Source organism: Bufo bufo, chromosome 5, assembly GCF_905171765.1.
Source record: "Bufo bufo chromosome 5, aBufBuf1.1, whole genome shotgun sequence".
In the NCBI taxonomy this organism is placed as follows: Eukaryota; Metazoa; Chordata; class Amphibia; order Anura; family Bufonidae; genus Bufo; species Bufo bufo.
In genome coordinates this window covers 450,990,754-451,058,525 of record NC_053393.1, presented here as the reverse complement: position 1 = coordinate 451,058,525, position 67,772 = coordinate 450,990,754, and the positions used below count along the sequence as shown (strand labels likewise).

Genomic DNA, 67,772 nt, shown 5'->3' with positions numbered 1-67,772 from the left:
TCACCATGACTGCATACAAGGAGATTGACCTCTGTAGGGGCAGGAACAGAGGTTTAAATCCCCCTGAACACAGTGTTTCCTGTTCCTACAGAGCACATGGCAGAGAAAGGTCTCCCTGTATGCAGGAAGATGAAGTTTCCTTTTTACCTGGATTCTTGGACTGTGTTACACCATTTGGGATCATGGTGTCCTTCTGCGGTCCAGTACGAACGCTGGACAGGGGGTGGATCAGGAGGGCTCGCTCCAGTAGATCTAGAGCCTGCTCCTGGGGCGACATCTCCTGCCTTGCCTCTGGTAGGTTAAACTGGGTTTTGCGCGCCTGGCACGTCATGTGCATAATGATGACGTCACTTCCAGCGGACAGTGACGCAGGGCAGCATGCGGAATTCTGGCTGACATAAAGGGGGCTGTTCTCCTAAGGAGCCGGATGCTCCATTGCAGCAATCGGGAAGTTCACTTATTGACTTTTCATAATGTGTAAAGTGGAATACCAGCTCACTATATCTGCGGTTTAGATGTATCCGCGTGCTTGGTGTTCTGGTTTTTCAACCTCCTTGATCAGGTACAGAAAAATAATGGGTAAATTCAGACTCCAGAACTCACTTTTTTTGAAGTATCAAGTTCTCCATCTTTATTCAATAATTGTGCACAGACAATACAGGACTCAAATTCTCTCTGGTGTAGGCTGTTGACACGTTTCGAAAGAATCTTATTCGTAACAGTGGAGTGCGTTTGGTGCTCTCAGGTTTAAATAGGAACTCAAGTGTGTTTGATTAGTGCTGTGGTTACTCCCACTCGTGACCATGCACAGGGTGGAGAGAGAAAATAGCATGGGGCAGTTAAAGTTCCTCCCCTTTGCACAACACATGTCTCAAATAGCTATCAGCTGGAGCATCAAAATCATTCCAATCGAATATCTGACATACAGAGAGTTACATACAGTTTCTCTAAAAACAAACTAGAGAGAATTTGAGTCCTGTATTGTCTGTGCACAATTATTGAATAAAGATGGAGAACTTGATACTTCAAAAAAAGTGAGTACTGGAGTCTGAATTTACCCATTATTTTCATAATGTGTGTTGGTCAGGGAGTCTGCTTGGTTTCCCCCCCCCCCCTCCCCTCTCCTTAAACTATGTTATTATAAAATGGGGTAGATCCCTATTTATACAAAGTGTGAGAGAAGGATTTATTATTTTATGCATATATAATGAGAACATTCTGTAGTACGCATTTCTGTCCACTAGATGGCTGCAAACCATATGTATGAGAAGGTCAATAAGGGAGGGGGAAGAGGGGATTACATTACAGTTTTCAAATACACCTATAGACTCAGTTGAAGTTGCAGAAACCACTCCTATCAGGTTAAGGAGCGAATAGTCTCTTCTTAAGGAACACCCCTTTTGTGATGTCATGTCTGCTATTTAAGTGAATGTACTGTGAATAAAGGGTCTCTTCTACCATGGCTCAGGGAAGATGAGAAGATGCTTTCATGAAACCACCTAGTGTGTCTGGTCTCATTATAAAGCAGTATGGTGTACACATACTTATACTTCTAATTGATTTGGCACCACACAAAGAGGGAGAAGCGCATGAATTGCGCTAACAAAAGTGCCTCCTGATTCATTTTTACTTTTAGGTCTCAAAGGAGGCACAAAAGAAGGTAAGAAGTCGCTCAAATGCATTTCTTGTAACATACGGCTTCAGGATAATTTCAGGTTTGCATTACTAGTATCGTTCGTGAGGAAACTCCCTCACTAAGGAAAGAATTTCGAATGATACAGGAAGAAGTAAAATCTTCCTTGTCTCAATTGTCTACTACTCCTGGGAATCCTCCTCCAGAGAGGATTAAGTTTCTCCTTCAGATTCTGAGGACCTTGTCGATGATGCTTCATCTTTTAAAACTGTGGAAGATGAGGAGGGGGGCTTCTGAAGCAGAATCCTCTGAGTAATAGAAGATTTTATTTTTCTATGGATGATATGGCAGATCTGTTTAAAGCAATCATATCTATTATGGGGGTAGAGGAAGTGCAGAAATCTTACTCCATTCAAGATGAAATGTTTTGGGGTCTACGAGTCAAAAAAACTTGTGTATTTCCTATCAACGAGTATATGAAGAATATGGGTTTTAGAGGAATGGTCAGACCCTGAAAGACGCTTGGGGCTATCTAACGCCTTCAAAAATCGTCTACTATTTGATCCAGTGGAATCTAATCTTCAATGAGATTCCTAAAATAGACACACAGGTGGCAAAAGTGAATAAAAAAAACATCATTACATGGGATGCCTCCCAGTTAAGAGATTCTATGGACAGGAAGGCCGACATTCTGTTGCGAAAGTCATGGGAAGCAGCAATGTTCAACCTTAAGTCCAACATCGCAGCAACCTCTGTGGTCAGGTCTATGTTCTTTTGGCTAAACAAGCTGGAGGATCATATCAGGGATAAAACATTGCGAGAGGAAATTTTAAATTCTATACCCCTACTAAAATCAGCCACAGCTTTTCTAGCAGATGCTTTGGACGAATCAGTGAGGTTCTCTGCCAGAGACGCAGGTCTCTCCAATGCGGCCCGTAGAGCACTCTGGATGAAGTGTTGGTCAGGTGACAAAACATCAAAAATTAAGCTCTGCTCCATTCCATTTTTGGGAGAATTTGTCTTTGGTCCAGTGCTGTTATTAACTGCCTGAATAAAGTACGTTTAAAAGCATTTTATTAAATATCGAATAAAAATTGGTTCTCCACCACATTCAAAAATCAGGCTGGTGGTGCGAGTTAGAGTCTGGAATCTCGTATAAATATGTACCAGCTCTGCAAATCTCACATCCCCACAAATATCTCAGTGAAGAGTATAGGGGCTGAAAAAAAGCCCACACACAAAGTGGCGTGATGGGAGTCCAGGCCACAGGGGCGTAACTAGAGGTGACTGGGCCCCACAGCAAATTTTTGTATAGGCCCCCCCCCCCCCATCCTGTGTAAACCCCGCTCCTTTGGCTAGTCACGATCTAGACCAGACCAGGCTGCCACGCCATCCTTTTCCTATTATATATATTCTATACATACACACACACTCTATCTGTCATGTAGTGTCATTCTATCATACTGTTGTGGGGGCCGTGTCAAAGTCTTAGGCCCCTTTGACAATGGTCTATATTCTGCGTTTTTCACGTAGCGCAGGCCCCACAGAAGTGAATGGGGCTGCTTGAAAATCGCATTGCATCCGCAAGCATTGCGGATGCAATGCGATTTTCACGGATGGTTGCTAGGAGATGATAGGGACCCGAACTTTATTATTTTCCCTTATAACATGGTTATAAGGGAAAATAATAGCATTCTTAATACAGAATGCTAAGTAACATGTGGCTTGAGGGGTTAAAAAATAATAAAAATAAAAAATATAATTATTCACCTGATCCACTTGATCGCGCAGCCCGGCTTGTCTTCTTTCAGGACCTGGCAGGAAAAGTACCTTTGATGACGTCACCGCGCTCACAACGTGGTGAGCGTGGTGACGTCGGAGAAGGTCCTGCTGAATGAAGATAGAAATCTTCTATCTTCATTCAGCAGGACCTGCGCCGACGTCACCACGATCACCACCAGGTTGCTAGGAGATATTGTTTGTAAACTTTTAGTTTTTTATCACGTGCATGAAAAACGCATCAAAACGCATTGCACCTACGCAGAAAAAACTGAACGCAATCGTAGACAAAACTGACTGAACTTGCTTGAAAAATGGTGCGAGTTTCACTGAATGCACCCTGAACGCATCTGGAGCCAACCCGTATCGTTCATGTGAAAGGGGCCAGCCATTTCCGTATTGCGGACCGCATATGCGGATCAGCAATAAATGGGCACCCTTCTGTGTGCATTCCGCATCACGAATGCGGACCCATTCACTTCAATGGATCCGCAAATCCGGAGATGCGGAAGGGTGCGAAACGGAATCACGGAACGGAACACTACGTAAGCACTACGCAGTGCTTCCGTGGGGTTCCATTCCGCACTTCCGTTCCACCAAAAGATAGAACATGTCCTTTTTGCAGAATTGTGCTTTCCTGGGTAATATACCCGGAGAGGTGAACATAACATCACACGACACTGTATGTACAGCACAGTATGACCCCTGCTGTAGGAGAGGCGCCCATTCTATGTATTGCTGCAGGGCTGACACCGACTGTAGTCTGTCCCCATGGTCTGAGCCCCTGGTAACCAGTGGAGTAGCTAAAAATGACTGGGCCCCACAGCAAATTTTTAAACGGGCAGGCAGGCGTCATACAGTGGCATTTGATTCTTTAACATACATGTGTTTTTACTGGACTATGACGTACACGATACAAAAATGCAGTACTCCACGTTCTTGTATCCTGCACAATCCGGTAAAAAAAATTGATACTTTTTTTTTTTGCAATGAAACTCTATGGTGAACGGATGTCACTGTCATGGCATCAGTATAAGGCATCCGAATACGTTTTTTTGTATACGTTAAACGGATGGGAAAACAGTGATGTGAACCCAGCCTTAAATGTGGGACAAAAATGTGATGTGAACTAGCGGTGCATTGTATAGTTGTACCATACTCGCCTGCTCCCCGCCGCTCCGTGATCTTCCAGTCTCCATTCTGGCCTCATACTGGTGTCCCCAAGCTGCACATGTGCGCCCAGAGGAGTGTGGCATCAGATGGATAGGGGGCCTAGAGCGCAGGGCATCAGATAAGTAGGTGGCCCACAGGACAGGACTGGGGGGGCTTCTGAAAGGACAGCAGATGAATGCAGCTGGGGGGGGGGGCAAAGGACAGCAGATGAATGCAGCTGGGGGGGGGGCAAAGGACAGCAGATGAATGCAGCTGGGGGGGCAAAGGACAGCAGATGAATGCAGCTGGGGGGGGGGGGGCAAAGGACAGCAGATGAATGCAGCTGGGGGGGGGGGGGGCAAAGGACAGCAGATGAATGCAGCTGGGGGGGCAAAGGACAGCAGATGAATGCAGCTGGGGGGAAGGGGGGCAAAGGACAGCAGATGAATGCAGCTGGGGGGAAGGGGGCAAAGGACAGCAGATGAATGCAGCTTGGGGGGGGGGAGGGGCTACAAGAGATGCAGGACAGCTAGGGTTGGCAGGGATAAGCCTGGAATGTATGGGCTCCTGACAGTGACAGACACAGGCTCTTCTTTCTGCAGCACTTCCTGTCTCCCCTCTCCCTCCTGTTACTGCCGACTACAGAGCAGTCTCTGTAGCAGAAGCTGGGCTGTACTAATAGTTAGGAGAGGGAGGGGAGACAGGATCTCCCTGTAGCATACTGTACTGAGCCCTGGCTGCACTATTAAGCAGCCAGGCTCCTCTATTAATGGTCCGTGCTGATGGGCGGGGCTTAGCTCCCTGCTCTGCTCCGACATTCTAAGGCCTCTTTCACACTTGCGTTGTTGGGATCCGGCATGCACTTCCGTTGCCGGAGGTGCCTGCCGGATCCGTAACAACGCAAGTGTACTGAAAGCATTTGAAGACGGAACCGTCTTCCAAATGCTTTCAGTGTTACTATGGCACCCAGGACGCTATTAAAGTCCTGGTTGCCATAGTAGGAGCGGGGAGCGGTATACTTAAAGTCCGTGCGGCTCCCCGGGCGCTCCAGAATGACGTCAGAGCGCCCCATGCGCATGGATGACGTGATCCATGTGATCACGTGATCCATGCGCTTGGGGCGCCCTGACGTCACTCTGGAGCGCCCGGGGAGCCGCACGGACGGTAAGTATGCTGCTCCCCCGCTACACTTACCATGGCTGTCAGGACTTTAGCGTCCCGGCAGCCATGGTAACCACTCTGAAAAAGCTAAATGTCGGGTCCGGCAATGCGCCGAAACGACGTTTAGCTTAAGGCCGGGTCCGGATCAATGCCTTTCAATGGGCATTGATCCCGGATCCGGCCTTGCGGCAAGTCTTCAGGATTTTTGGCCGGAGCAAAAAGCGCAGCATGCTGCGGTATTTTCTCCGGCCAAAAAACGTTCCGTACCGGAACTGAAGACATCCTGATGCATCCTGAACGGATTTCTCTCCATTCAGAATGCATTAGGATAATCCTGATCAGTATTCTTCCGGCATAGAGCCCCGACGACGGAACTCTATGCCGGAAGACAATAACGCAGGTGTGAAAGAGCCCTAAAGCCGCAGTGAAGTGAGTGCAGAGGGGGGTGTGGCCTGTCTGTCTGTCTCACTGTTTACTACTGCTCTAGGCCCCTTGTCAGCCCGGGCCCCGAAGCAGCTGCTTCCCCTGCTTCCCTGGTAGTTTTGCCACTGCCAGGCCACTATACTGGGTCTGTACTACTACACTATGTGACTCCAATGTAGTATGGAGTCACATACTGGTGGTATGATTTAAATGGACCCCCACCCCCACTCAGCGGCTCAATGCTGGTTTATTAAACTACTACTGAACATAACAAGGCGCTCTGTATTGCTCAACGCGTTTCTCTGCCGCTATTAAGCGGTATTTTTGAATTTTTTTGGAATGTGGTGGAAAACCAAATTTTATTCGATATTTAATAAAATGCTTTTAAACGTACTCTATTCAGGCAGTTAATAGTGTCATACACCTAGTACGCCAAATAGTTATCCATTTAACAGTTAATCACTTTGGTCCAGTGCTGGACAATATCTTAGAGAAGGCCTCAGACAAGAAAAAGGGTTTTCCTGAAATCAGAATCTGTAAGCGTAGGTACCCCTTTCATTCCTCCACAAGTTAAGACAGGTCATATAGGGGAAAAGGAAAGTCGGGGGCGCTGGAGCTACCCCAAGGGTGTTAGAGGAAGGGGTTTCCTCCCCTCCTCTCATACGAAACCTGGCGAAAAACAATGACGCCAGAGTGGGAGGGAGATTGCTAAATGTCCTTACGTCTTGGGAATCAATCTCCCAGAATCCCTGGACCAAGGAAATTGTAGGCACGGGATACAACATTGAATTCTCTTCAAAACCCCCAAACAGATTCTTATCAACCCGGCACCAGGAAAAGATCTGGTAGGGAGTACAGAATCTTTTAAAGATAAATGTCATAGTCCAAGTTCCTTCCCCAGAGCAGGGAAAGGGTTTCTACTCAAATCTCTTACTGGTAAAAAAAAAAGGAAGGGCTCTTTCCGTAAAATAATAAACCTAAAAAGTCTCTAAACAGATTTATCACTTCCAAAAAATTGAGGATGGAGTCCCTAGCGTCCACAATACCATTGATGGGGAAAGACGCCTTGATGTGTACAGTGGACTTGAAGGATGCTTCTTATCACGTCCCAATCCATGTAAGATCCCAAAAATTCCTGCTATTTGGCATCAAAGACAACAGAGGTCTGGTTCCTCATTATAAGTTCACAGCCATTCCATTTGGAATGGCTTCCGCTCCAAGGATTTTCACCAATTTTTTTTTTTTATTGTATCTTTTTTTATTAAAGTTTAACAAAAAGCATAATAAACACTCCAATTGCAGGCAAACTACAAATAAGTCCAGTACATTGATTTACATGGGATTAATCACAACAGCTTCCTTTAGCCCTTACTCAGGTCAGAAGCGGATATCAACTTAATAGTGTGAATAACACCCAATAGATTGTCTTGGAATAATAGAGTACTGCATGCACACACACATTCATACACACCTTCATCGATCAGAACAAACATCACTGCCTCTTAGGGTATCAGTGTTTGAGCTCCAATCCAAGGATCCTATATCTTCATGAAACGCTCAGGGGTCCCGCGTCTCTCATATATAAACTTATATGATTCAAGGTCGGCATAGACTAGTTGTATCCATTGTTGCACCGTAGGATTCTTAGGGGGTTTCCAATTAAGGAGGATAGTTTTCCTAGCATAAAACAAAAGTATTCTGTATAATTTCCTACCAAATTTGGTGGGAACAACCTCATTAGCTATCCCCAACAGACTCGTCAGCTCAGTGCAGACATTCGGAAAGCCTAGTTTATCATTAATATAAGCATGAATCCCCTCCCAGAAGCTACCAATGACCGGACACTGACAAATCATATGTATTAGGCAACCCTTTTTATATCCACATCTCGTACATTGAGGGTCTGGTAATTTACCCATTTTAAATAATCTCTCAGGGGTGTAGTATATCCTGTGAAGCCACTTTGCTTGAATTAATTGATCTCTAGCGCTTACCACTGTGGATCTGCATGTATGGCTAAATTCTTTGATATGCGTATCTTCTAAGTTTTCTACATCCCTTCTCCACTTGACAAATGAGTTATCAAGGGGAGAATCTTGTAACGCCATCAGCGATGCATAGAGAGCAGACACTGGTTTGACCATAGGAACCCTCCTGACCACTGCTTCCACAGGGCCACATTCCAGCTTTAGTGGTTCTCTGCCAAACTGAGCATGACAGGCATGTCTAAGCTGAAAGTATATGTATAGACTGTGTTGGGGCAGATAAAATTCCTGTTTTATACTTTTAAAGGATCTGAAGTGACCTTTATCATATAGTTGGGTAACTTGGGTGAGATAACGCAACCCCTTTTTGGGGCCAGAATTTTAATTCTATTAATGAGAACAACTCTGGTAACACTCTATTTTTCCACAATGGCAAATATGGTGACCAAGTAACACTATTCTCGCCGGAGTTACGTATCCGACTCCATTTAACCCAAATCTTTACTGCCGCAGCCATCGATTGGGTCTAGTGTTCTGCAGAACCAGCCACTTTCCTATAAGCCAAATTCGTAAGTGCTTCATAGGACCCCATCAACGCTGCCTCCAACACTACCGCCGGATTACCCGAATCTGCCCGCACCCACCCGCCACATAGCTTAATTGGACAGCTACATAATATATGTATAGGTTGGGTAAAGCAAGACCCCCCGCAGGTAAGAAGCCTGAAGGGTGCGTCTCCCTATTCTGGGAGAGGATTTGTTTCATAGAAAGGGAGTTATTACTCTATCCATTGTAGTAAAGTGCTTCCTAGGAAGCAGCGTTGGGGCAGCCCTATATAGGTATAACAGTTTTTGGAGAAGAATCATTTTTATAATATTGATACGCCCAATGAGATTTAAGGGTAAGTTTTCCCATGCTTCTAATTTTTGAGTAATGTATTGCATTGTAGGAACAAGATTTAAGTCGTAAAACTTTGCCACTTCTTTGTGAACAATAATCCCCAAATATGTAAATTGCTCTACAATCTGAAGCTTAGTGTTCAATGAAATTCGAGTTGGGTTAAAGCCATCAATTAAGCTTAGACTTGACTTGGCCCAGTTCACGCGAAGACCCGAGAAGCTCCCAAAATAATCCACCACACTCAAAAGGGTATCTAAGGACTTCCCTGGATCAGCTAGGTATACCAACATATCATCAGCATATAATGAAAGCTTTTCTGTTGTTCCAGCTATTTCCCAGCCTTCTATACCTGAGTTAGAGGAAATGAGTATCGATTGAGGTTCCATTATTAATGCAAATAATAAGGGGGAGAGAGTGCAGCCCTGCCTAGTGCCTCTACCTAAGGGGAAGGAATCCGATGTTTATCCATTTACCCTGACTCTCTCCGAGGGGAATTTATAAAGCATCTGTAGCCAGCGTATAAATTTTGCGGGGAATCCCATTAGGTCTAACACCGCCCACATAAATTTCCACTCTACTGAATCAAAGGCTTTTTCATTGTCTAGGGAAGCGAGAGCCCTCATACCTCGATTATCATGTTTGACCTGAAGATTAGTGAACAAGCACCTTAGATTAATATCGGTAGTCTTCCCCAGCATGAAGCCTGACTGATCTACCCTAACCAAGGAAAGAATTACCACAATCTTAGAGCCAGTATCTTGGCAAAGATTTTGACATCAAGATTCAGAACTGAGATAGGTCGATAAGAGCTACACTGGTCAGATGGTTTTCCCTGCTTATGAATTACTACTATTGTTGCCTCCAAGAAAGAAGGAGGTAGCGAACCTTGCTCCAGCGCATATCTCAACAGCTTCCCTATTCTGTTGACAAGGTCCTTAGAAAAGCACCTATACCATTCAGCTGGAAATCCATCGGGACCCGGTTTTTTTTTGGTTGCTAAAGAATTAATGGCTGCTTCAATCTCTGGGTCTGATATATCGGCCGCTAGGGCCTTCCTGTCGTCCCTATCCAGAGAGGGAATATTAATATCTTCTAGAAATTTGGTAATCTCTCCCGAAGTGCATGTGCTCTTGGGGGCATACAAGTTCGCATAGTAGGAGGCAAACTGCCGGCAGACATCTCTAGGCTCCCTGAACAATATCCCTTGATCATTCAGGACTCCTGCTACTACCGTTTGCTGGGTCTCAGATCGAGCCAGATATGCCAAAGCTCTACTACACTTATCACCATCTGAGAAGATGGATAGTGTCTGATTCAAGAGTTTCTTCTGAGTATTCTCAGTTAAATGTAGAGTAAACCTACGTTGTGCATCTAGCCACATATTTTGTTTCTCACTACATGGATCTAGTATAAATAGCCTTTCTCTATCTGCTAGTTTCATCTCCAATTTCGACCGCTTGATATTCAATTCCTTTCTGTGTGTTGCTATTGCAGCAATCAGTGCCCTCCTCATTACTGACTTAAAAGCATCCCATTCGACCAGGAGATTCGTAGATCCTTCATTTTCTATCCAATAGTTTCCCATAACATCTGGGCTATCACTCACCACCGGTAAGACCTCGAGCCACATGGGATTCAACCGCCATTGCTTATCAGCCGAAGCCAACTGCTGGGACAGAATCAGAAGGAGGGGGGCATGATCCAAAACACCTCTCGGCAGATACTCACAAGACCTGATGTACGGAGAAAAATCTCCACTGACAAAGGCCAAATCTATATGGGATAGTGAGCCAGTGGGGGCCGAATAGCACGAGAATTGTGTATCTGTGGGATGAAAATAACGCCACGTCTCTATCAGACCATAGGCATTAGCCCAACATAAAAGCGTATTGTTGTGAGAGGCCTGGGGAATCAATCTGTCTCCTACTGGATCTAGAGTGGCGTTGTAGTCGCCCATAATAATGCAGGGCGTTGCTGGAAACATTGCTATTTTAGCTATAATTAAATCTAGGACTTCTCTGCGGAATGGCGGAGGGATATAGAGACCCACAATTAAATACTGCAGCCCTCTAGCACTAGCATGTAGAATCACATATCTACCATAAGGGTCTAACTGTACGGAGAGTATTTGAAACGGAAGACTTTTAAAACATAAACTCCTCTAGCGTGATTTGAGTATACTGCATGATATGTGGGGCCTATCCAAGGACGTTGCAAAGCAAGTACTTTCTGACCCTGAAGGTGCGTTTCTTGCAATAACACTATATCTGGGTTATACTTCTTCAGATAATTAAGAACTAGAGACCATTTAATCCTATTATTAAGACCCCTAACGTTCCAGGAGAGTAGCTTAATTAACGCCATTTTTACCACCAGAAAAAGAATATCCAAAATCTCAGTCCGATGAAGGTACACTCACACACACATACATACCACATCAAAGATCCTTCCAATACAAACGCCCACTTTAACCCACCCCTTCCAAACCTTCCCAACCCACCCTTCCCAATCCTTCTTAACATGGTTGAGCCTGAAACCCTTAACTAGCAAACTCTCGGGTATGATAGCCCTACCCTAACCCATTAGATGAACATGTATACCATATAGGTACTTTAGTGTGAAAAAGTAAATAGACAGTTCCTCTAATTACAGTGCATGTCAGTTCAGGGTATTGCCACCCAGCACACATATATAGGGTTAAAATCTTATCAATAGACAAAAACTAAAGATTAGGAATTATAACAGGAATACTAGTGGCGCGGTGAAACACTCCCGCCCCCCCTTAACATTCCTGTTAGTAATGCAATCTAACATTTAAGCAGTAATTAGCTCTTTCAGTTGTCACCGCCAGAGTTCAGTTCATCAGCGGTGAGGCCTTGCATTTAGATTCCTGTCGATCCAATCTGTTGCTTCTTCATCGCCGGGCCGGCGGTGAACTGCGCACGCGCCGGATCTCGGCCGGTACTTGGGATGATGAAACAGACTTATAGGGTGGGACCAGCAAGAGGCTGGGGAGGGGTAATATGAAAAGGCAGAGCAGCCTGGGCACCTACAACAAGAACCCCGCCCCTGGGCACTTGCGAGCCCTCATTTGCATATAGATAAAACTACATTTTTTCAGCCGGTAAAAAGTCAGAAGAATACAACAAAGGTACCATTGAAATCTTGTGTAGTTGTGCTAGAGCGCCATGTACGGTAAGCAGTTTATATTGTCAAATTGTCAAGAAAGATACCAAAAAGAAACTTGGATAATTTTTTTGACTACTAGGAAGGTTCTTGAGAACTGGTCCCATCTGAAACTCTGTCTACCTCTGACCCGGTAACGTATACTGTGCTTATTGCTTGTGATATTAATAAGATGTTTCTCTCGGTATATAGCCAAAAGCCCCCATACTGTGGGGATATATAGTGTTAGGCGCCTCCATAATGCTGATTATTCTCTTAGGCCTCTTTCACACTTGCGTTGTCCGGATCCGGCGTGTACTCCACTTGCCGGAATTACACGCCGGATCCGGAAAAACGCAAGTGTAGTGAAAGCATTTGAAGACGGAACCGTCTTCCAAATGCGTTCAGTGTTACTATGGCACCCAGGACGCTATTAAAGTCCTGGTTGCCATAGTAGGAGCGGGGAGCGGGGGAGCAGTATACTTACAGTCCGTGCGGCTCCCGGGGCGCTCCAGAGTGACGTCAGAGCGCCCCATGCGCATGGATGACGTGATCCATGTGATCACATGATCCATGCGCTTGGGGCGCCCTGACGTCACTCTGGAGCGCCCGGGGAGCCGCACGGACGGTAAGTATACTGCTCCCCCGCTCCCCGCTACACTTTACCATGGCTGCCAGGACTTTAGCGTCTTGGCAGCCATGGTAACCACTCTGAAAAAGCTAAATGTCGGCTCCGGCAATGCGCCGAAACGACGTTTAGCTTAAGGCCGGATCCGGATCAATGCCTTTCAATGGGCATTAATTCCGGATCCGGCCTTGCGGCAAGTGTTCCGGATTTTTGGCCGGAGCAAAAAGCGCAGCATGCTGCGGTATTTTCTCCGGCCAAAAAACGTTCCGTTCCGGAACTGAAGACATCCTGATGCATCCTGAACGGATTTCTCTCCATTCAGAATGCATTAGGATAATCCTGATCAGGATTCTTCCGGCATAGAGCCCCGACGACGGAACTCTATGCCGGAAGACAAGAACGCAAGTGTGAAAGAGCCCTTAGCAAAGATGCATATTGCTAATGGAAGATCTGACATTATTTGAAAAGAGGAAGTTATATTCCATAGTCTGATTGCCGAGCTGGACATTTTATCATATTAATATCATATATTTTTGATTGGTCATATGGAAACAGAGTCAAGGGATAACATTTATTCCTACTGTATTATTCCGTGTTTTATTATTAATCCCTGTTTGGTAAACAGAAGATCCTAAGTTTCTCCTGGTATATCAATTATTGGTCTGCTTGTTAAAAGTATAGCATTGACATTTTGTGATAATAAAATTTAAGTTGTACTGTGCTGGTGAGATAGTGGTGTGTTAGCACCACCGTGTGGCATATTTTGGGTATTATTTTACAGCTTCATTGTTTGTCTTTGCAATTGTATTGATTTTATATTCTTTATTTTGTATTGTGTATAATAAACTACATATATATTTTTGCATAGAAAATTGTCCCTTTGTTTCACTGCTTGCACAAATCAAATTAAGATACTCGACAAAAGAACTTAGAGGCGATTATGTCCGCCTGAAGGATCATATCATTTTTTTTATTTTTTTTTTATCCTCCCTTTTATATGAAGATTCTTTTTATATAGAAGATATTCGACAGTCCCTGAATTTAGAAGTTTTTCAGATGATAGTAGACAAATGGGGAGTGCCCGTAGTGGATCTCTTCGCCTCCAAAGCAAATACAAAGGTGGAAAAATTCTGTTCCCTAAACCCCAGGGACAATCCCTGGGCATTAGATGCTTTCTCTCTAAGATGGAACTGGAATCTATGCTACGCTTTTCTTCCTCTCTCATTGATCCCAAGAGTGATTCAAAAAATATGTCAAGACAGAACAACATTATTTCTGACAACCCCTTTTTGGCCAAAGAGAAGCTGTTTTTCTTCCATCAAAAAGCTCTCCATCTCGGAAACTTGGCCTCTCCCTCTCAGGAGGGATCTTCTGCATCAGGGACCAGTTCTGTATCCCAATCCTCAGTTCCTGAAACTAATGGCCTGGATCCTGAGATTCAAATACTGAAGTTCCAGGGTCTTTCGGACTATGTGATAGATACACTTAGAGCCTCCAGGAAATAAGTAACTTTGGCAATCTACCTGAAAATATAGAAAAAAAATTCTGTTCCTGGTCAGGTGAAACGTCCCCGAATTTAGAGAAACCAAACATTCTGAAAATAGTAGATTTCTTACAACAAGGGCTTGATCTAGGACTAAGACCGTTTACTCTTAAGGTCCAGGTGTCAGCACTTGGCTGTTTCTTTGACCAGTATATCGCAAACCATCGTTGGATTAAAAGTTTCATGAGAGCAGCCTCCAGACTTCGGCCGACTGTAAAATCTCGGATCCACTCCTGGGATCTAAATATCGTACACTCAGGACTGACTCTAAATCCTTTTGAGCCTATGGACAATTGTTCTATAAAGTTGTTATAACTAAAAACAGCTTTTCTAATAGCAATCACATCTGCCCGTAGATTAGGTGAGATACAGGCAATTTCCATCAGAGAACCGTACCTACGTGTTATGGACGATAGAATAATCCTCAAGTTAGATCCGTGTTTCCTTTCAAAGGTAGTATCCGATTTTCATCGTAGTCAAGAAATCATCCTGCCTTCATTCTGTGAAAATCCCTCAAATAATAAAGAATTAGTTTTCCATTCCCTGGATGTCAGACATTCTGTCCTGAATTACATTGAATCTACCAAGTATTTCAGGAAATCCGACAGTCTGCTAATTCAATTTGCAGGGAAAAACAAGGTCCAAAAAATTTCCAAATCTTCTTTAGCCAGATGGATCAAGAATACTATCTCTTTTGCTATGAGATTCAGAACCATCCTTGTCCTGACAACCTGAAGGCCCATTCAACCAGGGCCATGTCCTCCTCTCAAGCTGAGAGGGCAGGTGCATCCCTCAAAGACATCTGCAGAGCAGCTACATGGTCAAGTGTGCATACATTTGTGAAACACTATAGACTTAATTTTTCCAAAAAATCGGACTTGTCTTTTGGACGGAAAGTCCTTCAGGCAGTTGCCCCCCCTTGATATAATATTTTGTATATCTCCTTGTATGCCGTTGTGGTGATGCTATGGAAAAAACGGCATTAGTCTTATCGGTAATTCAGTTTCCATGAGATCATCACGACAGCACATTATTCCCTCCCTTTATTAGTTTATTTGTTACGTTCGGAAGGGCCTCCTGATGGTTATAAGGTAATGCCTTCCTATTTTGGTTCTTGTGTGATTCACCACCTTTTTTCTGTTGCTCTGCGTGATTTTGGAAATACTGGTGTTCTTGGTGGGAGGGGGGGATTTAAACCTTTCTCTGTTCCTGCCCCTACAGAGGTCAATCTCCTTGTATGCCGTTGTGGTGATCTTCTAATGAAGGCCTTCTAATTTTTTTTATTCTTTAGGGAAGGGAATTAGCCGGGTGCTGTCATAGGCTCAAAGAAAACCGATTACTCATTTTTCCCCCTCGCCTATGACAGCACCCATGGAGATATAAGCGAGATCTATCTAGGGTGGGACAACGGCCTGAAGCACTTTGCGGCTAAAACTCAGGCCTTCATTAGAAGGCAGCTGAAGTTTATAGTGCTTAAAGGGCTTCTGTCACCCCCCATTGTGCAATTTTAATTAGCCGACATTAGCTATTTGCTAATGTCAGCTGAGTGCAATCATACATGTCCTACCTTTGTCTGTGGCTTATTTCTTGTAAAAATACTTTTATCATATGCAAATTTCCTCACTACCAGCAAGTTGGGCGTGTACTTGCTGGTAGCCGCCGCATTTGCCGCTTCTAGACACGCCCCATCTCCTCTTGATAGACAGGGCCAGCGAGCGCTCTCATCCTCCCGCTGGCCTGTCTGCTGCTGAATTCCCGCGCCTGCGCCGTAATGTTCCTCGATTGGCACAGGCGTACTGAGAGAAGGACACACGCTTGCCAGCTCCTTCCTCTGTGCGCCTGCGCCAATTACGTCACACTACACCCGGAAGAGAAGACTGCCGGCATCAGCGATAATCGACAGTCTTCTCTTCCGGGTGTAGTGTGACGTAATCGGTGCAGGTGCACTGAGGAAGGAGCTGGCAAGCGCGCGTCCTTCACTCAGTACGCCTGCGCCAATCGAGGAATGTTACGGATCAGGCGTGGGAATTCAGCAGCAGACGGGCCAACGGGAGGAGGAGAGCGCTCGCTGGCCCTGTCTATCAAGAGGAGATTGGGCGTGTCTAGAAGCGGCAGATGCGGCGGCTACCAGCAAGTACACGCCCAACTTGCTGGTAGTGAAGAAATTTGCATATGATAAAAGTTTGATTTTTACAAGAAATAGGCCACAGACAAAGGTAGGACATGTATGATTGCACTCAGCTGACATTAGCAAATAGCTAATGTCGGCTAATGAAAATTGCACAATGGGGGGGTGACAGAAGCCCTTTAAAAAAGTTCTTGGAAAAGGCTCGTACCTGAGCCGAAACACGTGTCGCATCTGCGCTGTTCCTCCATGCTTCAATAAAGTAAAGATTGACAAGAAGTGAAGTGCCGGTCTTTTGTTCCATATCGTAAGTGGGTTTTTCTTACCCTGGACGCGAGCACCACGACTCTGCAAGAGGAGTGCCGACTGTTTTCACTTTTGGAAAAGGACTTGAGGTGGAGAGGGTGGTCCCTCTTTTAAAGCGGTTTATGGTTCCTGTTTACTGTCCTGAGGACTAGTAGGCGGTCTCTCAATGGGAGCTGTCATAGGCTCAAGGAAAACCGATTAACGGTAAGTGTAATCTCATTTTTCTGATTTTAACTTTTATTAATGCCACTGAGATTTTACATTACATGATATCTTCTCTTGGTCAATATGATTACAGCAATACCAAATACTTCTTGCATCATCACATCCCAATAACCCAGTTGTGTGAGGGCTTGATTTCTTTTATTTTCTTCAGGATGACTTGTAGGTTTCATTGGTATTATTTTTGGGTTAAGTAACACTTTTATATCACTTAGAGGGGTCTTCCTATCTCAGACAATGCAGGCATATCGTTAGGATATGCCCCTTTGTCTATTAGATGTGGGTCCTACACCTACACTGGGAAGGTGGTTGTCGGAGGACCGTTTCTGGGGTACTGGCCACAGCCAAGCGCTATCCTAGCGATTTGCCCCCATTGTCTGAGATGGGAATGCCCCTTTAGTTTATCGGTGGCAACTAAGAATAAATTGGCAATTCTTTGTAAATATATGCAAATGAGCCTCTAAGTCAGGGATCAGAAACCTTTGGCACTCCAGTTGCTGTGAAACAAATTTTCCCAGCATGCTCACCTATTTGGCTGTTCTTGTAACTCCATAGAAGTATAAGGATTCTGGGAGTTGTAGTTGCAGAACAACTGGAGTGCCAGAGGTTGCTGATCCTTGCTCTAGAGAAACTGCTGTGTCCTCTCAACTTTGACTTTGGGAGAAAACAGATGTGAAGATGTTTGCACTGCCTGGCCCTGTCAAAGGGGAGAGGGTGTACTGCATCCCCCCCCCCCCCCTCCCTAATCGCTGTTAGGCTACTTTCACACTAGCATTCAGAGCGGGTCCGTCTGATGTCTGCTCAGACAGATCCACTCCTATAATGCAGACGTTTGTATCCGTTCAGAACGGATCCGTCTGCATTATAGTTTGAAAAAATTTCTAAGTGTGAAAGTAGCCTGAACGTATCCGTCCAGACTTTACATTGAAAGTCAATGGGGGACGGATCCGTTTGAAGATTGAGCCATATTGTGTCATCTTCAAATGGATCCATCCCCATTGACTTACATTGTAAGTCTGGACGGATCCGTTTGCCTCCGCACGGCCAGGCGGACACCCGAACGCTGCAAGTAGCATTCAGGTGTCCGCTCGCTGAGCGGAGCGGAGGCTGAACGCTGCCAGACTGATGCATTCTGAGCGGATCTGCGTCCACTCAGAATGCATTAGGGCTGGACGGATGCGTTCGGGGCCGCTTGTGAGCCCCTTCAAACGGAGCTCACGAGCGGACACCCGAACGCAGGTGTGAAAGTAGCCTTAGATGCTCACTTGCATATATGACCTTTTTTCTCAGCAATGTGGGCACATATGAACATTGGACCAACACAGATGCCTTCAGCTGCCAAGCGCACATGTAACAGGTCAGCCAGTTTCGTTTCATAGGTACAAATCTGCTGACACACTGGCCACTAAGCCTAAAAAGTGCCTATTCTTGGTCTGTACAGATCTTATTACTGCAGTTACCTTATCTGTCATTCTAATCCTGCCTGTAATGATATCACCTCTGTGTATAGATAAGACAGGATCCTCCATTCACAATAGGTGTAGGAGGAAAGAATAGATGAGCTTTGACAATAAATAACCTCTGCACAGGTCATGGGTATGTCTAGAAAACTCCCATAGTCAATAGAATCAGCTCCTGTCCAGTGTGTCTATGGGCCATGGGGCTGCCGTAAAGCAATTTTCTAAATGCTGTTAAAAACAGCTCAGATAGGATGGCAGTCCCCACAATCATGTTCAGGAATTAGAATACAAAAAATAAATAAATAAAAATAAATAAAAACAAATTGGGGAAAAAAGGCATTTGTTACTCCCTGGATTTAACTGGCAGATAACCTTTTTAGTGACACATTCCCTTAAAGGGAACCTGTTACTATGCAAATTAATCTGCAGGCAGCATGTAAGAGCAAGAGGAGATGAACAGACTGATATATAGATTTGAGGGAAAGGATTCAGAATAACTTGTTTCATTCATGGTTGCTCTGGGCTTTGACATCAAGGAGGCGGTCCTATCGGTGATTGACAGCTATCTCTGTATACAGTCATAGAGGGAAGGCTGTCTATCACTGATAGGACCTTCTCCTGGACTTCACAACCCAAAATGAGCACAGATATAAATGGATAAATTACAAGTTTTACTGAATCTCTTGCATAAAACGATATATCTCTCTGCTCAGCTCCTCCTGCTCTATAACATGCTGCTTTCAGGTCAGACACATCTTTAAAGTGACAGGTTCCCTTTAACATCCTCATCCCTACACAATACTAAACAAAAATAAAATGACAATTATATTTTAAAGAGAACCTGTTCTACAAAACACAGTATCACAATTGACACCTTCAGTTATCACTAATATTGTGTTGATCAGGAACTACAGTAAAAAAACTAAGTAGTGTACGTATGAAAAGATGCAAACCAAATCTACTGATGCAGTTAATAAAATCTGTCAGTCCACCTTAATACCGTCCATATGATATGGTTAGAATAATTACTACAAGTTTTTAGTTTTTTACTCAAATTGCTGACATTTTAAAATGTCTAAGAAGTCACATTTTGCTGACTGCTCCACCATCCTTAAGGCTGCTGAGTGCTGGGGTGTCTGGAATTCAGTCTTTTCTCTTCTTTTTCTTTCTTCATCTAAAGAACAAAAAAATACTCATATCACAAAACAAGCTTGGACTCAATAACACTGATCAGTTCTGATTAGGCTGGGAAAATGTAAAACCGCCATTTGTAAGCCTAATCATTACTGTAAGGGCTCGCGCACACAAACATGTGCCAGCCGGTCCGTGCATTGTTTGTGGTCCCCAATGCACAGGCAACATCTGTGCGGTTTCCGCAGATGGATGAAGACCTATCCAACTTGATAGGGTCAGTGATCCATCCAAACCACAAAAAAAATAGAACATGTTCTATTTTTTTTTTTGCGGTGTGGAGGCACAGAGAGAAACCCCACGGAAGCACTCCACAGTGGTTCGTACCTCTGTTCCGCACCTTCCGGATTGCAGACCCATTTAAGTGAATGGGTCCGCATCTGTGATACGGTGCACAAATGGCCAAGGCCCCTATATTGTGGACCCGCTGTTTGTGGCCCACAAAGCCTGCCCGGCCAGCACACGTTCGTGCGCATGAGCCCTAAAATTGTAATGCTACAAGTGGCTCATCACACCAAGCATAGGCTTCAACTGAGGGACAGCAGGGCTGAGTGTAATGGTTGGTCTTGTAGAGCTCTGTGATGCTAGTCAAAACTGAACTTAATCCTACCTGCACACGTTTCATGTTTTTTCCATGCAGATTCTGATGCGGAAAAACCGCAGTGTAATACACTACCAGCAAAGCGTATGAGATTAGACAAATCTCATGTACTCTGTGGAAACGAAAAAGCACACAGTGCTGCTGTCTGAGAGTGAGTAGTTCAAAAGGACATCCCTGTGTCCGTCCAGGCCTTGAGCCGGACGGAGGACAGGGAGTCTAAAAGGCGGACTGTCCGGCCTAAAACCGGATCTATGGCCACCCTAGGGGCAGGCTGCTGTGAAGGTCACAGTTCGCTATGGTGGTCAGTGTTAAGGGGCAGATTGCTGTAGAGGCCACTGTTAAGGAGACGGGGTGTCGTGGAAATCACTGTTAAGGAGATGGGATACTGTGGAGGTCACTAATAAAGGGGCGGCCGCTGTGGAGGTCACTGTTAAGGGGTTGGGATGCTGTGGAGGTCACTGTTAAGGGGTCGGGATTCTGTGGAGGTCACTGTTAAAGGGGCGGGCGCTGTAGAGGTCTCTGTTAAGGGGGCAGGGAACGGTGGAGGTCACAGTTAAGGAGACGGTCCGCTTTAGGGCAATGGAGCTCTGTGGAGGTCACTGTTAAGGGGCGGGTTTTTGATTACTCAGGATTGGTTTTCCTGAAATACTCCAAATATTACTACATGGCTAAAACTTGTTAATAAGATTAAGTGATATAAAAAATATTCTATATAAACATAGAAACACTGAAAAAAAATTTTATCAAAATTTGGGGATAATGGAATTTTTAAGGTTTTCCTGCCTCTATTCACTCATTTTTCTCCCCCTTTTTTGCTTATTGATCAGGGAGCATGGGAGACGCATCGCAAGGGGGAGGGTAGCTTGGGTATGAAAAGGGGGTTAAGGTCTATTAGGGAAAAAAGTATATAATTATGTTGTTGTTTTTACTAAAGTGTATGGTTTGAATTTCTAATAAAATTTTTGCGAATGGCGGGTTATTGGGGAAATCACTGTTAACGAGACGGAGATCACTAATGAAGTGGCGGCCGCTGTAAAGGTCACCGTTAAATGGGCGGTCACAGTGGAGGTCACTGTTAAGAGAGGAGGGGACTGTGGAGGCCACTATTAAAGGGGCAGCGGGGTACTGTGAGGTCACTGTTAAGGGAGCGGAGTACAGTAGAGGTCACTATTAACGGAGAGGGGTACTGTAGCAGTCACTGTTAAAGGGGCAGTCGGTGTGGAGGTCTCTGTTAAGGAGAGTGTAACATATGGTTAGTGTTAAGGGGCGGGAGCTGTAGAGTTTACTGTTAAGAGGGGCAGGCCGCTGTGAAGGTCAAAGTTAAGGGGGTGGGCTGCGCCGGAGGTCCAATTTTAAGGAGATGGGGCACTGTGGGGAGGGGTCAGTGTTATGGGGTGGATGGCTGTGATGGTCACTGTAAGGGGGTGGGGTACTGTAGATGTCACTGTTATAGTGGATACTGTCGATATCTTTTAACAATAAACATTAAATGAAATAGATTAAATATACCCGTGCGAAGCCGGGTCCTTCTGCTAGTTAACCAATAAAAGTGTCACTGTTATAATATTTCTGCCTGTTTTAACACAAAAGTATTTTTCATCAGAGAAATCAACTTCATTATGAGGGTAAGGGCACATGGTCCAGCCATGGTCTGGGCATCGCCTGCCATGGGCGGCTATGGCTGACTGCATGCAGACGGACCATTTGGCCTTTCCGGGGCTTTTCAGTACATGAGTTACATACCCTTTCCTGATAGCGCCTTTCAAAAAAAGCCATGTCCTGTTCTTCTTGTGCCTTCAGCCCAGACATTTCTTTACTTCTATCGGGGAGTCCTAAAAAGTAATTTAAAATGTTCTGTACATCGCAATTTAAGAGGTTTAGTCTTAGAATTTAATTGCACTAAGAGCATGCACAACAGATTATGAAAGCAGAGGAAAAAAGGGGAGTTTATACCTTGAGTGCGATTAACAATATATTTTAAAAAAAAAGTAAGTCTGTACAACACGTAGAGACCGTCGTAGAAAAGGAGCCAGTAATGGTCAGGATCATAAATTTGCCACAACATACAGTACAGACCAAAAGTTTGGACACACCTTCTCATTCAAAAAGTTTTCTTTATTTTCATGACTATGAAAATTGTAGATTCACACTGAAGGCATCAAAACTATGAATTAACACATGTGGAATTATATACATAACAAACAAGTGTGAAACAACTGAAAATATGTCATATTCTAGGTTCTTCAAAGTAGCCACCTTTTGCTTTGATTACTACTTTGCACACTCTTGGCATTCTCTTGATGAGCTTCAAGAGGTAGTCCCCTGAAATGGTTTTCACTTCACAGGTGTGCTCTGTCAGGTTTAATAAATGGGATTTCTTGCCTTATAAATGGGGTTGGGACCATCAGTTGCATTGAGGAGAAGTCAGGTGGATACACAGCTGATAGTCCTACTGAATAGACTGTTAGAATTTGTATTATGGCAAGAAAAGAAAAACGAGTGGCCATCATTACTTTAAGAAATGAAGGTCAGTCAGTCAGCCGAAAAATTGGGAAAACTTTGAAAGTAAGGGCTATTTAACCATGAAGGAGAGTGATGGGGTGCTGCGCCAGATGACCTGGCCTCCACAGTCACCAGACCTGAACCCAATCGAGATGGTTTGGGGTGAGCTGGACCGCAGAGTGAAGGCAAAAGGGCCAACAAGTGCTAAGCATCTCTGGGAACTTCTTCAAGACTGTTGGAAGACCATTTCAGGGGACTACCTCTTGAAGCTCATCAAGAGAATGCCAAGAGTGTGCAAAGCAGTAATCAAAGCAAAAGGTGGCTACTTTTAAGAACCTGGAATATGACGTATTTTCAGTTGTTTCACACTTGTTTGTTATGTATATAATTCCACATGTGTTAATTCATAGTTTTGATGCCTTCATAGTCATGAAAATAAAGAAAACTCTTTGAATGAGAAGGTGTGTCCAAACTTTTGGTCTGTACTGTATTTCAATGAATTACTCTGTATTTAAAGTGTACCTTTAATTGTGATATCCTGCCCAACCAGACATTGGGCCTGGAGAGATGCTACTGCACGGTACCGCTACTGGGCAGTACAGCTGTCATGGAAAATGTCTAGATAATGTTGTTCAAAGATTTCTATTCTAATTAAAGGCTGTGATCCCATATCCCATGAAGAATATTGCTTAATCCAGCCCAATATTGAAAACTTTTATTTTATATTAACACTTATTTTTAAAAAAATGCTTCTATCCCCAGATATTCCGGGAATATGGGTCCACATCAATGCTACTTCGGGTATGCGGAGGAATCCCATGTGGTGAGCTAGTGTAATACCCCAGCATGGCATTACCACCTCTTTTGTACCCCCACTATCTTTATTGGTGCATCATATGTCATCTCATATATTTATTTCCATTTCCTGCAATATATGTGTATGCATTGCCTTGCTAATTACTATTTACACATAATGTGCCTGGTTCACCAGCAGGTGGCGGCAATCTGTGCAGAGCTATCTTAGATAGAATGGAACCCTTCTTCCATTCTATTCCCCTCTCTAGAGAGGGAGGAGTCTAGTTAGTGAAAGTCAGTCTAACCTTCCCCACCGTGGAGACAGGCTGTGTGAAGTCTAGTCTACCTCTTCCTAGGGGAAGTGTCACGGTCCCTCAGGTGACTGGTTTCAGGAGATCAAAGAGACTGGCTGAGCGTGGAGGAATCTAACATCCTCCTTAATTTCTTTTTATTCAGTGTTTATAGGGTTAATGACCACTTCCCTTTTCTCAGCTGTTGCTCAGTGGTCATCACTTCTATGCTTTATAGTCTGACCTCACCCTTCTGAAGCGGTATATAGCTTCATTTGGGTTTGACTGAGCTGGTGTGAGGTCATCTCTGGTGTTCCTGTTCTTTCATCTCTACAGAAGTTAAGTGTCACGTTTGTCTGTATTCGTTATATTCCCTGTTGTATCTGGGCCTGAGACAGAGACTTCCATTCGTCCATCTGAGGAGGAATGGGTTGCCTCTGGTCCTAAACTTATTCCAGGGCCTTATAGGGAAATCAGGGCCTAGGTATCCTGCATATGAATATTCCTACCCTCAAAGTCTATTCATATTGATAGGTAGTCAGGGCCCGGATTAGGGTTGTCTAGGAGGTGACCTGTTTCTTCCCTAGTTTCTAGGCCCAGTTACTGTTCCCTTTCCCTCCTGTGTTCAGTGTGGAGTTCCCCCCCCCCCCTTCCCCCCCCCCACTTATCGTGACAGGAAGGCTGTGTGTCGGCCAGCAGAGCTCTGCTGAGCCCGCAGGCCAGGCCTGTGAGTTCTACATGGTTGCATGTCCCCTCCTGGGCTTGCATTGCCTATATCCAAGCTAAGTGAGCTTGAAGCAGGAAGAAGTTCTTAGAACTAAAGATAAAGTAAGAGAAAGACTACAGACAGCTAAGTTCCAGCAGAAGAGGGAAAGTTCCTATTTAACCCAGCTAACATAGCAGAGCTGAGAGAGTGCAGATGTAGCAGAGCTGAGATTGTTGCAGATGTGCCTGCCTGCCAAAACTTAAGCCAATACCTGCTGATGACTAAGATAAAGTCTGGAAACTGTTTGGATTACGGTTTATTCAAGTAAAGCTGTGTTCAACATTAATACAAGGTCTGGACTCCATTTATTCTACTTATTCACTACCCAAGTTTAACACCCCTTTTTGCACCGCTTCGGACAGCCACGTCTAGGATCCAAGGATATCCAGGTAGGAGCACCGTAACACGTGCATACAACACCTTCAGGGAGATTGTAGGCCACTCTGGCAATCCTACATCTGGGTACCAACACTACCTTCTACAAAGGGGACTCCATGTCCTCGTTGCTTAACTGCAACTGATGTCACGACTACTTGCTCTATAAGAGGGACATATTTCGTAGAAACTTCCTAAGGGCTGCAGCGGCTGATTATGAAGCTGCAGCGACTTTTCTTTGAAAAAGTGCACTATCAGTAAAGGCTGTATTACACAGGCCGATTGGGCAAGTGATTGTCCCTCCCGGCAATTGCTTGCTAGCTAGTGGAGGAAACCGCTGCTATTACATGCAGCAATCTCCTCCACAGCATGTTGAGGAGCGATCGCTATGCCATCACTCGTCCCCAAAGGCCTCATGCACACAACCGTTGGGCGGCCGTGGTCGTATTGCGGCCCTCAAACGGCGGGTCGGCGTGCGCCCCACATCATGGGTCAGCAATTCCGGAGGTGTGGAATGGAGTCACGGAAGTGACCACCGGAAGCACTACGGAGTGCTTTCGTGGTGTTTCTTTCCGTGGTTCCGCACCGCAAAAAAATATGACATGTCATATTTTTTCACGCACGGACCCATACAAGTTGAATGGAATGGGTCCGGCCTGCAATTGCGGTCCCCAATGCATGGAACGGCCGCACATTGGCCGTGTGCATGAGGCCATACTGTCTCGTGGTTTGCTGACGGCAGATTGGTATTAGACAGCGTGATCCGCCGTCAGCAAGTGCTGATTTTTAAGCATGCTTAAAAATCAGAGCTGCCTCATGAACGAGCATTTGCTCATTCATCGGGCAATCGGCGACAGAATTACATTGCAAGATGATCGCTAACGACTGTTCAGGTGAGCAGTCATTAGTGATTATCCGACGAATAATTGCCCACTGTTATACAGCATTTACTCTGTCTCATTCTCTTATCAATGACTCAGCATCTCCTCTGAAAAGCAGGAAAGATGCTGCAGCTTCAGAAGCAGGCGACTTCCCACACCAAGGGTCTCGCCACATATCCAAAGGAGCAGAATGAGAAAGGCAAGACAGAGCATGTGTGTCCACCACGTCACCCTTAATAACGTGGACAAAGAAAGGTTTTTCTAAAGAAACAGCAGGTGATAAAATACTATCATTGTTCTGGGAATATTTGAAGATAGAATCATTTTAATAAGTGTAAATACAAAAATGTTTATAATAATGGGCTGAATTTACAGAAACTGTAAAATATTACTTATGAGACAACCGCTTTTGGATGATCAGTGAATGACACTTTTCAGGCGTTGCAAATGGGGGTACACTTTGACTAAAAGTCCCTTTACACTGCCCGAAGGTGCTGCCGCGAAATGCCCTTTCATCAGGTAATAAATCGTTGGTGCAGTCACCTAAATTACCGTTTGCACTCTCGTGGCAGCTTACGATGAGTCTGTATGGGAATAAGCGATTGCATTAACAGTCGCTCCTCCCCATACTGTGGAGGAGATCGCTGCATATAAATACAGTGGTCACCTTCACTGACGAGCAGGCGACTGTTGGGATGGAACGCTTCCTTCCTGACAATTGTCTGCTCAGTTGGGCAGTGTGAAGGGACCTTTAGGCACTGGCTACTATCAATTACACTACTTTGCATACCCCTACAGCAAGAATATACATTAATAGCTCCCTTTAAGGTGTGGTGAATATTGCAATCAGCATCAAACAGATATGTCTTCTGATTCCACATCTGTATATTTGGGCAATTGGACCTATTTTAGCAGCAATTTAACAGAATCAAGAACGTCTGCAGGTTGGCAATAAGATGGGGCAGATAGCTCTATTCACATGAGTGTTCAGACCCTCCATTTGACTACACAAATAGTTCAGCATACAGGGCTATCCTTTCTATCTATCTTACAACTGAACGGGTACAGTGCCATGACATCCATTATAAATGGAAGCCAGTGTGCCAGTACCATACATATAGAGCGGTGTACGAAGGGGTTAATCTGATCATACTTACATACAACATAATAGAAAGATAGCATGCATACAGAGAGTAACTTCCCTTTAAAAACATTGTGACTTAGGCTACGTCTACACGACGACATTTGTCGCGCGACATTTTGTTGCACTAATGTCGCGCGACAATTTTTATAATGGCAGTCTATGGTGTCGCACTGCAACATGCTGCGACTGCAACACGACAGTCGCAGAAAATCCATTCGAGATGGATTTTTCTGCGACTGTTGCGTCGCAGTCGCAGCATGTTGCATGTTGCAGTGCGACACCATAGACTGCCATTATAAATATTGTTGCGCGACATTGGTGCAACAAAATGTTGCGCTACATATGTTGCAGTGTAGCTGTGCCCTATCTGTGGCGCGACTTATTGTCATCGTGTAGACCTAGCCTAAAGAATTAATTACCTTTAATGTTAGAAGATGGTGGGCCATATGCTCTTAGAAAAGGGTGAGATCCACCATCATCAGGGGATTCCAGAAAACGCCTACTAGGGGCACCTAAGAATAGAAGTCCAATATGGTTGTTGTATCCATGGAACAGCCAACTATCACAATCCTTATTACAAAGTTAGTGCATAAAACATTTGCATCCATTGTCTGCAGAGATGCCAATAGACTAAAATTATTATATTTTGCATAGTCTACAGAACAGCTCCTTTCACTGATCTGGTATCTGAAGGATTTTACTGGATAAGCATATATTAGCATTAGAGATAAGCGAATTTGGCAAAAATTCGATTCGCTGAATTTTACAAAATAATTTGGTTCAATCTGAATTTATTTGTGGCAAATCGCGTAAAAAATGGCTATTTCCTGGCTGCAGAGAGCCTTTCTAGTGGTCTAGAACACTGTGCCTTGCAGTAACATGCATAGGAAGTCTGCTGTGGTAGTAAAACAATACTGTGAGTCCGTATGACATGCAGATGACAGGCTTCGCTCTTAGAATCAATGCACACTTCACTTATTTGGGCAGTCACGGGGCCAAAACTGACCAAATAACTCAAGTATGAACTCAGCCTTTCAGGTCAATGTTTGTGTCAAGAAGAAGCATACACCTTTTACACCGTTGTCAGCTGATTCCACATAGATGTCTACAGAACCTGTTCTATTAAACGCTTATACAAGTAGAGCCCCCCGACAGAGTGGAGAGGGTGTCAGCAGTAAGTTTGTGTTGACGTCACTGATTATTTTGCCCTTCCTCTGATCCGTCAGAACAACAACCCCCAAAAATGGATCCTGTCTGTGGAGCATCCGCCTTCAATCGGTCAGCATTTGGTCAGTAATCTATCAGTATTGCTAAAAAAAAAAAAAAAAAAAAGGAGTAGATCCAAAACAGAGATGACACATGAATGGAATATTTGCATGTCTTCTGTGTTTTGTACCCACTCCTGCTTTTGGCTACCAAATCATAAGTCAATTCTGATGCAAATTAGGGACCATGTCATGCAGGCCTTACAGCTGTTACATAAACAGGATCCGTTGTGCGTCTCATTTTTCCTTCCTTCTGACAGATCAGAAGAAGGGTCAAAACAATGATGATGTCATCCAGGCCGAAAGGCAAAATAAGTGGCCCAGTCATGAAATGGGGAGGATGGGAACAGCATGAGAAGTCCACAGAGTAGCCCTATGACATAGTGGTGAGGTGAAAGAAGCATAAGGAGACCACAGAGTGGCCCAATGACAGAGTCTGGAGATGGCAGCAGCATCAGGAAGAAGCCACAGAGTGGCACAATGACAGTGTGGAGGTTGCAGCAGCAGCAGCATGAGGAGACCACAGAGTGGCACAATGACAGAGTGTGGAGGTGGCAGCATCAGGAGGAGGCCACAGGGTGGCACAATGACAGAGTGTGGAGGTGGTAGCAACATCATCAGGAGGCCACAGAGCGGCACAATGACAGAGTGTGGAGGTGGCGGCAGAAGCTTCAGGAGGAGCACAATGACAGTGTGGAGATGTTAGTAGCAACATCGGAAAGCCACAGAGTGGCAAGGTGACATAGTGTTGAGGTAGCAGCAGCATCAGGAGGCCACAGAGTGGCAAGGTGACATGGTTTGGAGGTGGCAGCTGCATCAGGAGACCACAGAGTGGCAAGGTGACATAGTGTGGAGGTGGCAGCAGCAGAAGACCACAGAGTGACCCGGTGACAGAGTGGGGAGGTGGGTGGCAATACAAGTACCAGCTGAAGATAGTGGGTGAAAGAAGGAGTACTTGGCATCAGATGTGTGGCATCAGGTGGGTGGCAGCATCAGAATAGTAGCTAGGGCAGGTAGCCAGAAGAAACCGGTCTCTTTTGTCAAAGTGCTGGTGTCGCACCATGGATGATCTTTCTTCACTAGGTGGGCAAAGAAAGCTGCTCATCAGCGACTCTAGACTCAAGTTGCTGCTGATGGAGCTGGAACTGCTCCTACCCCCCTCACCCTGCCACAGCAGCCATGGCAGAGGAACGTGAGCACAGAGGGCCCCCCGGTCAGACCTGCGAGAGGATGGACGATGGCCAAGATAGGCAGCGGCCAACTGACTACATAGGATGTGTCTATAGTAGTTCAGTTTGTCCTCCCTCTCAGCGGGTCTAAAAAAGGACCCCATTTTGGACCGGTAGCAAGGCTGAAATTTTCTCACTTTACCACACAATGGCAAATACTTTTTCTGTGGCACTAATACACGCAAAAAAGTTCTTTAGAACATATAACTGCACCGCTGAACGGCAAATATATATTTTTTTGCCACTAATTCATGCCAAAAAGGGCTGTAATTTTCTCACTGCACCACACAACGGCAAAAACTTTTTTTTGTGCTACTAACACACGCCGAAATGGCTTTAGAACATATAACTGCACCGCTAAACGGCAAATAATATATATTTTTTTGCCACTAATACATGCCAAAAAGGGCTGTAATTTTCTCACTTCACCACACAACGGCTAATAAGCCCTTTTTCCCCACTAATTCAAACCAAAAATGCTTTAGAACATATAATTGCACCGCACAAGGGCAAATGAGACATAGAAATATTTCCTTGTAATAAACCCTGTTAATGGCTGTATCAAACAGCACTTGCACCCCAATAACAAGAACAGTTTGCTGAAATTACAAAGCAGTATAATGGCAATTTGAATCCGCAGTCAGTGCAGGAAGGTGTAATAGGATTGTGCCTATCACTCAGGCTGTAAACTCCTCTACTGAACCCTGTTCTGCTTCAATACTGTGGAATGATTCCTCCCTATCCTTTACCTGAACTTCTATACAGCAAAATAAAAGTTTTAAAGTCTTTTCTACCACTGTCCCTAGCACTGGCTGACATCTCTCCCTGCACTATGTACACTGGAAAATGGCTGAATACAAGATGGCTGAGGCTATTTATAGGGCTGTGACATCACAGGGCTGGCTGGCTGCTGATTGGCTGCATGCCTGGCATTGTGGGTAATCCCTCATTCCCAGAGTTCCTTTCTCCATGTCCTAACACGTGCAGCAGCCATTTTAGGAAAAATAGTGATTCGTTACCACAGGAAATTCGGATTCCGAATTGAATTTTTCGTGAAAAATCGGATCGAACTCCACTTCGTCAACTTCGATTCGCTCATCTCTAATTAGCATGTATAACATTCAATGTCGTTGGTAAAACAAGAAATTGCTGTAAATGTCTGTAAAGGAGTAACAGACATAAAGATAACAAATGAAACTACATTAAAGGGGTTGTGCAAGAACGCAAGGTTTTGCCGGACTTGTAAAGGGAAGATTACTTCCTTGCTTTTCAGCGCCGGCTTCCAGCTCCTTCTCCTCCAGGCCCACGATCCTCCGCTGGACTCTATCGCTGAAAACATCCGGTTTGACATCGCCTGCATCCAGTCACTGGCTATTTACCTTCATTAGCAGTCAGATGAACACTTGTTCAGCCGAAAGCTATCTCGCCCGATTGGCGGTGGCTTATCTCCCAGGAGAACAAAAAGATCAGATGAAAAAATTCTATTTGCTCACTCCTTCTCTTCCCCAACATCCAGGGGCGGATTGGCCATAGACTTTACAGGGAAATTTCCTGGTGGGCCGATGCCCAGGTGGTCGCCCAAGCCTTCATCTCTGCTGCTGGCTGGGTACATAATAAGCTATGAGTGGTAATTAACTCTGTTGGAATCAGGACGTCATGTAGCCGGCCAGTGACATTGCCTCCTGAATTCAACTATGTCCCACATCTCACCTTCTAAGCACCCTGCTCCATAAACAGAGACAACTGGAAGAGGAGGAGAGAAAATGGCCTCCATTGATGGCCAACTCAGAGGGAAAGATTTTGGGGCAATATATTGTGCGTATGTGGTATTTTGCGCTATGGTATTGCTGACCCCCCTTTTGGGGCAATATATTGTGTGCATGTGGTATGTGGTATTTTGCACTATGGTATTGCTTCCCCCTTTTGGGGCAATATATTGTGCGCATTTGGTATGTGGTATTTTGCGCTATGGTATTGCCCTGCCTTCTTTTAAATTAGACCCTCCTACAATATGGGGCCACTTTTAGGTTTTTTTTTTCAGGGCCACTTTAGTTTCCCAATCCGCCCCTGCCGTGTATAGGGGCTTCTAGAAGAGTATTGTAAATGTCCTTGAAAAACGATATAACCTACGTTAGGGGTCTTCTCTATAGTAGATCTTTGGCTTTGTGGCGTTTAAAAAGTCAGCTATATACAATCACGCACCTGCGTAGAGCAACCTATATGCGCACGGGAGTGACTTGTTGAATTTGACTTTCTCCACTTACAGCTTACGCATCAGACACCCAGGCGTTAATCAAGTAGCCTTTTAATCCTGAGATTGTATTACAAGATGTTGCAGGGACTACACTCTCCGCCAAGGAGAGCCACAGAATACAAACGCTTTTATTTAAAAGGTATGTCCCGATGACGTGATATAAATGAGAAAATTGCATTAAAAGGTAAATCCTTACTTATTAGCTAAATTGCTACATTTACAAATTAGAGCAATTAAACTAATAGGGGAGAGAAAATACATGGAAAATTAATGACGTGCCTGTGTTCTGTCAATGTAGAGAGGATGAGGCTGTCATGATGCGCTAAAGGCTAATAGGTATATTAGGGAATTGCTGTAAACGCAATTTTCGGAACGATATCAAAAGGCTCAACAAAGGTCAACTGTTGTTTTAGCCCAAAAATACATTTGGTGCATCAATGGCAATTGTAAAATGAATGTACAACCAGAGTATACGGAATAATCTAAGAATATGCAGAACATGTCTACCACAGTCCTTATTCACAAAATGGCCACATACACGGCTACATACCTATACCACTTTCATCAAGTCTCATATAGCCTTCAGCAAGAGAGCTGAATCCAGTCAATCCCCCCATAGCAGCATATGGAACATCTTGTCCAACAGGTTTTCCGAGAGCTTGTCTTTCTTCCTTTGTCTCTACAACGGTATCGTGAGTATATGCTGGCTGAGAACATCCACAAGTGAACGAACTATGGAACCCTGCGCAGTTCGAGCCTGCGTGAAGAGATGCAAAGATCAAACAGGAAAGTGAGATATCAAATATCAAGGAGAGAGTGCAAACCTATAGACATGTGGGGTATGGTCAAAATTCATGACAAATTTCAATGAGACATCATTATTATTGCCATGGAAACATGAAATCAGGGGCAGATTGGCCATAGACCTTACAGTGAAATTTCTCGGTGCGCCGATGCCCAGGGGCCCGCCCAAGCCCTTCTCTCTGCCACTGGCCGGGTACATAATGACCGCTCAGCGGTAATTAACGCTGTGAGAATCAGAAAGTCATGTACCCCACCAGCGACCGCACTTGCCCTCCTGAATTCAACTGCTGTGGCCCACATCTCACCTTCTAGGCCCCTGCTCCAAATCTTAATCAGAGAAAACTGGAGGAGGACAGAAAATGGCATCTATTGATGGGCACAACAGAAGGACAGCTTTTGGGGCAATATATTGTGCTACTCTGTGGTATATGGTTCTGTTGGGACGGTATTTTGTGTTATTGCTGACCCCGCCATTTGTGTTGCCCCGCCTTCTGTCAATTTGGACTCCCCTACAACATGGGACCACTTTTAGTTTTTTTTGCAGGGCCACTTTAAGCTCCGAGTCCGCCCCTGCATGGAATCCATAACATGACAAATAACACACTGACCACTACTGGATAAGGAGACGAAACATGCTAAACCTCAGTATGTATTTACTTAATGGGGCAGTAAACGCCCAGAAAAAGGTTCACAATATGAATGTGAAGACACTCTAGGTATGTCAATACCCACAGTCAAGACCTCTTTGAACACACTGAACAATTAAGCAGGCGGTTGTCGGGAAGGAAGCATTCTTTCCTGACAATCTCCTGCTCATCAATGGAGGAGACCGCTGCATTTACATGCAGCGATCTCCTCAATAGTATGGGGAGGAGTGATCAGTAATGCCATTGTTTGTCCAAATACAGAATCATTGGTTGCCGGCAGCAGAAGCTGTTAAGACGGCAGGATCTGCTGCTGGCAAACAATTTTTTGTCCGCACACACAATCATATTAGGGTACTTTCACACTAGCGTTTTTCTTTTCCGGTATTAAGTTCCGTCTTAGAGGCTCAATACCGGAAAAAAACTGATCAGTTTTATCCTAATGCATTCTGAATGGAGAGCATTCCGTTCAGTATGCATCAGGATGCATCAGTTCAGTCCCTCTTACGTTTTTTGGCCAGAGAAAATACCGCAGCATGCTGTATTTTTCTCTCCGGCCAAAAATCCTGAACACGTGCCGGAATTCCGGCATTAATTTCCTTTGAACTGTATTAGTGCCGGATTTGGCATTAAAATTGCCACATTGACGGATCTGTTCTTCCGGTCCGCGCATGCACAGACCTAAAAAATAAATACCGGATCCGTTTTTTCCAGATGACACCGGAGAGACGGATCCGGTATTTTAATACATTTGTCAGACGGATCTGGATCCGTCTGACAAATGCATCTGTTTGCGTCCGGATTGCCAGATCTGGCAGACAGTTCCGGCAAAGGAACTACCTGCCGGAATCCTCTGACGCAAGTGTGAAAGTAACCTACCTCGACGTGTAATCCAAGCATGCCGTAATTATAGAAAAAGATAAAATAACCTATGTGGGCGTGAGAACTCCTCTTGCAGTCGTTCACAACTCTTCAATTTGTCATCTTTTTATAACCGTTCTGCAACAGGTATCCCTGCAGATTCCCAGCGACTAGAGATGAGCAATTGCATGTGCCGCTAAACTTTCAGGTAGAGAGGGTTTAAAAGTTGCTCCTTCGGTATCAGAAGCAGAGCCTCTGTGCTTGACAGTCAGGCGGACGAGATAGGGCCAGGCGAGATGCAACAGGGGTGAGCTTCTTCAAAAGCGGGGACAGCCACTCACAGCTGAAGAACTTTGGATGAATCGATTCGCTCTATCCAAAAGTGTGGACTATGCCAAACCAGTATCCATGGGGTACAACCATCAATATTAAGGAATTGCTTGGTTTTGCCCCATCAGGCATATACAGTTGCAAGAAAAAGTATGTGAACCCTTTGGAATGATATGGATTTCTGCACAAATTGGTCATAAAATGTCATCTGAGCTTCATCTAAGTCACAACAATAGACAATTACATGATTTTCCTATTGTATGACGTAAAGTCATGATTTTATTAAAGACACGGAGGCGAGTATTGCTATCTCTTTCTTTACTCAAAACTTATAGCAGCAAAGAAAAAAGCATCAATCAAACTGATAACCATGGCAACCAACTCCTCCCCACTGTGCCAGTATAATAGTCTCTGACTCTGCTAATTCCTCCTCTTTCTTTGGTGACGACCGAAGTCCAGAACTCTGAAGATTAGAACCAAACTCTCCAAACACGGAAACTGACATCCAACGGTAACAGCTCGATTCTTCAACGGAAGACAGAAGCTGGAAAGTCAAATACAATCTGCACCCAGAAGACAGCATATTCATCCTATGAAAGAAACAAAATAAAGGTAGAAAAAACGTCCCAATATCTCATCGTCATGAATGCATAGTAATGAACATACAGCCTATTCAAATGATAAAATCAAAGTATCATGGCAAATAAATAATGCATAACAGAGACAAACTCTTAGGGGGGGTCTACAAAATGGGAGGGGCAATACTCGCCTCCGTGTCTTTAATAAAATCATGACTTTACGTCATACAATAGGAAAATCATGTAATTTTATTACACGACACGGAGGCTCCTATTGCGAGTTTAAAGCTGACCTACAATGGAGGAAAACACGTGAACAGTAGGCCTGAAATAAAACTCACGGAATGTAGATACACGAGACCAATCTGCCATCTTCATAATATCTTCTAGACGCGCTCCAGCCAACGCCATAGAGGTCGCAGAGGCTCCTCTAGTGGAATGAGCAGTGAAAATCGCAGTATCCACACCTGCCAAAGTCATAACCCATTTCACCCAACGGGCCAATGTGACAGTGGAGACCGGACGGAAAGGACGTCTATATGATAGAAAAAGTTCCGGAGAAGAATTGGAGCGATGAGAGGCCACACGAGCCTCATATTCCTGAAGACACAACACCGGGCAAAGAGCCGGCGAATCTGGGAAACTGGGGTACGACACCGACCGAATATTGGTTTTGGTGCGACGCGAGATGTTGAACGTGACTCCCTCAGGAGTAAACGAACGAGCGTCATGATCCAAGGCGCGAACGTCCGACACCCTTTTGCACGATATCAAGCAGAATAAGGAAACCAGCTTGGCTGCAAGATGTCGAAGGGAAAGGTCCGCATTAGATGGCCATGAGGAGAACAAGGCCAGCACCAAAGAGACATCCCAAGTTGAAGAGAAACGAGGCCTTGGAGGACGGGATAGGCGGGAACCCTTGAGAAGCCTGCAAACAAGAGGGTGTTGACCGGCAGGACAGCCGCTAAACCCCTGATGAAACGCGGAAATGGCAGAACGGTACAAATTGATGGTGCGGTAAGCCTTACCGTCCTCAAAAAGTGAAGCGAGAAACTGAAGAACTTCGGTCACAGGACATGATATGGGATCCAGGTGCCTAGCCAGGCACCAATCAGCCCAGGACCTCCAGGCCGACCGATAAGCTCGTCTGGTCCCCGGCGCCCAAGCTTCGTCCAGAAGACGTCGAGCCGTTTCCGAAATCCCAGCGATGTCCCAGGGTTCCCTGAAATTCTGCAAGCCAGGAGATGAAGGGAGCCGTCGAGGATGAGAGGGTGATGTAGACCCGCTGGATCCAACAAGAGGCTCGGAAAAACCGGAAGAAGTAGTGGGCACTGAACTAGGCATTCCAGAAGTTGAGGAAACCAAGACTGCGTGGGCCAAAACGGGACTATGAGAACAAGATCCGCACCCTGGCGGCGGATCTGAGATAATACTCGAGACACCATCACAAACGGGGGAAAAGCGTACGCGAGGTGGTCGGACCAATCCTGAAGGAACGCATCGACTGCTTCCGCGTCCGGATCCGGACGCCAGCTGTAAAAACGTGGAAGTTGGGCGTTCAAACGGGACGCAAAGAGGTCTAAAGAGAACGGACCCCAAAGGGACGATATGGAGGAGAACACTGTGCGATCTAATTTCCAATCTCCCGAGTCTGAAAGGAAACGTGAGCTCCAGTCTGCGTGAGTATTGTGGAGTCCCGGCAAGTATTCCGCCGAAACGGTGATTTCCCTGTCCAGGCAGAAAGTCCAGAAATCCCGAGCCAAACTGGTTAAAATCGCTGAATGTGTGCCTCCCATGGCATTGACATACCGAACTGCGGAAATGTTGTCCATCCGTAGTCTGATGCAAATTTTGGACAAGCCACTCGCAAAACTGCGAACTGCAAAGGAACCCGCCAGAAGTTCCAAGGCGTTGATGTGGAGCCTGGATTCCACCGGAGACCAGGGACCTCCTGTCATCACACCGTCGCAGTAAGCACCCCAGCCGAGAAGGCTGGCATCTGAGTCTATCGTAAAATCCGGGAGTGGACCAATTATGGCCTTCCCATTCCAGGTCTCCAAGTTGTGGATCCACCACATCATTTCTTCTCTGGTGTCCTCGTCCAGGGTGACTAAATCCGCGTAAGATGCTCCCGCATGGAGGTGAGCAATCTTGAGACGCTGCATGCCGCGGTAGTGTAAGGGGGCCGGAAACACAGCCTGAATGGACGAGGAGAGGAGACCTATGACTCGGGCAAGATGACGTAAGGGAACCTGTTGGAGAGACAAAGTATGAAGAAGTTCCTTGCGAATGGAACGAACCTTGGCAGACGGAAGGCTGAGAGACATTGTGGAAGAATCGATGGTGAATCCCAAGAATTCTATGGACTGGGACGGGGTAAGTGACGACTTCTCCAAATTCAGGAGGAATCCTAGCCGGGATAACAGGTCCATGGACCACTGGAGATGGGTCAGAAGAACAGAAGGATCCTGAGCCAATATAAGGATATCGTCCAGATAAATAATCAGACGAATTCCTTGACTGCGGAGGCAGGAAATTACCGGGCGAAGGAGCTTGGTGAAACACCAAGGGGCGGACGAGAGACCGAAGGGAAGACAGGTGAATCTCCAAATCTCCGAATCCCAGAGAAAACGAAGGAGATCCCTGGATGTTTCGGCCACCGGAACCGTTAGGTAGGCGTCCTTCAAGTCTAACTTGACCATCCAATCCCCTTGGAGGAGCAAATCCTTGAGAAGATGGATACCCTCCATTTTGAAGTGCCGATATTTTACAAAATCGTTTAGTGCCCTGAGATTGATCACGGGTCTCATCTGGCCTCCTTTTTTGGCCACCAGAAACACACTGCTGATAACGCCTTCCGAGGAAGGAGGGGCCCGCTCTATGGCGCCCTTCTGACACAGGGCTGACAGTTCCTGATGTAAAAGCAGTTGTGATGAGGTTGGGAGAACCGTAGGATACGGGTGTGGAATCTGGATGTGGGGGTAAACTAACTCTATGTGAAACCCCCGGACGGTCGAAAGGACCCAAGGGTCTGTTGTGATGGATTCCCACACATGGGAAAAAAGACGGAGCCTGCCCCCTACACAAGGAGTCAAAGAAGACGGTGACATTAGACTTACCGAAAGGACGTCTGGAAGATGGACCTCTGGCTCCACGTGAACGCCAAGACGAACCTCGGGAGGGGAAGAAAGCAGGCGGTTGACGGAACTCCTGGTTGGAGGGTCGATAAGAGAAGGAGCCTCTGCCGGACCCGCGGGTCTGGTATGATGAACGGCCGGACAGGCGGCCCCTGGAGCTGCCGGCCCTGTTAGAGACCCGTCCATGGAATACTCTCTTCATGGACGTTTGAGCCTTATCGAGGGCCGTGAAGGCTCCCACAAATCGGGAGAGATCCTTAATGAAGGAATCCCCAAAGAGCAATCCTTGAGCCTCTTTGCCTGTCTCCGTCAGGGCTAAATTGGATAATTTAGGTTCTATTTTAAATAGGATTGCTTTACGACGCTCAATCGAGAGCGAAGCATTAACATTGCCCGTGAGGCACACGGCACGTTGTACCCATCCCCGGAGTTCTTCCGGGTCTACCAGAGTGTTCTGGGTTCTGGCTGACTCAGCCAATTCAAAGATTTTTGTTAATGGGCCTAAAAGGTCCAACAATTTGTCCTGACAGGACTTTAGGGCTGATTCAAGACCCTTCCTGGGGTTCCAGCCCGATTTAGCCAAAAATTGACACATTTTTGGGTCAACTACGGGCGTTTCGCAGACTTTGTTAGGTACAATAGGTCTGGGACATTCAGCCTTTAGTTTATTACGCGCCTCTTTAGAAAGAGGTTGGCGTATACGGGCCTCCAAATATTTGGCAATATGTGAGGACGGAAGCCATTCCGCCGACCTCGGATGGTGGAGAGCATCCGGGTCAAACAGTGGTTCCCCAGCGGGATCCAAAATTGCTGAGGCGTCAAAAGGAACCTCATTGGGCGCTACTGACCCCGATGACGGACCTGGCAGGTCCGAATCCAAGGGATCTTCCTCCTCTATTTCCACTAAGTCTAAAGACTGGTACTGAGCCTCCTCATCTGAATCGGGATCAGAAACCGATTCGGTATCATGCTGCGCTCTGGCGCATTTCCATTGCCTCGCCTTTTCTGCCTGGCGGGCGTAGGCTCTTTTGCGCGAACGATGCGCGCCATCAAGGGTGGCTACATTTCCACCAGTCAAATTGTTTCTGGAGGCAAGTAACGGTATTGCAGGTGGTGAGGGCCCCACCGGTGCAGAGGAGGAAGGGCCGGCCATAAGGGCCTCAGCAATAGAAGTCGAAATGGCCGAAGACATGGAGCCCATGGCTGCCTGTATAGCAGCAGTCACAGAGCGCTGCAATGCTAAGGACTGTGTGTCCGGAGAAACAGTGTTTAAATCCTGTATGAGAGGCATAGAATCCATGCCCTCAGGGACAGGGCTAGATACATGTAAAGGCACCCTGGACATGATGTGCCTGTATAATGCCAGATAGTGCTATAAACTGACTTTAAAATAGCAGTAAATGCCAAGGTGGCAGACCTAAGAGGCAACAACTCTGGGTAGAAGGCAATCCCCCTGGAGGCAGAAAAATATGGGGATAAATGGGACAAATCTGTACTAAAACGAGGTGACCTGACCGGAGCTGCAATGCAGTAATCTGGACGTAGCCGGCAGAGACAAACGCGGAAGTCTCGCGCGCTCCCGCGATAACACAGCGGGGAGCGCGAAAACCAGCTGCAGAGGGGAAGAAGACGGCGGCCGAGATCTCGCGAGATCTCGGCCGCAAGATGAAGCGCAGTGAGGAAACGGCCAGCCAGGAAAAATGCCGCAGACCGAATCGAATGACCGGACAGAGAACTGAGGGAAGGTACAGGGTAAAATAAACTATTAGGGGTATAAGTAATAGAAGGAGGGAAAACCGGAATGGAAGAAATGGATAAAGGAGGGCAATGCTCAAATAAAACACTGAATAAAACAAACCAGAGGACAAATCTTAGAAAAACTAAGAGAAAATACCCCAATAAACAGTGATTAATACCCTAAATATATACTAAGGCATAAAATCATATACGACTACCCACAGACATAAGGTTGAAGTACTTATCTGTGAGGGAGCAGCAAAGAAAGAGGAGGAATTAGCAGAGTCAGAGACTATTATACTGGCACAGTGGGGAGGAGTTGGTTGCCATGGTTATCAGTTTGATTGATGCTTTTTTCTTTGCTGCTATAAGTTTTGAGTAAAGAAAGAGATAGCAATAGGAGCCTCCGTGTCGTGTAATAAAATCACAGTCTGCTTAAAGTAATAACACACAAAGAATTAAATGTTACCATGTTTTTATTGAACACACTATGTAAACATTTACAGTGCAGGTGGAAAAAGTATGTGAACCACTAGACTAATGACATCTCCAAGAGCTAATTGGAGTGAGGTGTCATCCAACTGGAGTCCAATCAATGAGATGAGATTGAAGGTGTTGGTTACAGCTGCCCTGCCCTATAAAAAACACACACCAGTTCTGGGTTTGCTTTTCACAAGAAGCATTGCCTGATGTGAATGATGCCTCGCACAAAAGAGCTCTCAGAAGACCTACGATTAAGAATTGTTGACTTGCATAAAGCTGGAAAGGGTTATAAAAGTTACAAAAGCCTTGCTGTTCATCAGTCCACGGTAAGACAAATTGTCTATAAATGGAGAAAGTTCAGCACTGCTGCTACTCTCCCTAGGAGTGGCCGTCCTGTAAAGATGACTGCAAGAGTACAGCGCAGACTGCTCAATGAGGTGAAAAAGAATCCTAGAGTGTCAGCTAAAGACTTACAAAAGTCTCTGGCATATGCTAACATCCCTGTTAGCGAATCTATGACACGTAAAACACTAAACAAGAATGGATTTCATGGGAGGATACCACAGAGGAAGCCACTGCTGTCCAAAAAAAAATAATGGTGCACAATTACAGTTTGCACAAGAGCACCTGGATGTTCCACAGCAGTACTGGCAAAATAGTCTGTGGACAGATGAAACCAAAGTTGAGTTGTTTGGAAGAAACACACAACACTATGTGTGGAGAAAAAGAGGCACAGCACACCGACATCAAAACCTCATCCCAACTGTGAAGTATGGTGGTGGGGGCATCATGGTTTGGGGCTGCTTTGCTGCGTCAGGGCCTGGATGAATTGCTATCATCGAAGGAAAAATGAATTCCCAAGTTTATCAAGACATTTTGCAGGAGAACTTAAGGCCATCTGTCCACCAGCTAAAGCTCAACAGAAGATGGTTGTTGCAACAGGACAACGACCCAAAGCATAGAAGTAAATCAACAACAGAATGGCTTAAACAGAAGAAAATACGCCTGGAGTGACCCAGTCAGAGTCCTGACCTCAACCCAATTGAGATGCTGTGGCATGACCTCAAGAAAGCGATTCACACCAGACATCCCAAGAATATTGCTGAACTGAAACAGTTCTGTAAAGAGGAATGGTCAAGAAGGACTCCTGACCGTTGTGCACGTCTGATCTGCAACTACAGGAAACGTTTGGTTGAAGTTATTGGTGCCAAAGGAGGTTCAACCAGTTATTAAATCCAAGGGTTCACATACTTTTTCCACCTGCACTGTGAATGTTTACATGGTGTGTTCAATAAAAACATGGTAACATTTAATTCTTTGTGTGTTATTAGTTTCAGCAGACTGTGATTGTCTATTGTTGTGACTTAGATGAAGATCTGATCACATTTTATGACCAATTTGGGCAGAAATCCATATCATTCCAAAGGGTTCACATACTTTTTCTTGCAACTGTAATTGGATGTTACAGGCAAGATCTGGGAAACCTGTCATTGAAGGCCTTTACTTTGGGAGAACAAAAGGTGACCAGCTGCATCCAAGGGATCATTCTGACCCTACCCTTTAAAATGTTGTAAGTGGATCCCCCATCCCCCACATATGTACGTGACATCAATTTGCTCCTAATGTTTTCAAAAGAGGATGGCAATTATCGTATTAACGCTTGTTCCTGATAACTACCCCATGTAAACACTCTTTTGGCAGAGGATCTGTCATGCAGCACGCTGCCCAGTGTGAACAGGGATGTGCTGTTGACAGACAATGGTACTGTATGGAGATGAATGATTGTCGGAACGATTGTTTATCCCCCATACATCCGCTATCATGGCTACATATAAATGCCGCTATCGGGCAGGCAATGAATTTTCTCCTTCCTGCTCGCTGATAGTTCTATCGGCCTGTGTATTAAGGCTGTTAGTGATGAGATTGTGAAAAAGAGAGAAACCAAAAATGTGAAAGCAGTGAGGTAGAACCGACAAATACATGTGACAACCATAGAGAAAGAAGAGGATCACGCTTACATTTGGTGCAGTTGTAGGATCCTGTAACACTGTGGTCATCGGCAAGGTGCTTACATCGGCAACGGACTGGTTGGGAACCATTCCGAGGAACAAAGTGATAGGATTTGCATGGGCATTTGCTGACTTTACACGGCAACAGAATAGGATGATCCTTTGGAAGCTCCTTAAAGTCTGTCTTATGCTGTTTGTACCTAAGTAGAGTACATAATAAGTTACATTTTACTTCTATATTAACACAACATTAGGTCTTGTTTCTTCAGACAAATTCCCCTTACACATAGCTGCATTATGATGGATGAGCAATTGGGTTAGCGCCAAGGATGTTTTTCAACTATGGCTTCCACAGGATCAGTACTGAATGCTTAGTTGGTTGTGTGTGTTAGCAAACATACGGGCGCCGGCTGTGTGCGCACCAAATCAGAACTGCGGACCCATTCACTTGAATGGGTTCTCAATATGGAAGATGCCGTGCAGAACATGGATCGTAAGCCCACGGAGTGCATGCACTACTTTTTTGTGTTGCGGACCACATTGCATTACGCGTGTGCATGAGCCCTTAGACTGTGCATGTTAGGCTGGTTTCACACCTGCAGTAAGGTATCAGTTCACTGGTTTCAGCTCAGCTGAATACCGTTGTGTCCATTGACTATAATGGGATCTGGCCGGTTTCCCCCATGAGCGCCAGGTATTGGCTGGACAAAAACCAGTGCATGCACCAGTTTTTGTCTGGCTGAGACTCATCACTAATGGAGTGAGGAATGGGGTCCAGCAATGCCAAATACGGTGAACTCCTTCAGAACAGCCTGCGGGATACCTTAAGTTCATGCATGCAAGTAGCTTTAGCTGATCATGCAGTTGGGTTGTCTGAAACTATTAGTCAGATTAAAGGGTTTTTCTGACATTTTTATACTGAAGATCCTCAGGATAGCTCATCAGTATCTGATCGGTGGGGGTCCACCACCCGGGACCCCCCGCTGATCAGCTGTTCCAAAAGGCAGCGGTGCTCCTGTGAGTGCCCTTCTCTCTGCTTTTCCTAGGTCGAGTGACGTCACGTTAATCGGTCACATGGGCGGATTGGCCATAGACCTTACAGGGAAATTTCTAGGTGGGCCGATGCCCAGGGGCCCACCCAAGCCCTTCTCTCTGCCACTGGCCGGGTACATAATGAGCGCTCAGCGGTAATTAACTCTGAGAATCAGAAAGTCATGTACCCCACCAGAGACTCCACATGCCTTTCTGAATTCAACTGCTGTGGCCCACATCTCACCTACTAAGCCCCCTGCTCCAAATCTTAATCATAGAAAACTGGAGGAGGACAGAAAATGGCATCTATTGATGGCCACCACAGATGGATAGCTTCTGGGGCAATATATTGGGCTACAGTGTGGTCTATGGTTCTGGGGGGACAGGATTTTTAACTATGGTATTGCTGACCCCGCCTACTTGTGTTGCACAGCCTTCGGTCAATTTGGACCCGCCTACAACACGGGGCCACTTTTAGTTCCCAATCCGCCCCTGTTCTGTCACATGGCCTAGGCGCAGCTCAAAACTGTGATACCAAGTACAGCCGCTATACAATGTACGGCGCTGTGCTTGGTGCGCTGCAAGGAGGGCCAGTGCCTCTTCAAAACAGCTGATCGGTTGGGGTTCTGGGTGAACCCCCACTAATCAGATACTGATGACCTATCCTGAGGATAGGTCATCAGTATTGAAACTTCGGAAAACCCTTTTATTAAAGAACAGTCATGAACAGCATAACCAATATTGGAGGACCCAGTCGTCCATAGACTTGAAAGAGCTGAATTTCCAGTCACAAATCCTTGATAATGTTACATAAGGTACTGTTGAAGGTGACTGCAGACTCTAAGGCTACATACACATGTAGAAAAAATGGCAGCTGAAATGGTTAATCTGTCCCTTTTTCCTGGCCTTTTTGTATCTGTGTGTCCCTAATTTTTTTTATTCATTGCTGTCTGATTTTAACACCCGTTTGTCATCCGTTAAACATCCATTTTTAATGGCCGTTAAAAAAATAGATAAATTTCATTGTCCCTTTTTTGTCCCCAATCCAATGAAAAAACCCACAGGATGGTCACATGATCGTCCAGGCGCCATTTTCTCTGCCTTCTATAGCATAGGAAAGGATTTCCCTGCCTTTCCTCAGCGCCTCCTATTAAGGCCTCATGCATACGACAGTGATTTGGCTTCAGTGGTCCGTGTCCGATTTTGCTTCCGTTGTGTTTCCTTGTGTCTTCCTTTTTTTTTTGTTTGACAGGGGGAAAAAAAGGAAGGTTAATGAAAAGTGTAATTTTATTGCACCAGGGTCTTGTAGAAAAAAAGCGGACACGGATGACTTGAATGGGTCCGTCCTCCGTTTTCCACTGACAAGAATAGGACAGGTTATATTTTTTGGACGGACTGGAATCACGGACGCGGAGAAAAAAACGGAGGACTATCAGGGGTTTTTTCACAGCTCCATAGAAATTAATGGGACCTCCGCTAAACTGTGAAAAATTACGGGAAGCGATGCGGATGCCCACAACGGTCGTGTGCATGAGGCCTAACCAACCCATTTTTAACGGCCGACAGACAGATGTCATTCTGCAGATTGGCCGTTAAAAACAGGCCCATTGACTTTTATGGCATCCGTCAGGCCATCAAGAACAGGACGTCTCATTTTGGACTCCCAGTATTCACGGTCATGTGAATAAAGTCGAAGTTTAGAAAGTAAGAAAGAAAAAGATTCACCTATTTCAATTATTTAATGTAAGGGAGACAACGGACCATTGTTGCTACCTCTTTTCTTAGTACCTGTGAGTACAAAAACAGGGGGTCTCCGGGCCCACAAGCTTGCAGTCAATTCCCGTTGGCGATCTCCAGCTGACAAACAGTCGATTTTGTGCCCTCATTGGGAGCACTGTTTTCTTGTATGCTTCATATTCTTCTGGACTAAAAAGTTTACCTCCATCATCTTCACCAACAATCCTAATAAATAAAAAAGTTTTTTTGAGTTGTATATTAGCTAGTTACGTTGCGATGTCTTTTGTTTGTACATCAACCCTCTGAATTTGTAAAGCGCTGAGGAATATGGTGGCGCTATATACTGTAAATAAAGATTAGTATTAGTACTTGAGATCTGATACAGCCTCAGGTCAAGAGTATGGTGGTCTACAATCAATTTTAACCCCTTACCGACATCTGCCATACATGTACCATGGATGCTGAATCTATAAAGATGTGTTGTGCCCGCACAGGGCACATAAGGCTACAGTCGTTTTGTATTTGCATACGCTTCTTCAGGCCGACTATATGCGGCGCATGAGGAGGCAAAATGGCGATAGCCTTATGTGCAAACCGTATCTTGTAACCCTGAGATTATTTTTAAAAGTGCCAGAGCTTTAGTTTTGGTGAATGCCGCTTCTGAATGCACCTTTGCTGAAGGATGTTCTAAAGAGACGGTTCTATGTCACACTGAACTCCACCGTCTCCACGCAAGCCTCTGGTCCACATTGCGGAACCTAACACACCTGTAAACGGCAGTGCTGATAGAACTCATTCCTTACTATAATACTACTTTTTAAAGAATTTTTGATGATGTTATTTTTTTATTTCCACGCCACTATCTGTAGTTAAAGGCAACCTGTCATCGTGAAAATGTGGTGCACTCTGCGGGTAGCAGGTGATAGAGCGGAGAGCAGGAGGAGCTGAGCAGATTGATATATAGTTTGATGGGAAAAGATTCTTGCAATTTATTAATTTAAACCTCTGCCCTTTCTGTCATGTGGGAGGTCCAGCACACGGATTGACAGCTACACCTCTATGCTTTGTCATGCAGCGCTGGCTGTCAGTCACTGAGTAGGACCGCCCACATGACTCTTAAAGGGGTTGTCTCATCACAGACGATGGGGGCATATGGCTAGGATATGCCCCCATTGCCTGATCATTGCGGGTCCCACTGCTCGGACCCGCACCTATATCGTTAACGGACCCCCAAAAGTGGTGGAGAGCGCACTGCGCATGCGCAGCCGCCCTTTATTCATTTTCTATGGGGCCGCCAAAAATAGCCAAGCACTGGCTCGGCTATTTCCGTCGGGCCCATAGAAGTGAATGAGTGCGGTGGCTAGCCGTATGCCCTATTGTCTGAGATAAGACAACCCCTTTAAGTATAGAAAGAGCAGAGGTTTAAATTAGTAAATTATCATTGTGCTTACTCTTTTCCCATAAAGCTACTGTATATATCATTCCATTCAGCTCCTCCTGCTTTGTGTCAAGATTCTCGCAGACTGAACTGCATTTTCAAGCAGACAACTTCCCTTTAAATAAAAATCATAGAATTCTGCTGTTTTCACACTGGCCACTAAGCTTAATAATATACTGACTGTTCTGTAAAGATCACTTTTCAGCAGTCCTCTTATTATATTTACATGCAGGATTACATGTATAGACAACACAGGATCTACTATTCACATTAGGTAATGCAAACAGCTTGTCTACTCCCCTTCCCTGCACAATGATCTCTGCACAGGTCACACAGCATGTCTTGCAAACTCTCTCACAGACGTCATTGATCATCTGGTTTCCATTGTGTTTATTATCCACGTGGCTGGTGTAAAGCATATCTCTTAATACTGTTTAGGCAAGATGGCTGCCCCGTGATTATGTACAGAATACAAAACTAAAAAATCTACAATCAGAAAATAAAAACAGATTAGAAAAAAGGATATGCTTCACTATTTGGCTTTCATTAGTGAGAAAACAAAGGTGATATAATCCCTTTAAAAATATGTCCTTGCATGGGATTCGGGGTTGTGTAGCAGACAAGGAGAGCTCTGATGTATAATGAATTTTGACTCCACACAGCTCTGGACCTAATACTGATATGGAGATTCCCTTTAAATCTAATTTCCCAAAACTGCAGCTGTACAGACACTTCTCTGTGTCAGCAGGACAGAAGGAGACGGAAGGAGCCGTTCTCTATTGTTTTCTGGACAGTTACATACACAGAGCTAATTAGGCATCTAATCCAGGAAGGGAGCAACCAGCGAACATTGCACGGAGGTCGTTTGTTATAGAAGCTGCTTCAGAGAACTGCTCCTTTAAGAGAAAAAACTGTTTAATTATGGCCCATGTATGTTAGTATTATGTACATCAGGCTCCATACACGTTAGTGTTATGTACATCAGGCTCCGTACATGTTAGGCTACTTTCACACTAGCGTTCGGAGCGGATCCGTCTGATGTTTCATCAGACGGATCCGCTCCGATAATGCAGACGTTCGCATCCGTTCAGAACGGACCCGTCTGCATTAAAACTTAGAAAATTTTCTAAGTGTGAAAGTTGTCTGAGCGGATCCGTTCAGACTTTACATTGAAAGTCAATGGGGAACGGATCCGCTTGAAGATTGAGCCATATTGTGTCATCTTCAAGCGGATCCGTCCCTATTGACTTACATTGTAAGTGTGGACGGATCCGCTCGCCTCCGCACGGCCAGGCGGACACCCGAACGCTGCAAGCAGCGTTCAGGTGTCCGCTCACTGAGCGGAGCGGAGGCTGAGCGCTGGCAGGCGGATGCATTCTCAGTGGATCCGCCTCCACTGAGAATGCATTGGGGCCAGACTGATGAGTTCGGGGCCGCTCGTGAGCCCCTTCAAACGGTGCGCACGAGCGGACACCCGAACGCTAGTGTGAAAGTAGCCTTAGTGTTATGTACATCAGGCTCCGTACATGTATGGCTACTTTCACACTAGCGTTCGGAGCTCCGCTTGTGAGTTCCGTTTGAAGGCTCTCACAAGCGGCCCCGAACGGATCCGTCCAGCCCTAATGCATTCTGAGTGGACGCGGATCCGCTCAGAATGCATCAGTCTGGCAGCGTTTGTCCTCCGCTCAGCAGGCGGACACCTGAACGCAGCTTGCAGCGTTCAGGTGTCCGCCTGGCCGTGCGGAGGCAAACGGATCCGTCCAGACTTACAATGTAAGTCAATGGGGACGGATCCGTTTGAAGTTGACACAGTATGGCTCAATTTTCAAACGGATCCGTCTCCCATAGACTTTCAATGTAAAGTCAAAACGGATCCGTTTGCATTATCATGAACAAAAAAAAAAAAAAAACAATTTTTTTTTTTTTTTTTTGTTCATGGTAATGCAAACGGATCCGTTCTGAACGGATCTAAGCGTTTGCATTATAGGTGCGGATCCGTCTGGGCACATACCAGACGGATCCGACCTAAACACAGGTGTGAAAGTAGCCTAAGTGTTATGTACATCAGGCTCCATACATGTTAGTGTTATGTACATCAGGCTCCATACATGTTAGTGTTATGTACATCAGGCTCCATACATGTTAGTGTTATGTACATCAGGCTCCGTACATGTTAGTGTTATGTACAGTACAGACCAAAAGTTTGGACACACCTTCTCATTCAAAGAGTTTTCTTTATTTTCATGACTATGAAGGCATCAAAACTATGAATTAACACATGTGGAATTATATACATAACAAACAAGTGTGAAACAACTGAAAATATGTCATATTATAGGTTCTTCAAAGTAGCCACCTTTTGCTTTGATTACTGCTTTGCACACTCTTGGCATTCTCTTGATGAACTTCAAGAGGTAGTCACCTGAAATGGTCTTCCAACAGTCTTGAAGGAGTTCCCAGAGATGCTTAGCACTTGTTGGCCCTTTTGCCTTCACTCAGCGGTCCAGCTCACCCCAAACCATCTCGATTGGGTTCAGGTCCGGTGACTGTGGAGGCCAGGTCATCTGGCGCAGCACCCCATCACTCTCCTTCATGGTCAAATAGCCCTTACTTTCAAAGTTTTCCCAATTTTTCGGCTGACTGACTGACCTTCATTTCTTAAAGTAATGATGGCCACTCGTTTTTCTTTACTTAGCTGCTTTTTTCTTGCCATAATACAAATTCTAACAGTCTATTCAGTAGGACTATCAGCTGTGTATCCACCTGACTTCTCCTCAACGCAACTGATGGTCCCAACCCCATTTATAAGGCAAGAAATCCCACTTATTGAACCTGACAGGGCACACCTGTGAAGTGAAAACCATTTCAGGGGACTACCTCTTGAAGCTCATCAAGAGAATGCCAAGAGTGTGCAAAGCAGTAATCAAAGCAAAAGGTGGCTACTTTGAAGAACCTAGAATATGACATATTTTCAGTTGTTTCACATTTGTTTGTTATGAATATAATTCCACATGTGTTAATTCATAGTTTTGATGCCTTCAGTGTGAATCTACAATTTTCATAGTCATGAAAATAAAGAAAACTCTTTGAATGAGAAGGTGTGTCCAAACTTTTGGTCTGTACTGTACATCAGGCTCCGTACATGTTAGTGTTATGTACATCAGGCTCCGTACATGTTAGTGTTATGTACATCAGGCTCCGTACATGTTAGTGTTATGTACATCAGGCTCTGTACATGTTAGTATTATGTACATCAGGCTCCGTACATGTTAGTGTTATGTACATCAGGCTCCGTACATGTTAGTGTTATGTACATCAGGCTCCGTACATGTTAGTGTTATGTACATCAGGCTCCGTACATGTTAGTGTTATGTACATCAGGCTCCGTACATGTTAGTATTATGTACATCAGGCTCCGTACATGTTAGTGTTATGTACATCAGGCTCCGTACATGTTAGTGTTATGTACATCAGGCTCCGTACATGTTAGTATTATGTACATCAGGCTCCGTACATGTTAGTGTTATGTACATCAGGCTCCGTACATGTTAGTGTTATGTACATCAGGCTCCGTACATGTTAGTATTATGTACATCAGGCTCCGTACATGTTAGTGTTATGTACATCAGGCTCCGTACATGTTAGTATTATTTACATCAGGCTCCGTACATGTTAGTGTTATGTACATCAGGCTCCGTACATGTTAGTGTTATGAACATCAGGCTCCGTACATGTTAGTGTTATTTACATCAGGATCCGTACATGTTAGTGTTATGTACATCAGGCTCCGTACATGTTAGTATTATTTACATCAGGCTCCGTACATGTTAGTGTTATGTACATCAGGCTCCGTACATGTTAGTGTTATGAACATCAGGCTCCGTACATGTTAGTGTTATTTACATCAGGATCCGTACATGTTAGTGTTATGTACATCAGGCTCCGTACATGTTAGTGTTATGTACATCAGGCTCCGTACATGTTAGTATTATGTACATCAGGCTCCGTACATGTTAGTGTTATGTACATCAGGCTCCGTACATGTTAGTGTTATGTACATCAGGCTCCGTACATGTTAGTGTTATGTACATCAGGCTCCGTACATGTTAGTATTATGTACATCAGGCTCCGTACATGTTAGTGTTATGTACATCAGGCTCCGTACATGTTAGTGTTATGTACATCAGGCTCCGTACATGTTAGTATTATGTACATCAGGCTCCGTACATGTTAGTGTTATGTACATCAGGCTCCGTACATGTTAGTGTTATGTACATCAGGCTCCGTACATGTTAGTATTATGTACATCAGGCTCCGTACATGTTAGTGTTATGTACATCAGGCTCCGTACATGTTAGTATTATTTACATCAGGCTCCGTACATGTTAGTGTTATGTACATCAGGCTCCGTACATGTTAGTGTTATGAACATCAGGCTCCGTACATGTTAGTGTTATTTACATCAGGATCCGTACATGTTAGTGTTATGTACATCAGGCTCCGTACATGTTAGTATTATTTACATCAGGCTCCGTACATGTTAGTGTTATGTACATCAGGCTCCGTACATGTTAGTGTTATGAACATCAGGCTCCGTACATGTTAGTGTTATTTACATCAGGCTCCATACATGTTAGTGTTATGTACATCAGGCTCCGTACATGTTAGTGTTATGTACATCAGGCTCTGTACATGTTAGTGTTATTTACATCAGGCTCCGTACATGTTAGTGTTATGTACATCAGGCTCCGTACATGTTAGTGTTATGTACATCAGGCTCCGTACATGTTAGTGTTATGTACATCAGGCTCCGTACATGTTAGTATTATGTACATCAGGCTCCGTACATGTTAGTGTTATTTACATCAGGATCCGTACATGTTGTGATGGATCAGTGAGTCACACAGTGAACAGAGATGTTGCAGACCCCACTGACAAGTAAATGGGTCATTTTACTGAAAAAAAATAGCGTCACAGGCCGGACAATTTTTTTCTGCCAAATATGTTGGAAACTGCGACAGAGACTTTTTTTTTTAACCACAAGCTGCTGACAGATTTTTTCCGTAAGTTAGAATATTAATGCCAATATGACCACTAAACCCAGGAGCCGTCCGCCATCTACTGGGATCTCAAGTCTCCCGGAGGTTCAGGGAGTCTCCCGCTATTAGATAGCATCTGAGACAATACATCCCAAAGGTTTACTGATAGCAGAGCAGAGAGATAAGAGAAGTGACAGGACAGAGTTTACATTACAGGTTGAATTAACCCTTTAGGGTCAAATTGGCTTCTCAAGGAGATATATATATATGTTAAAGGCATCCCTTCTTCTGTCTCATTCAGTAGCTATAGAACTATTGAGAGAGATGTATTTTTTTTTAAATACATTTACACATTTAACCCTCCATTTTAATTATATTATTTACCCCAGTGTTAAATTCGGTTCACTTGCTACTTGTCAGCTCAGCGAATGAACCGAAAATTTGATTCATGAATCGGTTCATGTGAAAGATCCGAACTTCCTATCTCTAGTTTACTCGCAGTAAACCTTTCCGGCAACCTGTAGCAGTGTCCCCTTCCCGGCGCGTGCGCACAGTGCAAGAAGAAGCCCATGCCAGCAGTCCGCAACTGCGCATCAGGCTGAGCCTGTGTGCACGCGCGGGATCTCAAAGTGGGAGGAGGGGGAGGGAGGGAGAGGGGGGCACTGAGGAGTAGAAGGCGGCGCTGGGCACGAACGGCGATGCATGCGGCCGGGCACCATGCATCCACAGACCTCCCCTGCTTGGGCACCTTAATTCAATGATTGACAGGTTAGTAAAACCTGTTTTTCCGCAGAATAAAGCCACAAATAGTTTTTATAAAATCACCTTAGAAATCAGAATGCTGCCCTGGACATGAGCAGATGTTTAGCTCACAGGGCTTCTAGGTGGTGACAGAATCCCTTTAATCATATACATAAGGCTACTTTCACACTAGCGCTTGATCGGATCCGTTCTGAACGGATCCGATCATATTAATGCAGACGGAGGCTCCGTTCAGTACGGATCCGTCTGCATTAATAACTTAGAAAAATTTCTAAGTGCGAAAGTAGCCTGAGCGGATCCGTTCAGACTTTCAATGTAAAGTCAATGGGGGACGGATCCGCTTGAAGATTGAGCCATATGGTGTCATCTTCAAGCGGATCCGTTCCCATTGACTTACATTGTAAGTCTGGACGGATCCGCACGCCTCCGCACGGCCAGGCGGACACCCGAACGCTGCAAGCAGCGTTCAGCTGTCCGCCTGGCCGTGCGGAGGCGAGCGGAGCGGAGGCTGAACGCCGCCAGACTGATGCAGTCTGAGCGGATCCGCATCCATTCAGACTGCATCAGGGCTGGACGGAAGCGTTCTGCTCCGCTCGTGAGCCCCTTCAAACGGAGCTCACGAGCGGACAGCAGAACGCTAGTGTGAAAGTAGCCTAAATATGATAATTTGGGGCAGGGTGATGAGCCCCGTCCTCCACACCATAGAGCAAAGTGTGCAGATACTGCATATGTCTGGAAAATGTAATAAAAAGTTTGTGAAAGAAAAAAAAAAAAAAATATCCCAGTTTTTGCAGGTTTGGATGTCTGCATCTACCGGACATGGTTTCCTGACTGGAGCCTATACAGTGAGACCCTGCAGTGAACTGTAAGAACAGTCCTCCTGCTGACACCAAGCATTCTGTGAACAATTCCAACTTTACTGAGTGCAGTGACCGGTGACAACTGTGAACGAGTTCCTCGTCGCCTAGCAACAAGCTCAGTCATTTCTTATTACGTGCACATAGTAATGGCTGCAGTGGAAGTAATAGACACACGTGAGACTCCTAATGATGGGACTTACCGCCTGTACTCCAGATAGTCGTCCACAGCCCCCGCAGCCCCCTGGAAGTGCAGTCTGTCCATGGCTCCCTGTCAGGTAGCTTACTGAGGAGGCTGCTCCAGGAAGAACCTGACAGGAAGGGAAGGGAGAGAAGGCCGTACTAGGGGCGGCTCCGGGAAACACCAAACCTGTCCTACAGCCCTGGAAACAATGCATACAATACAACCAGTCACTGGGTGGAACTACAGGTCCCAGCATGTCACGTTTATCTTTGTCGGCAGAGAGTTCTGGGACTCAATAGGCTTTCAACACAATTAGTACTGGTGTAAAATCGCAGAATTTGAAGGGAAATATTAGAAGTCCTTCATTGGGTTGTGTATTTAACCCCTTCAGGTCCAAGCCAGTTTGGTGGCATTTTTGTTTGTCCCATTCATTTGCTGTAATTACAGTGCACCGCTGACGGTGCGGTTACCTTAAAGGGGTTATCCAATACTATAAAAACGTCCCCCGTGTGCCAGGCCTCTCACAGCGAACATAATTACCCCGCTCCCTGCGCCGCTCCTTCTCCCCGCACCGCCGCTGCTGCTTCTCCCTGTAAGCGGGTGAAAACATCCGGTTCGGGGGGAGCAGCCAATGGCAGACGGGGACGAACCTCCCTAGCAGGGGCGTAACTATAGGGGAAGCAGGGGAAGAGACTGCTTTGGGGCCCAGACTCACTAGGGGCCCCCTCAGAAGGAATACTAAAAGATTTTATTGTCAGGGCCCCCTCAACAGTAGTATACAATGAAATGATATACAATGACACAGTAGGAAACGGATGGAACGGCTGGCGGACCTTGTCTGAGAACTCAATCTTGACTAGCCACATGAGGTTGCACGTGATTTTGGGGTTAGCGGAAAAGTTGTGTTTCCTTCAAAAATTTGCTGTGGGGCCCAGTCAGTCGTAGTTACGCCACTGCTCCCTAGCGTCACCCGTGATGATAACGAGGTTCTTCCCCATCCTCGCTTGCCATTGGCTGCTCCCCCCCCCCACGACACAGGATGTTTTCATCCGCGCACGGGGAGAAGCAGCAGCGGCGGTGCGGAGAGCCCAGGCATATTGGGGGCATTTTTATACTATTGGATAAACCCTTTAAAGGGGTTCTCTGGGCTTTTACTATTCATGACCTGTCCTCAGTATAGGTCATCAATATCAGATCGGCGGGGGTCTGACACCCAGCAGTGCAAAGACCATAGACCACAGCCGACAGGAAGAGAGACGGTAGACGGCGCGTCCATACCGCACGCGTCGTCTCCTCATAAAGCTGATCTGCGGGGGGTGTCGGCTGTCGGACCCCCCCCCCCCTCTTCATCTGATATTGATGACCTTTGCTGAGGATAGGTCATCAATAGTAATAGCCCCGCTATGAGAATACGGATTCCCCTGGGGCCGCACTGATCGCTGTATAGCACATTGCACTCCTGTCTGTACCAGTGCTGCCCTGCTAAAGCCTGGCATAGATTTGTTATGTCAGGCTTTAGCAGAGCGGGCACAGGCAGGAGAGCAGTGTGCTAGGGGAGCTTCTGCCGATGTGGTATGCAGGCTTTTAGCAGAGCTGAGCCGCTATTTTGCTAGAAAAAGTAAAAAAATAAAATAAAGTATATTACAAAAATTCTATTAATCAGGTTTTAATCAAGTTTATTTGTAAGTTTATTTGTTCTGCGGGTCAGTATAATTACGGTGACGACAAATTTATACGTTTTTTGTTATGTTTTGCTACTTTAAAAAAATTAAGACTTTTTTTATGAAAAAAAATATAAAAAATCACTTTGCGTCACAATTTTGTGTCACCCAGAATTTTATTTTTCCGTCGACAGAACTGTGTACAGGCTTTTTTTATTTCTTTTTTTTGGGAATGGGTGGGAAGGGAGAAATATAATATTTTAACACCAGACACTTTTGGCATAAATATGGCGCCTGGGACTAATGTCTGTGACCGGGAATCTTGCGTGACCACGGACTCTAAATGCTGTAAAAACGGAAGCACGTGCTTCTGGGTTAGGACCAGCTCCCACATACGGCCATTGGAGGAGCCTACACTTCACTTACACCAAAAAATTGAATAAAATGTGATAAAAAACACACACCAAAATTCTACCAATAAAAACTACAGATCGCCCGGCAAAAAAATGGGCCCCTACAGAGCTCCACAGAATATGGCGTTGAAAAGAAATAATATTTTTTTTCAAAGCTTACATTTTTTTTAGTATTAAAACACAAGTAAAACTATATAAGTGTGGTATCATTGTAATCGTACTGACTAAGGGTACGCCATAGAGACAAAACCTGTAAAACTGTGGCAGAATTGCATTTTTTTTTTCCAATTCCACCCCATTTGGATTTTTTTTCCAGCTCCCCACTACACTGTATGCCATATTAAATGGTGGCATTAGAAAGTACAACTTGTCACACAAAAAAAAAAAAGAAAAAAGCCCCCATGTGGCTGTATAAACGGAAAATGCTAAAAAAAATTATGGCTCCTGGAAGACAGATGAAACCGCAAAAATCGAAAAAAAATCTTCCGGTATTCAAGGGGTTAATCCAATAATCCAGCGCTTCATACATATTCATGACATCACGTGATCTTATTACATGCTTAGCTACCGCTTTATTCAATGCGGCGTCATAGTAACCAATAGCCGCTCAGGTTCTTGGTGCGTTCCAGGCGGTCAGGACACCGGAAGTTATGCTAAACAGGAAGAAGCACATGAGATGTTTGCCCGAAGGCTGAGCAGGTTGTGTGTTCTCCTCGCTGCTGCACCGGGCGGGTTGTCCCGAACCGTTACCAGGTTATGTCGTCAGCATGCCGGTGTATCTGCTGGGTGGATAACGTATCCCGGAATAGCACGGCTCCCGGGAGTGAGGACTTGTATAGTACACAGCGAGCGACCGTACAGCGACCGTGTCCCTGATGCAGGGAGCTCTCTCAGCACGGATCCTGACTGCGGCTGCGCGGAGGACGGTCCGCAGAGGGGACCTGGTATTACTGTGTAACCGTTTGTGTGCTGCACCGCTGTCATAATACACTGCACGCTGCTGCCATAATAAGCATAGTAGTCCTGTAATATGGAGGGAGCCTGCTGTATTCTCTATTATACAGATCCTATCCAGAGTGTTGTCTTCATGTACTGCATGGTAGCCCCAGAGCTGTATACTGTACCCCTGCCAAAGAGCTATCCTCTGGTAGACCTGGCAGCAGGAGCAGCCCTATTAAAGGGATCGTCTTACTTTAGCACATGCCATTTATCATGCAGAGGAAGTTAATACAAGCCACTTACTGATGTATTGTGATTGTCCATGTTGCCTCCTTTGCTGGCTGGATTCATTATACACTGCTCGTTTCCAGGGGTAACGGACACCGCTGCAGCTCAGATACAAGGTGGAGGGAGCAGCTGTGCTCACTTCCACAGAGGCTGGCATTTTTTCCCTACAGTGTGCAAGCACGGCCACCACTGATGGCTTGCAGGATGGTCGTAACCATGGAAACGAGAAGTATATAATGGCAACATGGACAATCGCCATACATTAGTAAGTGGGTTGTATTAAAGGGGTTGTCACTTCAGCAAATGGCATTTCTCATGTAGAGAAAGTGAATACAAGGCACTTACTAATGTATTGTGATGGTTTCCATGGTTCCGACCACCCTGCTATCCAGGAGCGCTTTTTCTTAGAGTGTGCATGAACGACCACCACCGCTGGATTGCAGGGTGGTCATAACCATGGAAACCATCACAATACATTAAAGGAGGCAATATGGACAGTCAATACATTAGCAAGTGCCCTGAATTGACTTTCTATACATGATAAAAGTCACTTGTTGAAGTGAGACAAACCCTTAAAACCAGACTTTCTGCCTGGTGGGGTTGATCCTGCTGTGGCACCATTCTAGAGATATGGTTGTTCAATTGATATGCAAAGTAGGCTTCAGTGCACTAAGCCCCTCGGTGCACCTCAGCTCCTCCACTGTTGTCAGATTGCCAAGGCCAAGCATTATCATTAGGGACGAGCGAATCGGGCCTCAGATCTAAGATCCGAAGTCGATTCGCTCAAAGCTTTGTTTTAAAGCTGTACGGAGATCCGTCTCTGTAGAGCACTAAAATGTATGGGCTCCGGCGAGGGAAATTCGTTATCCCCGAAGTTTTGCCAGACTTCAGTGAATAACTTCAGGATTGTATTTTTCAACTTGAAAACCATTTTAAAACTTGGTTCCGAAGTCGGCTTCAGATTCCTGTTTTAAAATGGTTTTCTATTTTAAAAATCAATTACTGAAGTTATTCACTGAAGTCTCGCAAAACTTCGGGGATAACGAATTTCCCTCGCCGGAGCCCATACATTTTAGTGCTCTACAGAGACGGATCTATGTAGAGCAGAGAGGGGCTGAGGTGCACCGAGGGGCTAGGGCCTACCCTCCTAATTAGCATATTCATCAGAACTACCATATCTTTGGAATGGCACAATAGAGGTATCGTTTTAATCAGCAGGATTAACCCCTCCCGGCAGCTCCTGCTGACAGGTCCTCTTTAATGAACTCTTCACACTGGTGTCTTATCCTTTAGGTTTGTGTTGATACTGATGGGCAGAATGGTGGCTTCTGCTGCTCTTTTCTGGCACAAAATCCTGCCCCCACCTCACACACCGTGAGACTCCTCAGTCAGTGCGATACCAGATCCCCCCTCCTTTATACTGTGATCTCTCTCCTTTGGATGGAGCGGCGCACACAGGAGAGCAGAATATCTTCACCTTTGTTTGACCACAATAACCAGTTATGTTTCTGGGATTCCCATTCACAAATCCGATGCCTCTGTTCACACACAGTGTTCGTGTCTGTGCCCAATGTGTAGCTGCACACCACTTGTCTGTGACGTCCGCCGTGTCCTCGTCACCGTGCTGCACCCTGCAGAACATAATCTCTCTGATGCTGTTTGTTGCAGATCAAGCCCCTCCACAGTTTAACATCAATGTACTTGTAAATCTGCTGCGGCAGGAGAACGGCAAAGATTTGTGTGTCATCCGAGTGCCCCCCGAGATGAAATACGCAGATTATTTCGTAGTTGTTGGAGGAACGTCGACCAGACATCTTCAAGCAATGGCACAATACACGTTGCAAGTGGTAAAGTCTATACTATAGAGATGTTCATATCAGTCATGAATACTGTACATATCTAAACATTCCCCAATGTCCTAAAAACTTGAGATATGACGTCAGTGAGTAGAGGACAGACGTTCCTCACAGTAATAGCAGTGTTGTCCCCACTCTCCTCCAGCAGTGTTGCCCCCTGCCCCCCATTAGGCACAGCAGTTCTGCTGCTCTTTCCTTCCACTAGTCATAGCATTGCTTTCTCCTCCTTCCATTTCATAGTCACAGCAGTGTTGTTTTCCTCTCTGCTCTCCAGGATTCACACCAGTGTTGCCCCCTTCTTCCCTTCAACCAGCATATTCAGTATTTACAGCAGTGTTACCCCCTCCTTCCCTTCAGAAGTGGTGATGCACGGTAGTGTTGCATCCCGACTCTTATTAGTCACAGTGGTGTAGCCCCCTACTGCCCCCCATTAGTCACAGCAGTATTGCCTCCTCCTACCCTCCAACAGACCCTGTGGTATTTCTTCTTCCTTCCCTCCCACAGTCACATCAGTCATTTCATTTCCTCCAAGTGCAGATCTTTCCCTTAGGATCCATTCACACATCCGAAAATAGGTCCGCATCCGTTCCACAATATCTGGTACGGGTGCGGACCCATTCATTCTCAATAGGGCAGGAATGGATGCGGAGAGCTGTGCTCTCCGCATCCGCGGCTCCGCAAAAAAATAGAACATGTCCTATTCTTGTCTGCAATTGCGGACAAGAATAGGCAGTTCTATGGGGGGTGCCGGCTGGGTGTATTGTGGATCCGCAATACACTACGGACGTGTGAATGGACCTTTTATGTCTGTTGAGGCTCCAATCCTGGTTTTGGCTGACAATCACCGATGGAAATCACTGATCAAAACACTGACGTGTGAATAAGGTATTAGCAGTTGAACGGTATCATTCCTCCAAGACAGTTATTTTGTTTCTGTTAATGAGAGTGAGAAAACATTTTCCTACACGCTACCAATGTACTAGACCTTTTTGTCCCCTATAGTAGTCACATAATTGTTGCCTCCTCCTTCAGTCACAGCAGTGTTGTCTTTCCCTCCTTCAGTCACAGGAGTGTTGTCCTCCCCCCTTCCCTCCTTCAGTCACAGCAGTGTTGTCTTTCCCCCGTTCCCTCCTTCAGTCACAGCAGTGTTGTCTTCCCCCCCCTTCCCTCCTTCAGTCACAGCAGTGTTGTCCTCCCCCCTTCCCTCCTTCAGTCACAGCAGTGTTGTCTTTCCCCCGTTCCCTCCTTCAGTCACAGCAGTGTTGTCTTCCCCCCCCTTCAGTCACAGCAGTGTTGTCTTCCCCCCCCTTCAGTCACAGCAGTGTTGTCTTCCCCCCCCCTTCAGTCACAGCAGTGTTGTCTTCCCCCCCCCTTCAGTCACAGCAGTGTTGTCTTCCCCCCCCTTCAGTCACAGCAGTGTTGTCTTCCCCCCCCTTCAGTCACAGCAGTGTTGTCTTTCCCCCCCCCCCCTTCAGTCACAGCAGTGTTGCTCCATCCTTCCCTTTAGGCCCCTTTTACATTAGCGAGTTCTACACATTGGACTGGTAGCGTGTGTCAGCAAAAGCACCCATTCTGACGTCCCTGCGGGGTCCCATAGCATTATATTGATTTATGATGCTATGTAACCCATAGAGGTCTGGACTGACGGCATTATGTCAGTGTTATAGAATACATTCCAGAACTGTGAGGATTACATAGCATCATATATCAATATAATGCTATGCGACCCATCTGTGCTGGGAGGACACTGCGAGTCTAATGCGTGGAACTCCCTCGTGTGAAAGGGGCCTTAGCAGGCACAGCAGTTTTGCCTCTTAACTCTATATTAGGGTGTTTCAACACTGCTCCCCCCCAGTAGTTACAGTGCTTTAATGTCTCTAGTCCAGTGAGGTTTAATCTTAAAGGGGTATTCCCGCTAAATAAAAAGGGTTGCAGTGGGATATTCATGTTGCAAAAAAAAAAAACAGTGTTAACACTCGCTCTATCGATCCCTCGCCTCCGATGGTGCCTGGGTCCCCTCTGCACTCCACTTTCTGCTGTCATCCCAATGCGATATTACTGGCTGAGGCGGGTCATCGCTGCATTCACAGCCACTTCCTGCCGTGCAGTGGGGACCCAGGCACCATCAGAACATCGGTGGAGAGGGATCGATGATGCAAGTATAAGCTCGGTCTTAATAAATGACCCCCTATATGCTTGATCGACAATGATAAATGTCATTTATATTCTTTTGCAGTATAAGTTTCTAAAGAGAGAAAATAAGCCGCATGTTTGCCTAGAGGGAAAGGACACAGATGACTGGATGTGTATAGATTTTGGTAAGGCGTCAATCATTTCTTTTCTTCTCATTAAATTTATCATTTAACATAAATCGCTCTAGGCGTCTACTATACAACAAGTTGATGGAATGCTTTAACTTACTCTGAAGTGCAGCTCTTGCCCGGGACCGTAGCGCCACTCTGACTTCAACACGGCTGAGCTGAATTACTGGGCTACAATGCACATATGAATGGGCTAGGTCATTACTATGTATTGATGACCTATCCTCAGGATAAGGCCGAATCCACATGGCCGTGTTCCGCGGCTGTGAACGATCCGTGGTATGCTGGCCTGGATTCCTGCTGACAGCAGGAGCGCACGGCGTCATTGGTTGCTATGACGCCGTGCGCTTCATGCCGCCGCTGCTGTACAGTAATACACTTGTATGGGTATGATCTATACGAGTGTATTACTGTAGTGCGGCGGCATGAAGCGCACGGCGTCATAGCAACCAATGACTCCGTGCGCTCCTGCTGTCAGCAGGAATCCAGGCCGGCATACCACGGATCGTTCACGGCCGCGGAACATGGCCGTGTGCATTCGGCCTTATCCCGAGGATAGGTCATCAATATAATTTCCATGAAACTCCCTTTTAATTTGGATTCTTTTCCTGAACTGAAGTCTATAGGGGTCACAGAATGAGGTGAGCAAGCAGTGGCAGAAGACTCCCGTTCTCCTGACAGGTAGTGTTAGCAGGAATGCAGGTCTGCATACCACGGACCGCTCACGGTTGTGTGCGTTCGGCCTAAGTCATCAATATCCGATCGGGGCGGGGTCTGACACCCGGGACCTCCGCCAATCAGCTGTTAGAAGAGGCTGGTGCTCCGTGAGTGCCACAGCCTTTGTCTAGGCCATGTGACGTCCCCATAAATCGGTCACATGGTGTAGTTGCAGCTCAGCCTCATTTGAAGTGAATGGGTTCTTAGCTGCAATACCAAGCACAGCCACTATACAGTATACGGCGCTGTGTTTGGTGAGCTGCCGAGAGGCAGCCATGCTCATCAAAGCTCCGGAGAGTGCGGCGGCTCCCTAAAACAGCTGATCGGCGGGGGGGTGCCTGGACTCAGACCCCCGCCGATGTTATAATGATGACCTATCCTGCCAATAGCCATTATCATTTCCTGGATAACCTCTTTAAGCTGATCAGTTTTGTGACTTACATAAAATCCAGTGACTCATTGTTTCCCACTGTTTGCAGCAGTCATACAATTTTATATATATATATATTTATTTATTTATTTATTTTTTACTAGGGAATATTGTCGTTCATTACATGCTGCCTGAAACCAGAGAGACCTATGAACTGGAGAAGTTGTGGACTTTGCGGTCATATGATGATCAGTTCTCTCAAATATCGCAGGAGGTTTTACCTTTCGATTTTACCTTGGGACTGCAGCAGCATAAAGAGTGATTGATTTTTATTTTATATATATGTTTTGTACTGATCAAAACTGAACTATGTGCATCATTTTAATATTCAGAGTTTATATGAAATGGTGGCAAAATATTTAAGTATAAATAAAGTAGTAATGGGGAAAAAAAGCTATCTTTTTTTTTTAAACGGAAGAATACTTTACATAAGTTATTGTAATATGTTTGAGAGTTCTTACAAAAGCAGTCATTTAAGACCCTTGCATCCTGTTGTTTTAAGGTAGAAGTGACATAAGAGGTTCCCTGGAGTGGAGGAAACGTTGGGGACTCCCATGGTAATGCGATTGGGCATCAGTAAATTTGGTAACATAACTGCTGTACATTGATTGCAATCAGAGACATCAGTCCTAATTTCCCTATGTTAGCTTTTTCTATTTTTTTATGAAGAAAACAGAACATGCATGTTTCATGTAGATAATGCCATACAGATCTGAACATGGTAGCTCAGTGCTACAAGACCACCATGATCTTCCCAAACTTGAGCAGGTTTAAGTGTGAGATACATCTACCGTACTTAAAAGTCTCACTTCAGTCTGTGTGAAGAGCAGAAGGATGTTCTAAAGTGGAGGATCGCGCTGCCTTCCAGTGACGAGCTGGGGGGAAAAAAAAGTATACATATTAGGTATCGCCGCGTCCGTATCGACCGGCTCTATAAAAATATCACATGACCTAACCTCTCAGATGAACACCGTCAAAAATAAAAACGGTGTAAAAAAGGCCATTTTTTGTCACCTTACATCACAAAAAGTGTAATAGCAAGCGATCAAAAAGTCCCACGCACCCCAAAATAGTGCCAATAAAACAGTCATCTCATCCCGCAAAAATCATACCCTACCCAAGGTAATCGCCTAAAAACTGAAAAAATTATGGCTTTCAGACTATGGAAACACTATAAAACATGATTGATTTTCTTTTTTGAAACAAAAAAAAAAAAATGTGTAAAACTTACATAAATAAAAAAAAAAAAGTATACATATTAGGTATCGACCGTGACAACCTGGTCTATAAAAATATCACATGATCTAACCTGTCAGATGAATGTTGTAATTAACAAAAAATAAAAACGGTGCCAAAACAGCTATTTCTTGTTACCTTGCCTCACAAAAAGTGTAATATAGAGCAACCAAAAATCATATGTACCCTAAACTAGTACCAACAAAACTGCCACCCTATCCTGTAGTTTCTAAAATGGGGTCACTTTACTTTCTACTCTAGGGGTGCATCAGGGGGGCTTCAAATGGGACATGGTGTCAAAAAAAACAGTCCAGCAAAATCTGCCTTCCAAAAACCGTATGGCATTCCTTTCCTTCTGCGCCCTGCCGTGTGCCCGTACAGCAGTTTACGATCACATATGGGGTGTTTCTGTAAACTACAGAATCAGGGTAAAATAAATATTGAGTTTGGTTTGGCTGTTAACCCTTGCTTTGTAACTGGAAAAAAATTATTAAAATGGAAAATCTGCCAAAAATTTGAAATTTTGAAATTGTATCTCTATTTTCCATTAATTCTTGTGGAACACCTAAAGGGTTAACAAAGTTTGTAAAATCAGTTTTGAATACCTTGAGGGGGGTAGTTTATAGAATGGGGTCATTTTTGGGTGGTTTCTATTATGTAAGCCTCGCAAAGTGACTTCAGACCTGAACTGGTCCCTAAAAATTGGGTTTTTGAAAATTTTGGAAAAATTTCAAGATTTGCTTCTAAACTTCTAAGCCTTGTAACATTCCCAAAATGATCCAAACATGAAGTAGACATATGGGGAATGTAAAGTAATAACTATTTTTGGAGGTATTACTATGTATTATAGAAGTAAAGAAATTGAAACTTGGAATATTGCAATTTTTTTAAAATTTTGATAAATTTGGTATTTTTTTTATAAATAGATATACATTTTTTTGACTTCATTTTACCAGTGTCATGATGTACAATATGTGACGAAAAAACATTCTCAGAATGGCCTGGATTAGTCAAAGCGTTTTAAAGTTATCAGCACTTAAAGTGACACTGGTCAGATTTGCAAAAAATGGCCAAGTCCTTAAGGTGAAATAGGGCTGAGTCCTTAAGGGGTTAACTTCATTCTGTAGAACGCCCACAGACTTTTCTATAGTAGTAACTCTGTCCCGAATCTTTGAAACATCATCTCTTATAAAGACCACATCCGACTGGATTGCCCCAACCTGGATTGAAATATCATAAATTATAGGGTTAACCCTCTTAAAGTGTCTGGCATTAGCAATGGGCTAATGTCAGCAGAATTCAACTCCTGCTATTTTTTTATGTTTATTGATGCGCGCCTTACGGCACAATTCTTACTTTTGTAATATTCAAATTAGCCTGGGGGGGGGCGTTGCTCCTGCTCCTAGAGCCTCTGTTCCTATTCCACGCCCTGCCGCCCGTGGTTGACAGGCCAGCGTTCGTCTTCTGCCGGCCCTGTGTGCTGGTTAAACTGCACTGCGCAGGCGTGAGACTTACCCAGCACACAGGGCTCTCGTACTGATCTTTGGAGATTTCAGAAACTGTTCAATCTTTGGAGATTCCCTGGGTTTTTGGGCTTTTTTTAACCCAGAAAAGTCAGCTGAACGCCTATTTTGTTTAGGGCCCTTTTTTTTTTTTCTTTTTTTTTTTCCTCGTGCCCCTTTTCCTCCCTCTTTTTCCCTTTTAAGATTTTTATAAGTTTTCCTTCCTTTTTTTTTTTTCTTCCCTTCGTCGCCCCCTTTCCTCCCTCCAACCAAACTACTTGTAAATTGATATTCTCTGAATGGCATTAAGCGCCACAAAAAAAATCAAATTATTAACATCCAAAGTAAGTCCAAAATAAAACAACCTCACCATTCTTCTTAGGGTACTTTCACACTTGCGGCAGAGGATTCCGTCAATCCGGAAGCAAACTGATGGCATTTGTCAGATGGATCTGGATGCGGATCTGTCTGACAAATGCATTGAAATACCGGATCCGTCTCTCCGTGTCATCCGGCAAATTGGATCCATTTTTAAAGGTCAGGAAGAAAGGGCACACGCAGACCAGGAAGGGGACCAGCAAAGAAATCTATGAGGTAGGCAGGCGAGGCGACAGGACCAGCAGGCGCACCAGAAGCAAGAGCAGGAGCAGCGTGGTCCGGGAGACGGGGGCGAGTAGAGGAGAAGACGATCCCCTCTGGAGATAAGATGGGAAAGTAAACCTTCCGGCAGCTTCAGGCACAATTCAAATCAAGTGAGACATTCACACAGGGAGAGCAGGGGGAGATGGAAATGCCTCGGCAGGTAAATAGTAAGGTATCCAGCTAGGGCCTGGCTCACCAGCCTCTAAAACAGCGGAAAGCGGGAGACGCGGGGAGGCATAGCAAGAGGAGATAAGGGCGTGACGCACCTTACTTACGTCTCCACATCCACCCTCATTATGTGCATCACGGACACAACCCCTTTATTCACATCTGCATTTAGCAATTCTGTTTTACTCCATCATAAGTGTGCCAGATGTTACATGACTTGTGATGGGTCTATTAGGTTTCCTTTATTTTAGTGGGAGAAATGCACAGCATGCTGCACTATATATATTTTTTTTTCAGCATTTCTGATGGAATCTGTAACTAATCCACCGACGACAGCCTAAAATACACATGTGAACAGAGCCTTAGGCTGGTTTCACACGGGCGTTGCGGAAAAAGATGCGGGAACGTTGTAATGCGTTTTGCACTCGCGTGAGAAAAATCGGCATGTTTGGTACCCAAACCCGAACTTCTTCACAGAAGTTCGGGTTTTGGTTAGGTGTTGTGTAGATTTTATTATTTTCCCTTATAACATGGTTATAAGGGAAAATAATAGCATTCTTAATACAGAATGCATAATACAATAGGGCTGGAGGGGTTACATTTTTTATTTTTTTTTAACTTACCTTAATCCACTTGTTCGTGCAGCCCGGCTTCTCTTCTGTCTTCTTCTTTGAGGAATAGGACCTTTGATGACGTCACTGCGCTCATCACATGGTCCATCACATGATCTTTTACCATGGTGATGGATCGTGTGACGGACCATGTGATGAGCGTAGTGACGTCACCACAGGTCCTTTTCCTGTGCACAGCAAAGATGAAGACAGAAGAGAAGCCGGGCTGCGCGAACAAGTGGATTAAGGTGAGTTAAATTTATTATTATTTTTTTTTTTAACCCCTCCAGCCCTATTGTACTAAGCATTCTGTATTAAGAATGCTATTATTTTCCCTTATAACCATGTTATAAGGCAAAATAATAATGATTGGGTCTCCATCCCAATCGTCTCCTAGCAACCGTGCGTGAAAATCGCACCGCATCCGCACTTGCTTGCGATTTTCACACAGCCCCATTCACTTCTATGGGGCCTGCGTTGCGTGGAAAACGCACAATATAGAACATGCTGCGATTTTCACGCAACACACAAGTGATGCGTGAAAAATCACCGCTCATCTGCACAGCCCCATTGAAGTGAACGGGTCCGGATTCAGTGCGGGTGCAATGCGTTCACCTCCCGCATTGCACCCGCGCGGAAATCTCGCCTGTGTGAAAGAGGCCTTAGGGGTTTTTATTGTGCAAAGAAGTAATGAAATATAACAAAAACTATATCAAATTGGTAATAAAATGTATTCAAAACATTATACATTACTCAGGTGAAATTTATGGAAAATGCATGCTACAGTGATATATTTTGAAAGTAGGGCATTTAAGTAGAAGGGTGCAATGGTGATTTCCTCATCTCAAACAATTTATTGAAACAAAAGCCAACAACAATGGTGGGTATACCCCCACAAAAAATGTCAATGTCTCAATAACTTGTCATGTGGCCTTGAGCATCAATTACAGCTTGACGACGACGTCTCATGCTGTTCACAAGTTGACTTATTGTCTGCTGAAGCATGGCATCCTATTCTTCTTGACTGGTGGCCCTCAGGTCATTGGGGTTCTGGGGTACAGAGTTACGAGCCTCTATACGGCGATCCCATAGGTTTTCAATGGGATTCAGGCCTGGAGAAAGTGCAGGCCACTCCATTTGAGGTCCCCCAGTCTCCAGCAGCCGTTCCCTAATGATGTGACCTCTCGATAAGCTGGCACATTGTCGTCCATGAAGATGAAATTAGGCCTGTGTTGCTCATGCAGAGGCACAATGACTGGATTAATGATGCTATTCAAGTAGTAAGGGCTTGTCACTGTACCGTTCCCAAAGTGTACGGCAGTTCTGAATTGACTAGACACACCTGCCCACACTGTAACAACATCGTTGGCGGCCATCATTTCTGCTCAGCGTAAATTGAGTTTCATCAGTGAACAGCACTGAGGCCCACCAGTCCCTCGTCCAGCGTAGATGCTCCCTGGCCCATGCAAGATGATGACGCCTGAGGTCAGGTACCCTTGCAGGTCGTCTAGCACGCAGACCGCACTGATGTAAACGTTTTCAAATGGTCTGACGTGACAATTGTGTGCCTCGCACCTCACT

At 45.1% G+C, this 67,772-nt stretch overlaps 2 protein-coding genes and 1 long non-coding RNA gene across 4 annotated transcripts; 2 read left to right on the top strand and 1 right to left on the bottom strand.

Moving 5' to 3' along the window:
• Positions 1-19,357: 19,357 nt before the first annotated feature.
• Positions 19,358-54,258, bottom strand: FAM221A (family with sequence similarity 221 member A). Of its 2 annotated transcripts, none has more exons than XM_040433655.1 (8): positions 54,241-54,258; positions 53,427-53,606; positions 45,179-45,352; positions 42,368-42,558; positions 32,326-32,532; positions 27,447-27,539; positions 22,018-22,106; positions 19,358-19,656 (listed from the first exon to the last, which is right to left on the bottom strand). In XM_040433655.1, exons 2-8 carry the CDS (start codon positions 53,486-53,488, stop codon positions 19,594-19,596), a joined length of 879 nt encoding a protein of 292 aa, XP_040289589.1. In that variant the 5' UTR covers positions 53,489-53,606; positions 54,241-54,258; the 3' UTR covers positions 19,358-19,593. The 2 variants fall into 2 exon arrangements, with proteins under 2 accessions (XP_040289589.1, XP_040289590.1); XM_040433656.1 differs by lacking the exon at positions 54,241-54,258 and adding an exon at positions 46,747-47,051.
• LOC121002271 lies at positions 32,993-54,354 on the top strand. Its single transcript, XR_005779268.1, has 3 exons — positions 32,993-33,003; positions 40,654-40,660; positions 54,066-54,354. It is a non-coding gene; the product is annotated as an uncharacterized LOC121002271 (long non-coding RNA).
• Positions 54,355-55,983: 1,629 nt separating this feature from the next.
• On the top strand, positions 55,984-62,390 carry MALSU1 (mitochondrial assembly of ribosomal large subunit 1). The gene is made up of 4 exons (XM_040433657.1): positions 55,984-56,425; positions 58,377-58,555; positions 60,801-60,882; positions 62,137-62,390. The coding sequence occupies exons 1-4, from the start codon at positions 56,038-56,040 to the stop codon at positions 62,292-62,294; spliced, it is 807 nt and encodes a 268-aa protein (XP_040289591.1). The 5' UTR covers positions 55,984-56,037; the 3' UTR covers positions 62,295-62,390.
• The last annotated feature ends 5,382 nt before the right edge of the window (positions 62,391-67,772 follow it).

Excerpts from the sequence above, each read along its gene's own strand:
- FAM221A (XM_040433655.1), bottom strand. The coding sequence starts at position 53,488 with ATGGACAGACTGCACTTCCAGGGGGCTGCGGGGGCTGTGGACGACTAT. Across the intron at positions 27,540-32,325 it reads ACTTGATGAAAGTGGTATAG|GTGCCCCTAGTAGGCGTTTT; the intron begins GTATGTAGCCGT and ends TTCTATTCTTAG. Across the intron at positions 22,107-27,446 it reads ACCATCTTCTAACATTAAAG|GACTCCCCGATAGAAGTAAA; the intron begins GTAATTAATTCT and ends ATTACTTTTTAG.
- MALSU1 (XM_040433657.1), top strand. The coding sequence starts at position 56,038 with ATGCTTAGCTACCGCTTTATTCAATGCGGCGTCATAGTAACCAATAGC. Across the intron at positions 56,426-58,376 it reads CGGTCCGCAGAGGGGACCTG|ATCAAGCCCCTCCACAGTTT; the intron begins GTATTACTGTGT and ends TGTTTGTTGCAG. Across the intron at positions 60,883-62,136 it reads CTGGATGTGTATAGATTTTG|GGAATATTGTCGTTCATTAC; the intron begins GTAAGGCGTCAA and ends ATTTTTTACTAG.